We start from the raw sequence: 57290 nt of genomic DNA, 5'->3' as shown, positions 1-57290 counted from the left end.
GTTACTAGGTGCCACATGGACGCAAACCCAATTTGTGACACCCCTCCCTGCCGGGCAGCGAGCTCTCAGCGCAGCCCCCAGGCTTGGCTTGCGAGAGCTCTATCGCCACCACGGACCTCATATGGAGGCCCCCGAGGTGGGAAGGTCCGGCATGCAAGCACTGCCTTCCCCAAATAGGATGTGCTCTTATGCCCTAGCGCCACCGAGCTGTCACCCAACAGCTCCCGCCCCAGCTTCAGCAGCCCAGAGACTCACGGCTCAGTGCGTGCCGCAAAGCACTGCATCAGAGCAGAACGGATTTCAGCCAACTCAGTGCAGGCCACGAAGCCAGTGCAGAAGAGCATAGCGGACATCATTCAACCAGATGTCCTGGCCCCAATCCGTTAAGTGGACTCCGTCGGGCAAAAACAATGCTGGCATAGCGTGAGATAGATCGACATGGGGAATAACATCCCCTCCCATGCTCAGTACCAGCCGGGCTGCGGACCGACAAACTTTGGACCTGACTTTGTTAACTCTGGCCGGAGCCACGGCGTTCCTCCAAGTTCTCCGTTCCATCAAGCACGACCAAAACAGCTTGGTCTTTGGCATCTTGCGGCGAAGCAACTTTAAGTCATCCCTCATGGAGTTCTGCAATGCCACACCCTTGGAAGCCGGAATGTCATTTTCGCCCAACTGAAGCACGATTGCGTCCGGGAAGCCATATTGGAGCACTGCGTTCCGTAACCATAGAAGTAGCGCCGGCCACAGCATGCCTCGCCTCGCCAGCCAGTGAACGTCCAGGGAGGAGTCCAGCCCAAGGTGTTGTCCCCAGCCCGACTTCTTTGCGTAGCGCCCGGCCCAGTAAACAATACTGTGGCCAACCATCCAAATTAGGTAACGACGGGCCACCGGAACTATAAAGAGAACAAAGTTACAAGGAAAGGTGAGGCCGGACATAAACACGATAAGCCAAAGACCTCCAACGGCCTAAAGCCTGAATTTCAGTTGCAGAGTGTCCTTCTCGAGAGGCCGTGGTAGCTGCCCCAATCCGAAAGGAGTGGGAACCGAACTGGTCTGCAGGGAGTCCTAAAAATTGTAAGCACAGCCGCAACACAGCCGTAAATTGAAATCTGGACACTGGTGCTCCATCGTTGTGGATAAACAGGGGACCCTGCCCTTCAGGGCGGATCGCTACAAATGCAGCCATGCGAGCCACCGGGCAGGGTGCCCCTGGTGGGGAGGGGGCCAGTATCACTCTCGTTTCCTCGGCGCTGGCTGGTTAGTCTTGGACCCGACCAAGCCATATGTGTAAAGTTTCCATCGACCCATGGACACATCGGCCCTTTGCAAAAGCCTTAGGAGCCAATGATGTGGTGGGCCCGGGGGAGTCACTAACTCATTATTACGAAAGGCCCCATAGAAAGCCAAAGTAAACAAAGGCTCAGAAACCCAGGAGTAGACTCATAATCCAGAGTCTACAAACTGGAGTCTGTGGCGTTAAGTAAAGTTCCCAGGATCTCCCTTGGTAATGGGGCCTTCCTACTGTCTTCGCGGTCTGGGGGAAATCGCTGCCACCCGGCCACTGCTATCTTCTAAGCTTCAAAGCAGCGGGAGTGGTAGAGTGAAGTCCCCAAAGGCCTGGCTGAAAAAGGAAATGGCCGCCAAATGGACCTTAATAGTCCTGGCAGCCATTCGACGGTCCCTCAAATCAACCAGATACCGGAGTACCAGATCCTTAGCAAACCCTTGCCGCACAGGCTCGCCGATGGAAGCCGCAAAAGCAAAGAAGGCGCTCAAGGGCCCCTTCATGCAGGCGACGGGTAGCTGGAGCCGAGTGACTGCAAGACACCTTCGGCTATTGACTGCCTCCAAGATGCCACAGATGGTGGGACACCTCTCCGGAAACTGAAACTGGCTTCGGGGGGCAGCTAGGGGAATAGCGGCTGACCTGATGACGAGATAAAGCGTCAGCTATATCGTTAGATATACCTGGCAGGAAAACAGCTTTAAATGAAATGTTGTTAGTCAGGCATACCATCACAAATTCCCTTACCAGCCGCATCACTTGCTCTGACCGGCTGGACTGGCGATTCACCACCCTAACCACAGCTTGGTTGTCACACCAGAATTTGACTGCATGGTCTCGAAACACATCCTTCCAGATGTGCACCGCGGCCACCAGAGGGAACAGCTCCAGAAAAGTCATGTCCCGTAAAATTCCGGTCTGAGACCAAGACTTCGGCCACTCCCCCGCACACCACTGGCCCCTGAAATAAATCCCAAAACCTATAGAACCGGCTGCATCGGTGTGAACCTGAAAACTCTCCTGCAGTTCCCAAGGAACTTGCCAAAAGGAAACTCCGTTATATTGTTCCAGAAAGCGTAACCAAACCCCTAGGTCTTGACGAAGACCAGAAGTGACCCTGATGTGATGATGGGGAACGGTGTAGCCCGCCATGGCCCTGGCAAGGCGGGAACAAAAGGCCCTTCCAGGGGAGACCACCCTACAGGCAAAATTAAGGTGCCCGAGCAGGGACTGTATTTCCCGCAGCCTGCACTTCTTTTTTGCCGAGATTTCACCAATCAGTGCGCGTAACGCCATCAGCTTGTCAAGGGGCAGGGAAGATGTTCCCGCTATTGTGTCCAACTGAATCCCTAGGTAGGTTAAGCAAGACACAGGCCCTTCAGTTTTGTCGGCAGCCAAAGGAACTCCTAGCTCTGCCGCCAAGTCCTGAAATGCTGACAATGTCACTGCGCATTCCTCAGTGCCCGCTGCACCTACAAATAAAAAGTCATCAAGATAATGGGTAACCTTTGCTGATGGCATGCGCTCCTTGATTGCCCATTCCAAAAAGGTGCTAAATTTTTCAAAGGCTGCGCAAGCTATAGAGCATCCCATCGGCATGCATTTGTTGACATACCAACTTCCCCCAAATTGAAAACCTAGGAGTTCAAAATCCCTGGGGTGTATAGGCAGCAGCCGGAAAGCTGATTGTATATCACACTTGGCTAACAGCGAAGCTGTTCCCGCTTCCCGGATGATACTCACAGCCTCATCTAATGTGGCATACCTGACCGAGCAAATGCCAGGATCAATGAAATCATTCACCGACCCCCCTGCAGGGTAGGACAAATGTTGTATCATCCTATACTCCCCGGGGGCCTTCTTGGGGACCACCCCGATGGGGGAAACCCTAAGATTGGGCAACGGTGGCTCTGCAAAGGGGCCTGCGATTCTGCCCGCCAAGCATTCTTTCGAAATTTTGGCGGCCACAACCGCCGGCATCTCCCTGGCGGACTTTAAGTTGGGAGCTGAGGTTCCCACCCTGCTCCCTGAAAAGGGGATTTGAAAACCTAGTTGAAACCCTTCTTTTAAATACTGAGCGTCTGCCCGACGCGGATACCTTTCTAACCACCGGCATAAAGGCTGTACACGCACCGTGGAAGGGGCGAGACATTGCAGAACCTCCGGGACCTCAGGCCTTCTGGACGGAGAAGGATCCTCCCTGGCCGCCACCGTCCTTCTTGGAGCTGCCGGAGCCAGGGTTCCGGCCACGACGAAAGGGAGGCCGAGCCAGTTGTGGGCACTGTATCCTGGTGTGGGCACCAAAACACCGGGAACAGCTGTGCTCGAACCTGCATTTTTCTTTCTTGCAGGAGCCTTGATTAAAAGCCCAGCAGGCTAGGCGGGGAGGATCCCGCTGACCAGCCCCCTTCTTCCTCGGACCCTCAGCCCCGATTGAAGCAACCGCCCCGGTAGCAGCAGTTTTTATTACATTTGTCATCCACGTTTGATCGTGGATAAGATCCCACCTGCGCCCTGGACGATGTGAGGCACTCTTACGGAATGCCTCATCATACTTAATGGCCGCAGCATCCCCTGATAGGGACCGTGCCTTCAAAACATTGGCCCAATGAGCAGACAAATGCCAAGCCCTTAATGGGTAAGCGGCTCCTATCAGAGCCATATATTCTGCGAACCCCTTCTGCCAGTTGTTGAAGGAACGCTCTGCTCTTTCCGGGCGTTCCCTCTTTCTACTGGCTGAACGGGAACCAGTTTCCTCTGGATCCTCTTCCGGCCGCAGAACCGTGAAGATATCCACATAGTACCCGTCTAAGGCTCTTTCTCTCAACTTCCTTGGCAGATGGGAGCCTGGGGGATCCCCAGGATCCCAAGCCGAGCAGAAGGCTGCAGTCGCCGAGTTCCCGGCACTGTCCTCTACTGCCATCTCCCCTTTCCTCCTCTGAGTGATCCAAATGGGTAGAGCTGGCTCCTTTTCCCCTCTCTCCCAGTAATCTCCCGCCGCTTGGGCAGAATCGTCATCTGTGGACTCACCAGATGAGGATGAGCTAGGGGAACGACGAGACGACTTAGAACGACGAGAGGCCTTCTTCCCCCTCCGTCTGGTTCTGGTTTGCGGCCCCGCAGTCTGGCTGGAAGAGCCTGCTGCGACTTCAACGCTGCCCGTTGGTCCGGGCAGTGTTCTACTCCCAGTTGCCGACTCTGGACCCTGAATTGGTTCAGCGGAGACCACAGAAGCCCCCGCTCCAAGAGGTGCTTGGTAACCCAAGCTCTGCTGGACCTGAATCCCCCCAGGAGTGGTGAACGGGGAACCCAAGCTCTGCTGGAACTGTGTCCCCCTAAACTGGTTACTGGGAGAGCCTTGTATTTGAGGAGGCCAAAAGTAAGGAGGCAATTGCTGGTTACCCATGAAACCTCCAGACCATTGCCCAAAACCAGAGGCAGGGTTGAATTGGCCTAGCCATCCCATACCGGGGTTAACATTCATGCCCATATATGGAGGATATGGGTAGTGCCCTGGCATGAAAACAGGATTTGCTGGCATGGGCATCCCGCTATGGCCAGGAGGTGCCATGAGCCCTGAAGGACTATTCGCCCCAATCCTAATGGAGGGAGGCCGGGGAGGTCCTGAAATACCCAGTCCCGGCTGCCCCAGAACTTCGATGCGAGCCCCTTGCCCTAACCTGACGGCCTCTGGCTGGATTACTGCGGGCGCGGGCGCTATAGGTGTGCCAGGCGCCCCGGCAGCGGAAGAACCAACCGTACTTGTTGGAGTGAAAGACGAAGCCATCTCCCTGTTAGGGAGGGGTATTACCGTTCCAGGCTCATGGAAGACCCCAGGATTGGGACCCGCCTGTCCCTGCTCCGAAACCCTGAGAGGCACCGACTGGCCCCCTGTGGGCGCCTTCTTTTTTGTATTTTTCGGTTTTGGTGCCATGGTATTAACTATCTACTTCGGTCCTCTTTCCCCCACTTTTTTTTTTTTAAAAAAAATAAAATTGCTGGCTGGAGTGGCCTAAAAAGGGGGGAGGCTGGGAAGAGAGCAGCCCAATAGTTGCGCCTCTAGAACAACCCCGCCACTCAGTGTAAAAAGAGAGGGGGGGGAGCTTTGCCCACTTTGAACAATCCCCAAATCCGGCCCAAAATGGCCGCTGCCTGTTTTCCCTGCGGCGGCTCTAAGATGGCCGCCAAGCTGCTCTATACGAAATAAAAGAAAACTGGCGCTGGAATGCCCCTAATGCAATTCAAACTGTCAACCCTCCTCCTCCTCCGCTGAACTGAAGACCCTCAGACCCAGCGAGGCAAGCTCCTAATTAATAAAAACGGAGGGGGGAGGGGGGGACGCGGCAGAAAACACAGCCGAAATGGTCGCCGTACCCCTCGGGCCCCGCAACCCGCTGTCCTCAATGCGGTGCGATAGTCCCTGCCCAGTCCGCCAAGAGAAAACTGGCGCCTTGAAGGCGAAGCGCGGGCTCGCAAAGGAGGGACGCCTGCAGTGTTCGCGTGCGTTCCCCGAGCCGCCCCGCCAACGATCGGCCAACACCCTTACCGGCCTTGCTCTGACGGGCCATTATCGCGAACTCGGCGTAGCCAGCTAAACTAGGACTCAATTCTGCCCCCCGCCCATGGGAACTCGGTGAGACCGGCGCTCAGCCGCGCAGCAAGGCTGCAGCAGCAGTCGCACGTCCGCCGGACGCTCGGCCTGAGCGCCCAACGGCGCTCCGTCCGAGTGAGTGGGGAGGGAGGAAGGGATGTTAACGTCCCGCACAATCACCCCGCTAGAAGTCCTGGCGAGGCCGATCTCGTCTTTCACAGGCCGCAAAGGAAGCTTCGCTCAGCAGTCTCCCTTTGAGCAAGCCGGCCTTGAAAGAGGCCCGGCGCCCGCCGACGCAGCCTTTTATAGGCTGCCGGAGGCCCCTGTCACATGCTGGTACCCGGCCATGTGACCGCCTCGACGGCCGGCGGGAAGGAAAGCCTCCAGTCGTCCTTCCCCCCACGCAACGGCGCCTCCAGGCTGAAGCCTGGGGCGCGATTTGTTCACTGAAAGAAAAATGAGAGCCAGCATAAAGCATTGAACTCTAATCTGGAGAACCGGGTTCATTTCCCCACTCCTCCACATGCAGCTTGCTGGGTGATCTTGGGCCAGTCTCAGCCTCACCTACCTCACATGATGCCTCTTGTGGAGGGGGCAAGGAAGGCAATTATAAGTTGCTTTGAGACTTCCTTTGGTAGCAAAAAGCGGAGTATGAAAAGCAACTCTTTTTCTGCTACTGTGGGAAGTCTAAATGTCATCCTTAGCTGGTCTTAAGACCACATATCTTCTGGGCCAGCCATTTCTTCCAAAAGCTCCACAAGCCAGAAATCGAGAGCCCACTGGACCAGTAGACAGATTACCCATTCCCTATTCGCACATTTTAATGAACAAGTCTAAGTGAAAGACAGACCTTTTCCAGCTTAGTAAAAAGAATTTATTACAAAATATGCTCAGCTACATAAAACTCTTCAGAATGTTTTAGCAGACTTTATCTCAGTCTTATGTGATAACTACCACAGCAGTCAGGTCAATTTTTTAAAATTATAAAACTTTAGCCACAAGCATAGTCACTGGAAAGAGTACTCAGTGCACTAAATACTCTATCAGGATTTCAAAAAGCTCCAGATTTAACCATTTTCTCACCCTTCAGTTGAATTTGCTTCTATCACTTACTTGGTAGTTAACATTACTTCAGGTGCTGGGGAATGACAGACCTAGAGATTAACAAGCCTTCAGTCTGTAGCCATAGAAATACAGAATTTTTAAATGTTTCGCAGAAGTCCTATTGAATTCAGTGGGACTTATGCCCATGTAAGTGCATACAGGATTGCGGTCAGATTGCAGCAAGATGCCCACATATAATGAAAATCACTGAATGGGCTACTAGCACTAGTCAAATTCAGCTATGCACACACCTGACATCAGCCAGGTCAGCTTTGTCAATACTGACACATCAATAAGCGGGGGGGGGGGGGGGGGGGGGGGGAGGAGTGCTGACTGCAACCATTATTACTACTGACTACTCATTATTGGCAGTGCCAATTTGCTGATGGGGGCTCACCCAAAACTCACGCAGAAGTCTACAGGTGCTTGGATTCAAAAGTTGTGTTCCATGAATGATGAAGCATTCAATTGGTAGCCAGGGTTACATCACCCTTTGGACCCAAACCACAGTTCCTAATCAAAAAAGATGCATCTCCCCACCCACCAAATTCAATTTATCTACGGGACTGCCAGTCTTGGGATAAACTTTTAAATTATGGACTGCACAGCTGTCAACATCCTTCAGTGGGTAAAAAAAATGAACATTCGCTAAACACAGGTTTCCTAAGCCTGCAAAAGAGATATCCTAATGCTTTTAGTGATGCAATTTCTCCTACAAAATTGAGATTTTGTGTAGCTCCTGTATGGAACAGCGATGAGGACTCCACTGAGATTTTAAAGATGCACTGTTACCATTGTTAAGGATTTAGGACTGCCACTTTTGACTAATTCACACACAAACCTCTCTGCCCCAGAAGGTTGTATACCATCACCTCTCCCCCACCCCTTCTGTACAAATGCCCTCCTGTCTCCGATTCAAATTATGGTAAGTGTTCCATCTGCACTGTCTTGCTGAGCATGAGCCATAATACCTTGAACCCAGATTTGAAACCAGGGTTAAAAGTGGGTTCCAAACTCTGGGTTTTAAGCTAGCCTCTGTACTGATGTAACATTAAGCTGTAGCTACCACTAAAGATGAAATACAAGACTACAGGAACACAGCTGAGTACTTGATCTCGTACGATCAGGAAATGTTACATCTGCCCCACAGCTGTACACAGTAGAACAGCCAACTTCAATTATTCACATACAAAAGCATAAATATGTACAGTATGATTAAACCAGACTAACATATGTCAATTAGTGAATTTTCCAACCAAATGATGTTTTGCTGAAAGTCGGTTGAATGGCCATGAACATATCTACTGGTGCAAAGCAAACTCTTCTAAAATCTTAAACATAGTTGGTCTGGCAGTAAAAAAATTATATTCATACTAAACGTTTTCACATTATATCTCTTTAATTATACAAATACACACCCAAAGAGTTGATTAGCTCTGCAAAAATAAAAATCAATAATTATGTTGACAGTGTCTTGATTCTTTTGTTTTCTTCACTGTTTAGCCTTATGTGCTAAGTCCAGAGGTACATGACCCTTGTGGAGGGCTCTCAAGACAACTGGATAATGTGTATTTCAATAATATGTTGCTGCCCCCTCCTACAGCTTTGGATAAAAATATCTGCTCTGAACATCAGGCATGAAACTTTTGCCAGGCTCACATGCTTCTTCCTCTCCATTTTTCAGAAGTCTTGAACCAAATTCAAGTATACTGTGATTTCCAAATGCACCTGCCTGTCAAACTAGAGTTTGTTTCTTCTGCTTCATAAACGGGAGGACACTAATTTAGAATTTCAGTTTGTGGGAAAGAAACAGACTTCTCCCTGTTGCCTGCATCATGATAAGCAGTTCAATGGCATACTTTCAAAACCAGGAAGTTTTCAATGCTCTTCCACAAGAGGGAAGCAGGTGGGCACAGCAGCAAGTCGTGTTTGCATCTCTCATGAATCAACAGGCTTGCAGTGAGCACAGGCTCAATCAGCGCAAGTTCCGACCAAGACACTAGAAGTACAAGTGCAGCAGGCTCAGTGATTTCCTATCTCGAACCAGCACTCCTTACCGCTGCAGGAACAGCTCAGATTTTGCATAAGAGTTAGGCCTCATGTGTCACCTTAGAGACGATTTATATGCATCGTGAAAGAATCCTAGCTTGAATGTATTTTGCTTTTACTTCACATGCCTACAACAGATAGCTTGTGCTAGATTACAAGAGGTAACTGCTGAAGATATGACTAAGGCTAATGCTTACGCTGTCTACCACATAGTGAGCAACAAAAATTGTCCTCAAGGTATGAAAAAATAAAGTAGCCTGCACTAAAAGAAGCCAGACACAACTGAAGTCAGGCAATTTGTACCTCCAAGACAAAAATTAAGCACAGAATGCTTTCCAACTACATTGGAGTGCCGAAAGACCCCATACCAACATCAGGAGAAAGCACTGGTTTTGGTTGCCTTTTGGAATACCAATCAAAGCAAGAACTGAAAAAACCACAAAATAAGCAGCATAGTCTTTATTTGGTGTTACAATAGGAAAACCATGCCCACAATTTTGGGCACCAAACTTTGCTGTTTTGGGTTTTTTATGAGTTCTATTCAGACACAGTGTGCTTTTAAAACACATGTTGAGCCTGTAAATTGAAGCAAAATAGTTTATTGTACTATAACTGAAAGGGTTGGATAGAATTGGCAGGAGAACCAAAGAAAAAATCACCTGGACTGATTTACATATATTGTACATACTCCTCTCTAAATATCAGTATTCTGACAAACATTTGTGCCTCTGCACTCCACTGTTTGAACCAAAATACTGTACATGTGGCATTCACACAACTGTATATTACTCAGCAGGGACACTCTCATTTCTTTTCAGTTTCTCTTTACATATCCTTTTGAAAAGGATAAAGAAGTTGCAGCATTAATCTGTATTTATAACAAAACATTATACACTATATTGAAAAATAATTTTATCAAAATGAGATTTCATCCATTATTTTTTGTTAATAGTCCATGTCAAAATTGCACTTTGCAGATGTCTTGATGGCATTTTTCAGCAGATTCATTTCCTTTCCACAGAAATGGCCTCTTCAGGATTTTTCTTCCTTGAATGTTTGTATTTGTCCACATAAGCTTTGACCAAATTTGCCACTTTTGCAGAATTCACTTCCCCACTCTTGCTGTGACAAACCTAAATGTGAAGAGCAAACCACAACTTATCAAAACTTAGTCCTTGGCAACGACATCTGTTGCATGATCAGAAGGAAAGAGTCCTCTTTCAAGGAGACATTTGTGGGGAATACTCTATGCCATGATTTCTCAGATACTGCTCAGAACAAAAAGCCCTTTGCTGTATGGCACCTCTCAGTGCAAGCAAATGGCTTATTCAGATTTTAGCACCAGGGGGAGGGGGGGGGGGTGTCTGAAAAAAAATCATTGTATCCAAAACCCAAGTGAGGGTCCAAATTCAAATACACGTATTTTGACAGAGAAGACAAGGCGAAATTCATATAGTTAACAGCCACATTTCACTGCATTGTAAAAATACTCTATCTGAAGTATTCTGCAGAACTCCAAAGCTTACTTTCTTGTATCATTCTCCTCTCTTCAATGCACTGCAGGAATAAAATTATCCAGAGTTTTACACCCAGGTTTGGATGAGCAGAGGCCCGAGAGCAAAGCAGAGGTTTCTGCTTGACAAAGTGACACTTAGATACAAGACAGTTTTAGATAGTAATAGAAAAACACTTACCTTATCTACTGCTTTTCTCACAATCTCTTTGTATTCTTCTTTAGTAATATCTTTATTCTGGTAAAATGGCTTAATAGCCAGTTTCACTTCCTGTGCAGCTTTTTCCTGAATTAGCAGTTTCTAGAAAATACAAGGTTCATGCTACTTGAGAAAACATTGCACAACCACTACATTTTAGTGTAGTACTCAACATCAGCATAAGTACAAAAACAGTGCAACTGGATAAGCACATTTAAAGGAGAAAGCCAAAATAGTAACTGGTATCACTAGAGTATTATGAGTAGATTAAAAGGGGTAGCAACCAGTCAGTAATTTACCTGGCTTCTTCTGGTAAAACACCAGCAAGCCTCCACCTACCCAGTGAAGAAAGCTTTACAAAATCTTCAGCCAGTCTTTCCTTACATATGAATTTGCAATATAGGGAGGAAAGCTAGACGACTCTATGTGAATCAGCTTGGGAACTTTCTTGCAAAACAAGTCCTTTGAAGGTTTTTCAGGAATTAAAACTTACCTAAAGTCAATAATAAGTTCCCAAAGTTTCATGATTCCAAGTGTGTGCATGTGAAGTTGCAGCCAGCTTATGGTGACTCTAACAAGGGGTTTCCAAGGCATGTAAAAAGCAGAGGTGGTTTGCCATTGCCTTCCTCCAGTCTTCCTTGTCAGTCTCCCTTTCCAAGAACTGACCCTGCTTAGCTTCTGAGATCTAATAAGATCAGGCTATACCAGTGGTGGCGAACCTATGGCACTCCAGATGTTAATGGACTACAATTCCCATCAGTTCCTGCCAGCATGGCCAATTGGTCATGCTGGCAGGGGCTGATGGGAATTGTAGTCCATTAACATCTGGAGTGCCATAGGTTGCCACCATGGGGCAATACCATGACACCTTCCTGCCCTATGATTTTATAGGAAGTTTAAAAATAAGCAGTTTGATATACTGATTCACAGCCAGAATCAACTGGCTATTGTGGGTTTTCCAAGTTATGTAGCCATGGTCTGGTAATTTTTGCTTCTTATGTTTCGCCCAGCTCTATGGCTGTCATCTTCAGAGATGTGTCATGGCAGGATGTGTTTCTCTTCAGGGCACATGAAGATGCCAGCCATAAAGGCAGGCGAAACAGCAGGACCGAAAACTACCAGACCACAGCCATATAGCCAGGAAAACCCACAACAGCCAGTTTAATGTACATTTGACATTTTCTCTCTAAGATTATGGATTGTATCCTATCACTCTGCTCAGATGAGTGTGGAGAGGTAGCACACAGTACAATATATAAATCAATTATCTCCCATTTAGGTTCAGCAGAACTACGCATATTACCCATGGTGGTGAACTTGCCTGGTCTTTCTTCGAGCTATCTGCGCTGGCTTCCACTGTTACACTTACTTTGCTTTCAGCCAATTTTACAGCAGAATTAGAAGATTTGATGTTACTTGATGATGTTGTATTACCAGAACTTGGTCCCTGAACTGCTTCCATGCTTCCCAAAGCTGTTGTTGAAGCAGACAGGATTGGTGTACCCATGTTGCTGACTCCATGGGAAGTACTAGGAACAGCCTGATTTTAAGAAGATAAAATGTTAGATTGTAAGTCTGAAGACAGGCCTGGTCCTTCTTTAATGATGGAGATAACTGTCAGAAAAGTGGAATGTAAACATTAACAAGTAAAATTAGTTAATACTCTTCTATTTACAAGCAAGTCTACTTCCTATACTTTTAAGTAACCACACAAAATGCATAACGGATCAAGATTTATTTAATGGCAAATTAATTAGGATCTATAGCTAAAAGACCACTACAATAAGGACTCCTACGTATTTCAGGCACAGTCTTATCCAGTCATCCAAAGGGCACAAATGTGAGTGAATATCTTCATTTTTTTTCTGTACTGTGTTAAGGAGGAAGACTCCCTCTTATTCAAGAGGAGCTTGGAATTTACCAGGCAGACTAATTGTGGCAAAAAAGAATGCCAAAACGGATTTCAATCACCAGAAAGCTAGATGGTGGGTCCACAGAACAGTGTCAGTTAAAGAAGAAGAGGTATCTGGATTTATACCCCACCTTTTTCTCTTGTAAGGAGACTCAAGGTGGCTTACAAACTCCTTCCTCTCCCCACAACAAACACCTTGTGAGGTGGGTGGGGCTGAGAGTTCCAAAGGTCACCCAGCAGGAATGAAGGGGTGGGGAAACAAATGGAGCTCACCAGATAAGACTCCGCCCCTCATGTGGAAGAGTGGAGAATCAAACCTGGTTCTCCAGTTACAACCCACCTGCTCTTAACCATTACACCATGCTGTCTGGTGTATTCTGTATGATGCACTGGCCATTCCGTACAGAACAAAACCACCCCAAGAGACACAAGGCTAGTGGCCACCAGCTAACAACGGAAAGAACAATATCTATCTACCTCACAATTGACAGATGGAGACTTACTGAAATCTGCTTTTATTCCTGGAGATCTGAAAGGTGTGACATATTTATGCTGGCTCCACATAGTTCCAAGCCAACATCAGACAGAGAAACTACTACTACAGGGATACCCAAGTTACACTCCAACTAATAGCACTGACCCCAACACTACTCCTACCATTTTCTAGGCATCATCCTTAAAAAAAGAGTCAGAAACATCTGGATGGGGCAGCCAGCACAGGTTCCTGAATACTTCTGGGGAAAATGGTACATTTAATACCATACCAATACAACCTCAATATTTAAGAGAAACTACCAACTGAGTATGTCAGACGTAGCATTTCTATAAAATAGGATAACCTGAGCCATGCTACTAAAATTTGACATTTTGTCACACTGAAAGACATACCTGCAATTGTTTTGCATCCAGTTGGGAAGCAACATAGTTAACCTGCTGGGATGGTGGTGGAGGTGGTGGTGGAGGTGGTGGTCCCTGAGACACATTGGTGGGTGTTGCTACCTGGACAAGAGGCACTCCTGCATGAAGATGCATGGGCACCGGCGGTGGGAGGGTAAATGGATTGTGTTGAATGTTCATAATAGGAGCATGAATGCCCACTGGATACGGGAAGATATTCATTGACTGATGCTGCGTATTTACTGGTGTCATTACATTCATCTGTGGTTGCATGATGTTTATTGATAGTTGAGAATTATCACCTTGTTGGTTGGCTTGGTCTTTGAAGTTTGGATCTATCAGATAGGAAAAAAGATATCTGGTTCTGTACAGTGTTACAAAAAAAACCCCAGATTCCCAGTTGACCCTGATTTATTGCAGCATAAAGTAATTTTGTCAGATACATGGACCCTATGGAATGTAAAAATAACAAAGCTGGAGGACTCTATTTTGATTGAAGTATTCCTTGAATTCTTACATTACAATTCCATAAGCATCTCCCTAGTACATATCCTGTCTATTGGTACAACGTGGTTATACTTTGCAGATTCCAATTCGTTTTAGTTAAAAGATGTGCCAAAAGTTCAAAGCAAAGATTTATTTTGGATGAGAGCTACACAAGATTTTTCTAAAGCTTAAGGTGCTTATGGAGTTACAATGGAAGATTCCAATGAATAGGGACTTATGGATGATGCAGTAATTCCTCCACTTTACATGCCCATCTTCCTCCGCAACTTATGCAAGAGAGAGATGGATAATTTTTTAAAAATCTTCACTAAACCTTTGAAAGACTGTGTGTAGCTCTCTCACAAATAGTTGTAAAAGGAAATCTAATACCAATAAAGTATATACACAAGCAACCAGACCCTTTGAAGGAAATAAGCAGATCTTACACCTTTCTACTCTACAGTATGACTTTATTTTAATGCAGATTTTTCTAGAGTGGCATGAAATGGATTAATCCCTGCTACATTTAATTTAAGCAACCCTATCATCACCTATGCAGATTAGAAAGTGAACTTCTTTATAATGTGGACATTGTAAGGCACATGCAGTTGAGTGAACTGGAAAGTAGGAAGATGACCACCCTGATTAACTTTCCTACGTTCCTCTCATTGTACAGAAAATAAAGTCAGAAAAAAATAGTTTTTTACAGATATTTTAAAAATGTTACAAAATAATTATCCCTACTCTCGGCTCTCAAACTAATAAGGGAAATGTGGGAAAGACTCCTACCTTGCTCAGGTGCTGCTGCTGCTTCCTCTGGTCTTGTCCATGCAGATTGTGGAGTTGGAGAATTTCTGCCTCTTCTGGAATAATAATTCTGCACATCTGCTGGTAAAGTCTTTCTTACAGCCCAGCTAGATGCAGATGTCCAGCCAGACCTATCAGCAGGTGTATCAAATGAAAAGTCTTGCTCTGACTTGCGTTTGTATGGCTGATGTTCTGGAAATCTTGAGCTTTCATTCCCAGTACTGTCTGTGTTTGCTGAGTGGGGCTTCCGAGTTTGCCAGCGATTTTCATTCTGGTCTCCATACAAAAAGCCACCTCTGCCACGACTGCCTCTGTTTCGGCCACCTCTGCCACGATTTGGATTCCAACCAGATCCAAAGTTTCTATTCCAAGGAGGCCCTGAATTATTGTGTCTATTTTCCTCCCATGGTGGACTTTTAAATTTTTCCCTCTCTCTATCCCTGCTTTCTGGAACAGAATTTATCCTTTCCATTACCCAGTCTGGATAATCTTTACTATACTGGTCAGGATCATGTGGTGTATCATTATCTTTGTTTGTGCTGTCCCTATCTCTTTTTATGTTCTCAGACAGTTTATCCTGTTCATTTCTTTTGTACCTATCATTTGCTCTGGGACTTCTCCAGTTATCATTTGTCCACCTTTCTTTCCATCTAGGAGGTGAATAACTATCTCTGTCATTTCTAGGAAATGAGAGGCCTTTGTTCCTTGGTCTGGATCTGGATCTAGATCTAGATCTAGAACGCGATTGAGACCATCTCCTCCTACCTCTCTCTCTATCATGATCTCGTCTTAGCCCCTCTTTATCACTATCTCTATCTTTACTCTGAGACCTACATTTGTGCCGTGGAGAGGAGTCTTTCACTCGAGTCCGTGATGACCTCCTCTTTTCTCTGAATTCATCCCTCTTTGGTGAACAAGAGGGAGATCTCTTCCCTTCTCTCAGAAGATCACTCTTTGGAGACTGAGAAAAAGATCGCCTCTCTTCTCTCAGTAGATCCTTCTTCGGAGACTGGGACTGAGACCTCCCTTCTCTTTGAGGATCTCTCTTTGGAGATTGAGACAGAAACCTCCTTTCCCTCTGTTGATCCCTCTTCGGAGATTGGGATACAGATCTCTTCCTTTTTCTTTGCAGATCCAACTTTGGAGACTGGGGTAGAGACCTTTGCCCTTCTTTGGAAGTATCTCCTTTGGGAGACTGAGCCATGGCCTCTTTTCGAGGAGACCGAGACATCCTGCTTTTAGCCACGGTCACCCTTTCAGGAGATGGAGACTGAGATTTTCTTCCTTCTCGTTTGGATGGAGACCAAGTTGTTGATGGAGAATGAAATCTTGATCTTCTAGTTCGAGTCTTTCTATCTTTTTTAAGTTCTGCAGAGCATTCTGATTCTTCTCGCTTTTCTGGACTTGTAACATTTGCAGAGTGTTCCATTTCTTGTAGTAAAGAATCTGCCTCTTGCTCAACAATGCCACTCACTAGTAGCTGGTCTATGCGAGTTTCATTCTGGTCACTGCTAAATGAATCACAATCCATAGCAACTATTTCATTGTTATCATCATTGTAATGTTTAGCATCTTCATTATGTACCACGGGCAATACACTCATTCTGGATTCTTCTCTGGCCTCTTCTAAAGGCTGATCACATTTATTACCTGAAGTAATGTTCATTAACAAACCAGTATCTTTTTGGCCTTCATCATTTGCAAGTGCATTGGTTTCTCTTTCTTCAGTTTCAGGATCTTCCATTTCCAGTGACATCAGTAATTTGCTGCTAGGACTACCTAATGTCTGTTCTTCTCCCACCACAGTTTGTTCTGGAAATGAACTGGCAGAATGAACACAATGACCTGGCAGTGGCTCCTCAGGGTTCTTATTACTTGTCCTGTCCAACGCCCCGTCTGTTACTGCAACAGATTCCAGTTTCCCCAGTAATTCATTTCCATAGTCAGACATCAGCTGCTTTTCTGATTCCGCACAAGGCCATTTCTCCTGTAACTCAATCGTAGGGCTAGGCAATGGCTCATCTGCTACTGTCACAGATTCTGCTCCCAATGCTAATTTGTCCTCAGAACTATTCAAAGGTTTGTCTGCTACTGCCACAGGTTCCACTTTTCCTGGCAATTCAGTTTCTGAACTGCCGAATTCTTGGAGTTGTGGGGTAACTGTTACTGCATCATTAGAAAATTCTTCACCAGGAACATGTGCAGATTGGACTATGTGTTCAACAGTATTTATATTAAACCTCTCATTTTCAAAGTCAGTATCATCTGCTGCATCACATTTCTCAGTTTCTCCTTCAGGAGTGGGCAAAGGTGGTTCTTGAACACAGGGATCAACCTCTGGCATTTCTGAAGTATCTTGCCCTTTGCAAGAGTCTTCTCTAAGTTCCTTACATTCCACATGGTCCTTGGAATTTTCTAAGCCATTAGCAGACTGCAATTCTACATCACTTTTGCAACTAATGTCAGAGGTACTGTTTTCAATATCTGGCAGATGGTCTTTATCTAGCAACACCGTCCCCTCTGCCTCAGAGTTACCTTCTTCAACTAGATCACTAGTTGGCTTTTTACAACGTCCATAACTTCTGAGTTTCTTTTTAACTAAAGGTTCCTGCTGTTTCACTGCTCTCTTGGCCTTTCGTTTGGGAGGTATTTTTTCAGGTTCTGCACATGAAGCATTCACAAAAGAGCTTCCATCACCACTGGCCTCACATCCAGAACTGCTCGATTTTGATGAACTCTGAGGCTGACTGGTGGTTTCTGTTTTAGTATTCCGGGCAGACCTCCTTCTAGGAGTATTATCTGAAATTTTCCTTCTTGTTCCTCTTGTGCCAGCTGTACCAGAAGTTTGTTTTTTCTCCTCTCCTTCCTGCACATATGTAACAGCATACCCTTTTATTGAAGATCCTGAAGTTTTAAAAAAAATGCCCACATATTATTCACTGCTAGCACCCTAAATAGCAGCATCCATTCAGTTTGCTTAGAACCACAGCTCAACATTTATCTAGTTTTGATAGTTCTCTCTTCTCAAAAAAACTACTCACATCAAAATTAATGAGCAGAATCCCAGAAATAATTTTAAAAATAGTGTTCCTGTTCCCCAATCTCCTGATTTTAAAGAATGTCAGTCGTTCTGCCTGCTGTGCAGGAAGTTCTTCCCCAAACTACCTGCAGTACCACTTTCCTTTCTCTTTTCAAACTGTGCCTGAAAATTCATTCCCTTCCATTATTCACCTTTCAGAAGAGATCCCCAAGGAAATGAAATCCAAATGGAGTTGCTCACATTCCTCTCCTCTGCTCCTCTTTTCCTCCCACTCCCCCGCAAATTTAGAGTAAACATCCCTTACCACAGGGAACCAACTTTCACATGCTATTAGGCAGAGAACTATGTATCACAAAGGTACAATATTATTTTTTTAAACTTTCCTCATATTTTGCTCGTATTGCAGGCTTTGTATTATTTTATTGTTTAGCACTGCTTTACCTATGAAAGCAACATCTTATTTATACTGAGACTGGGATTTTATTTTGATAATATTTTACAGTAGGGAAGATTTATTGGTCACCATTTTTAAGACATGTAAGACCTTGGCACTTTTGATTTGGCACACTACTACAGTGGCACACTACTTGAAAATGATGAATTGCAGAGTGTGACACACTTTTAAAATAACTACGAGAGCCAAATTGCTTTACTAGAGTGAACATAAATAAAAACATATGAGCCAAAGCAAATTCTCAAGGAAGTCTAAGTTAGAAATCTTCTAAACAATCTGCTAAGGGATGGAACACTGTGATGACGAACTTGCAGCCAGTGGGCGGGCTGGACTCAAAAAGTGCATCCTGTCCACTTGTTGGCTGCAAGTTTGCCTCCCTGACGCCCAGGATTGGCCCCCCTGCCTCCCGTCCTTGTCCTCAGCTGGGCTGTGGCGGCAAGTCCCGGCCCCAGCGAAGACCTCCCTCGCTCCAAAAAAACCCACCCAGCCAGGAGGCAGCTAGCTGCACACTGCCTTGCCACCCTCCCCACTCTAGAAATCACCCTCCCCCTCCCCCCAAAATTCACCCATGGAAAGGCAGCAACAGCAGTTGACTATCTGCTGCTACACTGCCCCCACCTTTTCCATGGCAACCTCCACCACCTTCCATAACAAACCCATCCCCAAAAGCAGCCAGCCAGCCAGCCAGCCAGCCAGCCAGCCTCCCACCCACCCACCCCCACAAAACTTAACTGGGCCTTCTGCCATCCCAACAGCCAGCACTCATAATCTCTGACACTTACTTCAATCCTGTGCCCACACAGGTCTCTGCAAAGGTAAGTGTAATGGGAGGGAATGCTTGCTAGAGCCCATTGCATGCCCCCACACTGCAGTGGACTTTTGCTGCCATTTTAAAACAAATGCACTAAGCATGCAAAGTCAGTTTCTTTCTGGTACTGCAGAGGATGGTAAGCATCACCGTCTTATTGGCTCTGTTTCAGCCTAACGAGTGCAGCTCAAGGCTGCTTCTAGTCCAATGGTCAGCTCATGAAATCACTATGAAGAGGATCAGGACAGGCTTAAAAATGTAGAAACTGAATGAGTGCCTTACGGCAAGGAAGCACTACCCTAATGAACAGGTAAATAACTTATTTCTTCCTCCTGTGCATATGCACTCATGCATCCAAGTGCTTATAAACAGACTATTAACAATACATTAATATGCTAATTAATTCATTAATACACTAATTAAAAGTAATGCTGAGGCAGAGATGTACATGCCTTGGCTGTTTCAGTGAACTAGTAAGATAAACCCAAGTGCATACACCCATGCTCGACAGAAATCCAGGCCTGCTGCTGCTTCCTGCTGCCAACCCTCAAACAAAAGTTGCACTACATATATTTATCTGCTAGTCTATTAAGGTGATCTAGACAGAAATATCCTTCAGTGTTTACCTTAATATTAGAGAGTTTTACTACTTCTGAAGGGAAGGGTGAAGAGGGAAAAGATAAGAAATTGTCTTACCAAAAAGCTGAAGACTTTATGTTGCCAACGCATAACAACCACCTCATGTTTTACTACCGCCTAGGGCAGGGGTAGGGAACCTGCGGCTCTCCAGATGTTCAGGAACTACTATTCCCCATCGGCTATAGCAGCATGGCCAATGGTGGCCATGCTGACAGAAGAGCTTGATAGGGAATTGCTCAGTTCCTGAATTTTATCTGGAACCCTGGGAATACAACCTAGAACCATCAGGTGAACGCACGTTGCACTCCAGATGTTATGGACTACGATTCCCATCAGGCCCTGCCAATTGGCCATGCTGGCAGGGGCTGATGGGAATTGTAGTCCATAACATCTGGAGTGCCAAAGGTTCGCCACCACGGGCCTAGGGACATGTCACCACAACATATTTTAGGTCAATGTGAAAAATCACTCTGATGGCTATTTCAATCTAACTGCACAGGCATATATGTATTACCATAGTGTTAAGAGGTCAGAATGTTAATTTTTGTAACTAAACATTGCTTTATATAGTCTATAAATAAAACTTACAAAAAAAAATTACCAAAGTTTTCCAAAAGCGTAGTGTTTGTTGGAAAGAGAGTTCCTGTCACAACAATGGGCACCCTGAGACAAGTTTCCATTTCATAGCACATGGAAGGGATTCTATAAAAATTAAGCAATATAACAAGAGTTACACACAAAAACTCTAGAGAAGAGGGTAAGTATCATGTAATGCCAGATAAATATGCATAAGACAAACTAGTGTTGAAATACCCCTCTTTAGATGAAATGTTTGTTATCTTGGCCAAACTGCTTATGGGACTTCAATCACTTGAATAAATGCAAGAAAAGATGATATTTCCCATAACAAAACAACATTGATTGCTTTTTATTGAGTCAAACTGTAAACATGTTATCTCCTGGTAACCTTTACTGGGGTCTCTCTGCCTCCACACCACCACTGTTATGCACTACACTTCACCTTTAGTTCTGAACATTGTTGGTGATTTAAAAGTTTTACTGATACCTATGACAAAAAAAGAGCCCTCATACACTAAACCATGGATCAGGCAAAGTTTTATTTACTTACTGTATTGGATGCAATTCAGTTTCAGAGCACATTTTAATTTTTGTTCTAAGTTGTAAGATGGCAGGAAACATTATTAGAAAATATATACTGCAACTGTTCATGCAATAGTTTTTTCTTAAAGGTCCATAACCATTTAGTAGTTTTACCTTTCTACTCTAGCCAGCACAGAACATGACAGCTCCAGTTCTCTTCTCTTGTGTTCAACAATTGTGTCAATTTTGCTGATCTCTATACTGGAAAACAATTTTTGAAAATAATTGTTCTTTCTTTTCTAGCTATGTGGTTACAACAATTTTTGAGTAGAAATATCAACACAAATAGATTCAAAGTAGCATCACCAAATGACATTTAAAGGTGAACCCCCCCCCCCCCCGCCCCCGAAGCATGTATTTACAACATGAAGAATTTCAGAACGTTTTACATTGCATTTGGTTGTATTCTGTGGTTCTGCTCTGCTAGCAGAAGTGCTTTTCTCCAGCGGAAAAAGCATTCCCCCAACAAGTGAAACTCTTTAGAGCCTCTTGTGACAGAGGAATCCCCTCTGCCAGGGGCATGGACATACTCATGCTCAATAAACAACACATGGTCAATAAACCTTAAAGTACTGTTGTGGGTTAAAGTATTCTTCTCATAGTGCAAATGGAAGGAATGAGGCAGAAACAATGTCTTGCTGCTTATAAAATAAGAAATGAATGGAAGCTAAAATTTCTGGCTCACTCAAAGATGGTCAGTTATACCTAAGTAGAAAACTAGTCACACATGCATACTCTGGTCAAAGAAAACAGGTGGATCTATGGCATCACAGCATATTTGTAGCATTTCAGTCAAGATAAAGTAAGCATTTTTAAAAAAATGATAACATCTTTGATAGTATTTAAGAGTTAATGTACTGCCAGGTAAACTGTGCTAGACATAAAATCCCAATATCCCTTCTCATGCTCGAGTCTAGAGGGTAGTTCTAAATGTGTTATTTGGAGATTAGGGACCAGTTGCAAAGACAGATTATCACATGGGACTGAAATGTACTGGTAGATCAAATTTCATTTGCTCTTTCATCTGACGTAGTTCTTACTACTAAATCATACTCCTAGAATGCCAAGGAAGTTACGTTAGAATTTGTGCCACTACAATATTACAACAGCTTATGTAAAGAACAGAATCATACTGACCACTCATTGCGGTGATTAGGAGATTCTCCAGTGAAACTACTGATGGAAAAAGATCTATTGCACGAGTTACTTCTAAAGGATCTGTTTGAGCAAGTCTGTCTTCTGGGCTACAAAATGAAGTGTTAAATTTAGCACAGCATTAGTTCACCTCTTTTTTAATATCCATAAAATCAGAACAATTATTTTTTACAGATACAAATACATAGGAAGGCGATTTATATACATCTCAACCACAGAAATCTAGCAAAGTTATCTAGACACTGTGCTGTGTCACAGACTTCTGAATTTTATTTAGTTTATTAATGTGTTCATACTTCACTTTCCCTCTTGACTTATCCAGTTCCTTGACATTTGTTTTGGATACTATAGGTCTTCCCAGTTAATGGCTTCGCAGTTTTTCAACATAAATTGTTGGGAAAGAAAAGTATGAATATACTTTGTTTCCACAAAGAACTGTGATTTTTTTTTCAGTAGTAAGAGATGTTTGAGAAAACCATCAAACGGTATTCATACTTCAAGGATACGTGTTAAGAGCAAGGCAGGTCCAATCCTTCCCTGTCATCTTAGATCAGAAGACAATTAGACAATCTGACCCTGGTAAGAGATTCTAAAAAGTAGTGAACAGAGGTCAGACCGCCATCTCGATCCAGTTCCTTGCTGAGTTACACTGTCCCACGTTCACTGATAAACAAGTTACATCTTGCCTTGAAACTGTACTATGATTACAAGAACATTACCAAAGGAAGAGTATCCAAGTTCACACCTGTTACAGACTTGTTGAAATCTGATTTTAATGTACAAGGGTCACATGAATATTTATCACTTCTGAAATGAGGCTAAAATATTCTTTAGTTCCAAAGTCACTAATTTTTTAATGATATAGGAGTATACATGATTATATGCAAATAATAATGAAGTAATACAGTTCTAATCTCTGATCAATTTGCAAAAGCTGTAATTAAATGTAGGCATGAAACTTTTGTGTGCGTGTAAGGGTGGCATACAAACTTTTAATTACTTAGAGCAATTATATTTTAAACAGATTTCATAATAATTATTCTTTGGTTATCTAAGAAGTGGTATACATTTAAAACAGCGGTTCTCAACCTGTGGTTCACAACCCCTTTGGGGGTCAAACGACCCTTTCACAGGGGTCGCCTAAGACTCTCTGCATCAGATTCCCTGCTCTGCTGCATGAGCCCTGGAAGCTTTATCCGGGGAATTCAGATTAGCCTGTGTACTCAAGCACACGCCAGCTGGGTGACCTGGGGCTAGTCACAGTTCTTCTGAGCTCACTCAGCCCCACCCACCTCACAGGGTGTTTGTTGTGAGGGGGGAAGGGAAAGGAGATTGTAAGCCCCTTTGAGTCTCCTACAGGAGAGAAAGAGGGGATATAAATCCAAACTCCTCCTCTTCTTCTTGGGAGAATGCTTTCTAGGAAGGCTCTTAATTTTACAAAATAGTAATGAACAAATGGCAGTTAAAAGTAACTGAAGGATAAGTTTGCAGTGGCTTAAAAACAAGCAAGAAACAGACAGTATTGTAAAAATATGAAATAAACATTCGCACAAACCCTATATACATTTCAAAACTGCAATAGCAAAAAAGTTCCTAGAAATCTTTACAATTTATCAGTATCTAAACAAACCTTGTTTTTCTTCACCAGCACAGCATTTTTGTCTTCATTATCTGAAGAGCCTGTATAGTGTTATAAATATGAAAAATCTCATTTTAATCAGTTCTAAAGTAATCAATTGCCAATTAAAATCTATTCAGACAATTCTGTAAGCTACAAGCAAAAAAAGTTGTGCACTTATAAATACACTCATTGTGATATCAAGAATATTTTGCTTCAGATTGAATCAATGCAGCTGTGATAGATGAGAAGCCAGAGGCCAAGAGATGCTGTGACAGCTATGGTGATAGAAATGGAAAGGGGTCCTGGTGTCTGTTTCTGAGAAGAAGGTGCTCTTTGCCAAATGGAGAACATCCTTTCCCAACTGACAGAAAAACATGCTAGCACTTTTGATGAATTAACATCTCTTGACTAGAAGTCCTGGTCTAGGGGGCTTGAGCCCACAGACCTTGCATCCAGATAGGCTAAGGACCCTGGAGCACATATTGTGCAATGGTTTGAAAAGGGGGAGCTACTCCTTTGTCTCAAAGGTCAGTTGGGAATTGGGTTTGGGCGTTTGTCAGGGGAGCTGTCTCAGCTGGATGTTGGCCATGAAGGATAACAGAAAGGAATTATGCTAAAGATGGTTGCAGATGTACAAGGGTGGTGGATATAAGCAACAAAACATTAACAAAGATCAGATATGCCACGGATTGTAAGTACCTAGTTAGTAACTGTCCTTTCGTTTATTTTGCTCAATGCACCTGACCTGCTCTTCTAATACCCTCAGCCTGTGCCTTGTAGAAATAAAGTTGTTTAATTAGAGAGAAACTGCACAAGTGCTTACTAACCTGCCTTGGCTTCTTAGCATGCTACAATGATGCACCCCTGTGGAATCTGATGCAGGGAACCCATTAGAGAGAAGGAGGCTGGATTTTACCTGAGGTGGTGGCAGCAACAGCAAAAGGGAGCGCAAGACAGTGGCTGGTATTGCCCCACAAGGTGATAAAGATCATGATAGCAGCCTAATGATTTGAATGACTGGTTGAATTGACATCCCTTCATTTGAAATGTTTTTGCCCCTTTAAGATGTTAACAAAGGGCATGAATCAGTGTTCTAACAGCTGCAAACTAGAATTGGGGTAGGAGAAAAAACTTATGATTCGCTGTCACATATTGCCTTGGCAAATGTGAGTATTTAATATTTTGCTTGCTCACTATTAATGTTTTGCTAATGATGGCATGCATTGATTTACTGAGATTCGTTGGATATTTATGAAGTTTTTAATATATAGCAGACTGATACCAGTTTGTGTCCTCATTCTCATTAATGGATGTTTTGCTTAGACCACTTGATTTATTTCAGACGATGTTTTGAAAGGAATCGTGTGTATTAGAAGAACACTCAAAACTGAGTAGCCAGAATCCCATCATGGGGTTTTGCCCTCTAAACATTTACAGGATTTGTATTTTATTTATTTATTTATTTATTAAATTTATAGGCCGCCTCATCCCTGAAGGGCTTGAGGCGGCTCACAACATGACTGTTTCCAGAACAGTAAATCAATATAACATAAAATCTAACTCATTAAAATTCAGCAGCAATTAAAACAATAAATACAGATTAAACAACAAGGTTGTGTAAAAACACACACACATTTTTCAGCTGTTATTTAATAATCTATTGATCTTTCATTTATGTGCCTTATATTATTTATGTACTGTAAAAATAGTGATAATTGACAGTTATATTGTAGATAATGCATATAATATATTGTATATTATTTGAATATTGAATATTATTTACACATTCCTTTTCACCTATGTTTCACTTTCTGTATTTCTGTTTTGCTACAGATGTCTGAATAGATCCCACTTTTTATTGGCTTTTGTGCAACCCATCCCAAACCCAATTTATGCAGTGTCTTTTTAGCAGCTAAAATCAGGTCAGATTTGATAGAAATATGGCAAACCTCAAAGAAATCTTTGAATTCAAAGCACTAGTAACAGGGACTTTTAAGGTATTATAAAAAGGCTAGATGTGCAATCCTGAGTGGAGTGGGGAAGGCTCGGAATGTGGTGTGACCCTTGCGCCAAGGTAGACATTAACTCAACATAGAGTAAGTGGCATTCAAGCTGGTGCAGAGGCAGTTATACCAGCACCGGGAAGCCATGCAACTGCTCAATGCCTGGACACCAATGGCACTGTGACACTGGCACCCATCCAGCACAGGAGCCTGTGCCAGCACATCTGGACACATTCCCAGGGGCGGAGACAACTTTAGTCAGCTCCCTGTGGCTTTTCAGCCCAGGAATACCTTCTTTTACTGGTTACAGAGGTCTCCATTGCATACAGCCTTTTCAGCAGGATCAACTATGTTCCTCACTTTTCTTGTTCCCCGCACTTCCACGATCCTCTTTGGAGATAGTGGGGCTGCAACATGGCCAGCTACCACCTATCTACCCAACCACCCAGAAATGGGCTGCCCCACAGTGAAAAGAACACAAACTTACTGTATTTTTGGTTCCAGTTTTTCCAAAAGATTGCCAAAGGTTTTGTGACTTCATTTTCTTGCTTTCTACAACCAACCATAAATATAAGTTACATGAACAAAATATTTTATAAGTGTGATAATGAGGGATTAGACTCCTGTTGTGAAAAAGCAGCCTAGAAATTCTCTACAGAGTTTTAAAAACTAGGCTCTCGTGAATTTAGCCTTAGAAGAATAGAAAAGGACTTTTGTTTAAAAAAATTGCTCCTCCTCTCCATTTCTGTACAGCAGTGGTTCTCAACCTTCCTAATGCTGTGACCCTTTAATACAGTTCCTCATGTTGTGGTGACCCCCAACCCTAATATTTATCCATTTTACACATGGAGAACACTGATGCAGAGAGTCTTAGGCTACCCCTGTGAAAAGGTCGTTCGACCCCCAAAGGGGTCGCAACCCACAGATTGAGAACCACTGCTGTACAGCCTCCTGGAAATATCTCCTATTTTTAGTATTTATATCAGTCATCTAAAGATTGCTCCCTGAGCACAGATATTTACATATAAAATTACATATAAACGATACCTATTCAATATATATACAGTATGCTAGATCAAGTGAATAGTTTGAGATGACAAATTGGCACATAAGTATGTTTTGGACTGCAGTACTATGTGCAAAAGCACACTAGAAGTTTATAAATGCATTTCAAGCCTAAAAAAACTTCATAAACACATTTTACATCATGCACTACTAACCTTGCGAAGCTTTTCATATTCATAGGGCAATGCTTGCCCTCATTACAGCTAAGTAGGTCATCTTTTTTGCTTATTTGTTGCTTTATCTGAACCTGCAAGGAATGTTAATGTTATCACTAGTCCACCAGTTAAAACCTAAATGATTTGCTCCAATATTTATGGTCTAGAAATCAACTTACATTACAGAAGCTAAAAGATTATTCACTTGCGTAACACTTTACAAATATTCATGCAGATCCTTATCATTAGTGCATTTGATTCCAAAAGAAAAATTGTGTCAAAGAGACAATTCATTCCCATTCTAGGAGAACAGGCAAAAGTTTTGTTCCGCAGAATACTTTGGATAAATCTACCAGCAAAATATTTTCACCTTAGTGTTCCATGATAATGTCTTCAACCAAAAACTGTTCCAATTCACACGAATAGAATTTTAAAAGAACTACATTGTGCCTTATTGGAATTTCTCTTTGTACATTCCTAGTTTATCAAAACAAAAAAGGGCTTCTTAAGGTAATTATGAACTTTGTAAAAAGAGAGAAACAAGATCTCAGTGCAATCACTCATTGCACCTTGTGCGCTGCTCCACGTAAAGGAACTGCTTGCTGATGACCCTCCCATCTTTTCTTCCCCCAAATCAGCACACCTCCGACAATATACTGAGCTGGTGGGACTGCTACTGGCATCTAGAAACAACTGCAGTAGGTCCTAAGTGTTTAATTATAGTTATAATAGGGTCTTGGAAACCATTACAGCATCAGGAACAGATTTGGTTAACTACATTTGCTTAACCCCTGTATTTCAGTCCCATTACTAGTCTTGACGTTTATAATACTTAAGATTTCATTGCTAAATCAATACAGGTTATACAATATACAAACTTGGCTCATTAGGCAATTGTTTTTCATTGACACCAATTTCTTCCTGAGCTCAAGGCCTCTGGCTCACTGGGGGGGGGGGATCTACTCTGTGGTAAGTTTTTAAAGCAGTCACAACAGCAACGTGTGCTATTAGTGTGCAGCCTGGCATGAAGCAAAAGAAGAGACAGATCCCTTCACATGGGACTGTGGCAGAAACAGCACAAATCTCTCACTGCTTTTCTGTGCTGCAAAGCAGGGACAAAAAAAAGATGGAAATCTTCTCCTGCTCTCAATAACCAATGAAGAATTCAATGGTGTGCTAATTGCCTTCAGTTCTGAAAAAGGATCTAAACTGATTCACTGGGTGTTATCACCTGGCAAAAATTGCCAATTAAACACTGAATGATACAATTTTAATTTAAAATATTAATATCTGATTTTATTTAAGCATCTTTTACTAAGCCAGCATGGTGTAGTGGTTAAGAGCAGGTGCACTCTAATCTGGAGAACCGGATTTGATTCCCCACTCTGCCACTTGAGCTGTGGAGGCTTATCTGGTGAACTAGATTAGCTTCTGCACTTCCATACATGCCTGCTAGGTGACCTTGGGCTAGTCTCAGTTCTTCAGAGCTCTCTCAGCCCCACTAACCTCACAGGGTGTTGGGGGGGAAGGGGGGAGGAGACTGTAAGCTCCTTTGATTCTTCCTACAGGAGAGAAAGGGGGGATATAAATCCAAAGTCTTCTTCTTCAGACAAATTGATCTGTGAAATAATTTACTGATATGAGATAACTTGGGAACTTAATTTTTTTAATATGAAAAATTCTGCATTCTTATTTGTCCCCTAAAAAGTTCTGAAATGACAGATACTTAACTGCATAACAGTGCTTTAATTGTGCACAACTTTTTATTGGAAATCAGATTTCCTGAATCATGCTCAATTACATTATTTAACAAGTACAGCAAATATGGGGTTCTGTACTTTTACAAAAAAGTACACTTTTAAAAGATGCTTGTGTATGTTTTATTCTTGTTCCAGTTAAGAAACAGAACGCTACAAAGACATGAACTAGCTAATTAAATGAAGACAAATCATAAGAATACTATGTATGAAAAACAAAAAGGCAGGCAAATACACTCCCAACCACCTCTCCAAATCCCACTACATCAATGCTGAACACACCTTCAGGAACTTCATATCTCTAACAGCAAGTCAAGAAAGATGTGTTTATGCAGTTACCACAGTACCAGTCTTATGGAGTCTGCATGGCTTTTTTACAGAGTTTTTTGGTTATCTTGGAGCATACGTCACAACATATGCATTTTCAATTAACTCAACTGAACGTCATTTGTAAAAATACACAAAATCTATGTTAATCATTCATTTTCATGAAAATTACTGGAGATAAAAAAACTCAAATACTGAAACACTCAGATAAATAAACTGTTTATCTGTTAGCGTATATCAAAAAATTCCAGAACAGGCAAGAGGCACATCATTAAACCATACCAGAGCAGAAGAACATTTCTCCAAATTTTTCAGAAAATAAATGCTAGTTATGGCTAGTGACAGTTATACTTTGTAAGCCAAAGTATAAAATTAAACAAAGCTTGAACATGGAACTTACCTTAATACAGTCTTCCAGCGCATTTACTTTATATACTGCTTCAAACTGTTTGCGATCAACTGGACACGAAGCTCTGGTCTGAAAGATGTATAGCTCTTACTGGTTAGAATACTGAAAGCAATTTTTTCTAACAATTATCAAGTGTGTTGCCTGTCCATTGTATGGATCACACTCAGCACCATGATTCAAGGTGATGTGCATGCATTGTTCGTTGTCTTCAATTAAATTAGCTTGCAGATATTGAACAGTTTAATCAGTAAATACTATTAATTTATCTATAAGTGCAAATTCTAATCTATGGAGCTGCCTGTGAATGATGCCAGGTTTTTTAAAAAGCTATTTTGTTTCTGTTGCATTAAAAGGAATTTTCAAAAGAAAATATTAAATACAGCACCTCCTAATAGCAACAAATGGTAGTATTTGTTCACACAGTTTTAAATTACTGCACACTCAATAAAGACTGCTAGTTTACAGTTTTAATTAATTTTATAATAATTCTGCATGTTATCATATGAAACCAAATTATCAGCTAGAACCAATAAATGTGGAACCTGTTCCACCTACTAGGTCTCTTACACAGAGGACCAATTTGCTGAATCCAGCATCTCATACACAGTTGCTCCCTTAAAATGATATGCCTTACCAGCCTACACCTATTTTCCTAAGCTTCATACTAGTTCAAGCCAGACATCATGTATGATAAGCAAAAAGTACCTCCCAGAAAAGTGTCAGTCCACGAGCAGATACTATGCAGGAAGGGTATAGAGGAGTGCCATAGACTATGAAGGTTCACAGTTTCACATACACAATGCGCTTGGCTGCTAGTGACACTGTATGATGCTTTCACACATGCTGAATAGAGCATTTTCAATCCACTTTCAATGCACTTCACAGTAAAATCCATTTGCAAAGTGGAATGAAGGTGCATTATTCAGCATGTGTGAAAGCAACCTGTTTGTCCATCTACAAGGTCCCACTGACTTGTGCAAATACCACAGAAAGTTACAAGAATTTAAAGATCATACTGTGATTACAGAAATCTAAGGTAACAATTTTCAAAATATTCAAGTCCTATCATGAACACAGAAAACAATTTTAACTGCTCACAGGACCAGACAGTACAGGAAGGAAAGAGCTTGAACTCCAGATTCTCAGAATAATTATTTTAGCTGTAGCTACATTATGCCTGAAAAAGCTAACTAAAACAATTGTTTTGTGATTGAAGAGACTGGATAATTACCTATGGAGGTAATGTTTATTATGAAGGTTGGATTCTATGACCTTACAAAGTTGTCCGCAGACCTACAATTCTCTGTTGTTGTTTTTACCACAATAATAATCAGCAGCATAAAGCAAAGATTGCATTTAGCCGCAAAGAAAGAAATGCAATACCAAGACACTGTTACAAAGTTGGAGGCAGATATGCCAGTACAATGAAACCCTGCAGAAACAGATACTATATTATCTACAGAATGCAGAAAGGCGACAGTTTCCCCATTAGCAATTTAAATAAAGTAATAGAATAAAAGCTACTTTCTATCATTAAGACAAATGTATTGATTATGCCCTGGCTTTGCTAAAACTTGAGATTTACATTTGGTCCAGAGTCCAAAGAGCTATTTTAGATGTGCTCAGGCATGCCCAGTGGGTTTGGTTTTTTTGCTTCCTTTCCTTTAATGGTCAACTCATTTGACCTAAAGTCTCAAGTCAGGCCACACTAATTTTGGATATATCGTTATTGCTCTTATTATTATTAGTATTCGTAAGACATATTTCTGTATATTTTTAATTATACTTTATTTAAAAAATGAGATTTCATACATTTTCTTAAATCTATAGTAAAAGTTCATCTTTTACTTCCACAAAATCACCATCAGGAATAATTTTGCTATGGCTAAAGGAATCCTTGGATACTCATCCTTTCAGTATAATCTAAGTTCTATCAACAGATATGAAATTCCTCAAGATTTAATCCATCCATTTCGCTCAATACAGATGATATCATGGGCAAAACGAGATCATATGAACCAATGTTTCTAGCTCTTTCCATCAACAATGTGGGTCCTGCAATGCAATCTTCATATAGCAGCACCTCGGAATGGGCTGATGGGAATGCATTCATTCAGGCTAGAAAAAATAGTTTAGTTATAGGCCAAATTGTTAGAAAGGCTGGAAGGGCAGATGGGGGATGAAGACCAACTAAAATAACAAACAAACTCTGGTGCTCTAGAGAACGGGATTATCCTATCTAACTCTACTACTTATAGCCCCATCCACAACCTCTGGCATCTGAGGACAGCGCTATTGCTGCACCATCTCCAGAGAGCTTTCCAGTGGTACAGGTAGGCCAAAAAAATGTTAAAACCTCCCCACCACCAGAAAGCCCTTTATGGGGTTACATGGACTTTGGGTGGCATCAAACAGAGCCTCAATCCGCAGCGTAGTTCCCTGCTAAGCCAGGCAGAAGCCAACCCTGGAAACACCTCCGGAACACCCCCACTGTGTCAATAAAGGCTGACCCCCAAGCACCACATCCAGGAGTTCAATAAGTGCTTGGAGAGGGCAAATCCGCTGGTGTAGCCTCCTGCAGCTCCCCCAAGCTGTTTTGCCTCCCCCTTTAGATAGGGCTGTTACTCTCTTTTTTAGAAGGGAGACTGCTGTAACTTTACCTGACTGCTACAGGGTTTTCATTTCTATCCCTAGCATTCTTATTTTTTTTCATCGATTAGCTGGAAACGTCCACTCCTATAATACTCTTGCTGTAGTCTGGCTAATGGCCCAAATCCATCTACGGAAAATAAAACTTTCATTCTTACAGTCATAGCTTGGAGCCAGGCATGCACCTTCAATGATATCAATGCAAACTCATCCCTCAAAGAGGTACCAGTAATACAGCCTGAAGTACCCAGTATACTTTTCACAAATGGATCAGAGGTTGATACATTTTTCATTCACTTCCTCAATCCATATTCCCCCTTCCCCATATGTTACTTGCAAAGTTACTGCAGCCTAAAGTACAGCCAGTGCTGAGGGGACAGCCTGCCTCCTTATAGAAATAATAGAGATAACATTAGCTGCTATTCTGGCCTTCACCAATGCTAATGTTCAAGGGTTTTTTTTCAATTTAAGTTATACCTAAAATGGATCCCTAAATGTTTAAATTGTTCACCTGCTCCAAAATCTGACCAACCATTAAGCAATTAACTTCATTAAGGCTTGCACAACAAGTAAAAATAATTACCTTTGATTTATCATAATTAATTAGTAATTCTTCATTGTTGCAAAAGTTTGAGAAAGACCTCAGAGCTTGATGTAAGCCAGTTTTTGTTCAAGAAAGTAAAACTGCATCATCTGCATACAGCAGAAATGCAACCTCCTTATTAGCTAGTGGAATGGTAACTCTTACCTCTGGAGCAGCTCGAGATATTATTGATGTAAAGGTTGAATAATGCTGGCGGTACCATGGGCTTTTTTTTGGTACTCCTCTACCCTGCTTAATCCTATTTGACAGATTCCCATGAAGCCCACACTTCACTCTCACATATTTTTTCATTAGCCATAAAAGCCTGAAGCTAATAAGAGGATTTCTCCTACTTATTCCACAACCTCTCTTGTGAGATAGAACCAAAGGCATTACATAAATCCATGAACTTTGAATATAAACACCCTCCTCTTTGAAAGGATAGCACGAACTCATAGTCCAATGTTTCCCAACCTTTTCGACGTTGTGGTACCCTCGACATCACTCTTCATATCTCAGGGTACCCTTGAGGAAAACACCTATTTTTCAAATTGGATTACACTTTTGTGAGCATCTGGAGCTGAATTTCCTGTGGGAATGACAGGCTACACATTTGGAAAATAAAGAAATAAACTTGCCTGCAAGTAAGTTTCACTGAATGAAGAACAGCCTTCCAAACAACCACCTATGGGGCCATGCAACAAAGGATGTTGTTTGTAAAATGCAGGGGAATATCAAGAGGTTTAAAAGAACTCACAGTCTTAAGTCTCTGGGGATAGGGGGTGTTAAACTGCAGAGGAAATAAATCCCCAGATGGATTGCTAGTGTCAGGCTTCCAGGCGCTCATGCCATGAACATTTATTTTTATTCACTTATTTCAAGCATTTATTGATGACCTTAAAGCAGTCATAAAGATGCATAATTTACTCATTCACCACCCATTACTGTAACCTAACATTTAGATAAGAAGAATAAAACTTGGAGACTACACTGATAACAAGCAAAGTGGTCTATAATTTGCCAGTTTTTACCTTGAACTATTTTTATACATTGGAACAAGGATGTACTTCTTCCATTCCACTGAGAATTTACCAGTTTGAATATTTTTTAAAAAATAATGGGGCTAAAATTTTAGCCTACTGGTTGGGATCTGCCTTCAACAATTCTAGTGGCATCATATCAGGGTTATCAGGCTTTTTATCTTAGTTGCTTACTTTTATTTCCTTGAACAAACTCCTGTGTCCTGCCACTTACTTCTCTTCCATGTACACACAGTTTCAAACATAGTTTGCCAAGTAGCAAGAAGAAATTGCATTTAAGAAACAAAAGGCCAAAATCACTTTTGGCCAGTTCATTTTACTTATTTAATTTTGCAAAATTACAGAAGCTGCTTTATAGATTGACTAGAACTACATAGACTTACCTCAGCCCATTTGAGGATGCATGTCACACAGAACATGTGACTGCAGTTTTCAGGGAAACCAACTTCCTGCTCTGCCAGGCAGTTGAGACAGATGGGGCACCTGTCAACTTCATCAGAAAAAATGCTGGAGGAACAGGAATGGTTTTCTTCAATGTCTTCACCTGCTATAAAATGAAGAAAATATCAATGTTCCAAAGTACAGTGACTGCCATTTAAATAACATCCAACATTTTTGTACTATTTTATTCAAATATAAATCTAAAGGAAAAAAAATCCTGAATACTCTGCAAGTAGAACAGTTAAATCAGAATCCTAAAATATAAATTTTAGTGTATTTAGCCTGGATTACAATCTTATTGCACCCACTGGCTTGAATCCACTGTAGCATTTCTGTAGATGAAAGGATATGCACCTGTGACATGTGATTATGCTTCCTCCTGCCCAAGGCAGCCCCAAATGACTCTGAATTTCTGTATTTAGACTGCACAGGAGGTATGGAAAGAGAAAGTCATACTCCATGGGTATTAATCTTTCCATCCATGGAAACATTTGAGTGGATCCGAGTCATTAAGTACCCCAGAAACCCCCAAAAGGAATACTAGGGCTTGACAGTAAAGCACTTCAGTCTCAACATAGAAATTGCTATGATCTAGTTATCTACCAAACATACCGTCCTGCCCAACAGGCAATTAAATATCTCATTCAATGGCATACGAATATTAAATGTACTCTGACCTCTTTTTGGCGGCAGCCACCAAACATACCTTCCACAAAGTTACCAAACTAAAAAAAAAGTTATGAGAATAACAATATCCAATGAATTCCATAACATTATAGATCTTGTCAATTTTTACAACTCACTAATAAATAAACAAACTATAAGGTTACTTCCAAGAAACACTATTAAAATCTAGGAAATCAACAGTATCTTACAGGCCTTTCGCAGGTGACTAAAAAAAACCTTGTGATACTATGATTTATGTGCATTATCTCTAGCTAGCTATTTTGATCTATCTAGGAGAATATTTAAACATATATATACTACCTTCTGTATCTTCATGATTTTCGTCTTCAGTATTTTGAATGCATTGCTTTTTGTTCTTCATTTCTGCTTAGTAAACCTGAAAAATTTTGGCATCTGTAATTGCATTCCTAGCAAATTAGATAGCTTATCACATATTAAATTCTGTGACAGATATTCAACTTTGCATTATCAAGATAGTAAAAATGATAATATAAGATATTTCCACAAGAATGTATTTATGATGAAAGATGAGAAGCAGCCCTAAGTAGTGATTTGCTTTACACATTTTATGTAATTATATAACTATTTCTCAAGGTTATTTACAACAAAATTATTTGAGAACCTTCATACATTCAAACTATTTTCCTGAACCTGCTAAAGGAGTACAGTTTTACCAGGCTCAGATCCAGAACACTTAACCAACACATATTCCTTAAATGTATTCATATGCACAACAAAGTCATCATGGCTTTCATCTAACTAGTTCAAAAAATATCTCATTTACGTTTCGCTGTTGTGGAACAGTCCTGTAAGTCCTAATACAGAGGCAATCATAAACCAAGTCAATCAAATAACTTGGGAAAGTGAAAGGAGTCCTGTAGAAAGAAGCCATGTGGTTGAACCATTGGGACAGAGGAAATAGTCAGCCTGAAACTTTTCGCACTGGCACAGCAGAAAAACCAATTCATCTCAAGAGAAAATAAATGTTGTCAATTTCACTATACTAGTGATTCCTGCCAAAGCAGAGATTTCTCAAAATACAAACAAACCCCAAAACAAAACCCCACACCAATCTTTGGGGTCAACCCTTCTAAACTCACTCTGCCTTTCCAAACCCTGCTCCCAAACACATGCATCCCAAGTGCAGAGATCCCTGTAAACAATGAGAATTTCTATATTTGCACAAAGCAATAATAACAGCACCTTTCCATTCATTTCTTCATGCATGTTTTCTGTTCAAGCAGAAGAGAGTACATAACTGCTTAAGCCACTGATTTGAAGAATTTACTGAGAAGTACCTTCCTCCAGATGTGGTTTGCAGAGCTCTTATTTAATTGTCATTTGGGGGAATAATGGTATTGAATTTTAAAAATAATACCATGTGTATGCATTTTGTTGATTATGTCTAAGATAGCTCTCCAGATTCTAGCCAATTCATAAAAAACCAAAGTCTACTTGTCATACATATGTTTTAATGGCTGTCCAGTCTCTTTATGCAACCTCACACTCCCACCTTACTAAAATTTATTCCTTCAAGATAAACATTTCAATATACAAATTAAAGTTTACTTTAATAAAAAATAAAGTTTACAGTAAAGGAACAAATGCCAACCTCCAGAACCATACACTCAATCTCACTCTAGAATTTTAAAAAAATCTAGAATTTTAAAGAAATCTAGAAGATAAATTGAAGAAGGATTATACATTACCAGGGAACACATGGTGTTTCAAACATTGTGTTTCCCTCGTACCCCCTTCTGGACACTCACTTAACATAGTAAGGAGGTTTGCGTGCATCAGCAAAGCTGAGAAGCATATTCAAAGCTGAGAATTTAGGCTAAACTCCTAGCACAGTCGCTCAAGGTGGACTGGCCAGTGCTGATACACCAGAAATGCATCCACTCCTTTCAGGAATCAATGGTCATGTCAGCAGAACAGAACAGTTCCAGTAGTTAGTGAGGAATCCTTAAAGACTAGCTACTAGGTGACAGCAGTAGCGGTGGAGGCTCTATCATGGATGAGGCAGCATCATTTCAGCTAATCCTGGTTAGTACTGTGCAGAAGAAAGCAACAGTAAATTGCTTTTGATTATCTCATACCTTAAAAACTCAATGATCCTTTTATCTGGACAAAAGGCTACTGTTAGAACAGAATATGGTTTCCAACAGACAAAGGTGTTAAGGAAGGATATATTTAGTCTCCATATCTATTCAATTTGCAGACCATATCATAAGGAAAGCTAAATTCGATTTAGATGGAAGGTGGAGTGAACAGTGGTCAAAGAAACATAAACAATTTGACATATGCAGATGATACCCCAGTGTGGCAGAAAATAATGAAGACTTGAAACACAGTGCCAACACAGGACTACAACTGAACATCAAGAAGACAACATTAATAACTACTGAGGAATTATACCACCTTAAGGCTGACAGTAAAGAAACTGAAATGGTTGACGACTTTCTATTTCTTAGCTCCATCATCAACCAAAGGGAGACTACAACCAGAGGAGGATCAAGACTGGGAAGACCAGCCAAGAAAGAGTTAGAAAATATTCGTAAGTGTTGAGGGTATATCTGTGGCAGTCAAGATCAAAGGGTTCACAAACTCCTTTCCCTTCCTCTCCCCACAACAGAGCAGAGTGGGTGGAGCAGAGAGAGATCTGAGAGAAAGGTGTGTGAAAGGTGTGAAAGTTGGACAGTGAAGAAAGCTGACAAAAAGAAAACTGATTCATTTGAAATGTGGTATTGAAGGAGAGTTTTTTCGGATACCATGGACCACCAAAGTAAGTGGGATCTAGATCAAATAAAGGCCAAACATTTTCCGAGAAGCTGAAGTGACCAAACTGAGACTTACTGGAAAAGACAATAAGGATAGGAAAAGCTGAAGTCAGTAGGAGACGAGCAAGACCCACAGGTGATGGATCAATTCAATCAAAGAAGCCACTGTCCTCAGTTTGAAGGACCTGTTAAGGATAGGGCATTCTGGAGGTCATTAATTCATAGCGTTGCTCTGCGCTAGAAGTCGGCACTTATATACATGCATACCTCTCATACTTAAAGAAGGAAGGAGACATTTGTAGAAAGAATCGGGGAATGGGGAAGGGGAAGGGTGCTTAACTCTTCCCATGCCTATTAATTTTCCAGTGTAAAAGTCAGGTTATATGGTTTTTTCATGCTTCTCATCAAGGGTTCCAAACACAACCAAGGTTATCTAGAGGGCAACAGCCTGGCTGGGGAACACTTCAAAAATAATAGGCTCATATGTATTGTCGAAGGCTTTCATGGCCGGAATCACTGGGGTGCTGTGTGGTTTCCGGGCTGGCGTCAGGAGAGAATGCTGCTAGAACACGGCCTTACAGCCCGGAAACCACACAGCACCCCAATAGGCTCATACACCCCTGCACAGCTGTTCATCCTCCCACCTGGTATTATCTCAGAAAAATGGAGGGAAACAGCAACACACAGAAGATAACTATGCGGTGCACTATTAGCCTCAAAATAACCTTCCAACACTTTGAAAAACTGTGATCTCCATTTCTGCTTATTCTAACTTAGCCATTAAGAAACCTTTCTACATCACTTTAAAACTACAGCCCTGAATATACATGTTTCTCTGCCTAAACAAAGGACACATCTAAAGCGTATGTTCTGTACAAAAAAAGTGTTTCTTTTATCAAGTAGTCAGTTGTTTCCTATTTTCAGCCAATTATTTTGCAATCAACTACTTTTTATACCACAAGATGGATCCCCAAAACTCCCTGTTCTTTTCTATTCATCCAAAGAAAAGCACTGGATTAACTGAAGCATACAGCTATTAAATTTACTTATTTACATCATTTATATACCTCCATTATCCTCAATGGGAACTGAAAGCAGCTTGAACACCATTCTCTTCTTCCCCACTTTATCCTCCCCACAGCCTCCTGAGGCTAAGAGTGTATGACTGGTCCAAGGCTACCAAGTAAGCTTCCACAACAGAGTGGGGACTTGAACCTGGATTCCTCGCATCCTATACTCTGATTCACCAAAAGAAAAAAACCCAACATTGTAACTTTATTTGCTACATGCTAGATCATCTTTGTTTTAGAATGCTCTGATTGGGTCCTAGCACCTACCTATAAGACCCAAATGGAGCATTCTAAAACAAAGACAGTCCAGCATGTGGCAAATGAAATTACAATTTTGTTTTTTCTCTTTTGGTGAGAGAGTATATTCTGACACGTTAGCCGGTATACAACCACTGGGTTTTAAATGCTTATAACATTATTCCAGTGCAGCAAATGAAGATTAAAGTTTTTTTTTCATCTGCATATTTTAATGCTAACCACTATCAGTCATAAGTGCAATGTGGCTTCCATTCATAAAAGCACCCAAAACAGGACTGAAGACACACAAAATAGACACAGTGATTTGAGATTAAGAAACCATCATTTAAAAAAAAAAGCAGTAACCAAGTAAACATATAGCATCAAGCCATATCCTGACAACAAAAACTGATTCATAACAGTTGGAAGCAAAGGGGGGTTTAGGATGCTTTGACACACTTTAAACAAATCACAACAACTTGCTGGCAGAAAACAAGAACTTATGAGAATAAAAATCCATCCTGACTGCATCAATAAATGAATAAGGGAAGACCACCACTATAGTGACATACCTAGTGCATTCACCATACAAAAAACCAAATATTAAAATATTAGAAAATAATAATTGGCTACAGAAAACTGTGAACAGTGTTAGGTTATGTGCTTTCAAGGTCTGAATGTTTCAGAATGCTCTTAAAATGCTTGGTTTTCAACACTATCTGAATTTGGGTGAATTGCTGAAAGCCGGTATGCTAACTCCTGTAATTTCTACAATAGAAAGTGAAAGTTTCCTCCATTAAACATTTTCCCTTAAAACACAGATAGGACAGCAGCCTTCCCAGCAGTCTTTCTTTTTGTTTTCCCTGTTGTTTGTTCTTAAATGAATGGAGAAACTATTACAACACAGTTCTCAAAGCTTATTGTTGAAAACAGTTGATAGTACTTTAAGCAACTTTTCCTCTATGTCCAAGCAAATATTTGGTGCTGACCTTGCCCTATGATGAACAAGCACTTGTTTTCTAGGTAAGCCCTTCTTTGTTATTAAAAAACAGCATTACCAAACCGAACCTATTTCCTACCAACATTTCTCCTCGTGGATCTGTGCAAACCCAGTTGCCACAGGCCAAAAATATCTGTAAAAACAGAGCCTTCGGCGAGCAGAGGTCTTGCCTAAGAAATCATTAAGACAAAGAAAACTCAGAACAAGGTTGGTATTTCACCCTAACCCCTCCACTGCCAGTTAATTACTTCCTGCGTATCAAAGCAGTCAGAGAGCCGGACTGAATCCTGTCCCTCTCCGGAATTGTCATGGCCTCTAACTTTTATTGTAGATCCCCAAGGCCAGACAACGAAAGTATCACTGCCGGGCCCCGAAGCTGCATGCCGGCCTCAGCTTGTTTACAGAGACTTCGCGACTTTCAAAAAGCCTCTTCATCCCCTCTGGCTAAAGAGGACGGGCGGCAGCGGGGGCCTGGCATCGCCGCCGACACCTCCTCCTCTGCGGTGCCGCCGTGCAGAGGAAGCAGTCGAGGCGGCAGAGAAAACCCGTTTGCCCCAAAGGGCCTCGCAGGGAACCCGTGGGTCCCTCCGGGCCTCTGACAAGAGCTCCTGCGCCTTCCCTTTGTTCCACACAGCCGGCTTCTCCTGCCGTGGCGCTGGCCGCCCTCCCTCTCACCTTACCTGGCGGCACCTTCAGAACGAGCGGCTTAGGCAGAGGCTCCGTTATCGCCGCCTCGGCATGGAGGTTCTGGGGCCTTCGTCGGCGCCTCCGCGGCGCGTCGAATGTGCCCTCTGTGGAAGCCTCGCGCAGCAGCAACAGGACGAGGAGGAGGAAGTAGGCCGCGTCCCCCCCCCGCCCCGCTCCGCTCCCCGGTCACATGTCCCTTCGCGGCAACGGTAGAGCAGCGAAAGAGAGTGCCTCCCCGCTGACATCAAGGCCGCACGGCGGCGCTACCCAGTCCCTGCCTTTTGCCGCCGGAGCCGCGCGAGACGTAGGCGGGAACGAGGCGCGACGTGCCAGAGAGACGCGCGAGAGCGGCTCCACAGCTACCCAAAGGCATTCTGGGACAGTCCTCCCCGCTTGCAGCCAGAGGGGAGGAAAAGAGGCCTGGATGTGAGCGGAGGGAAGTTTTGCTCGAGCGCAGTGAAAGTGGCCCTGGCGTTACGCAAGCCGGAGCATCTCCAGAAATCGGCTTCAGAATCTATGATATTGAATTACGCCTGTTACGAAACCGCTGAAGCTGATGTAGGCTCTGCTCTTTACTAGCCAGGGGGGCATCTGGCTCAACTGGTGACCTCGGTGTGTTTCCCCCCTCCACCACGTGAGCAGCAGGAACTTATCTGGTGAACCTGATTTGTTTCCTACACGCGAAGCCTGCTGGGCGACCTTGGGCTAAAGACAGTTTTCTCAGAACTTTCTCCGCCCCAGCTGCATCACAAGGGCCCCTTCCGCACACACAAAATAATGCGTTTTCAAACCACTTTCACAACTGTTTGCAAGTGGATTTTGCCATTCCGCACAGCTTCAAAGAGCACTGAAAGCAGTTTGAAAGTGCATAATTCTGCATGTGCGGAATGAGCCCAGGAGTCTGCTGTGGGGAGAGGATGGGAAGCCATTTGTAAGCCCTTTGAGACTCCTTGTGGTTAAGAAAAGCTGGCTATAAATCTAAACGCTTCTTAGTGCACTGATTTCGTAGTGTCTTAGTCGGAGGCACCAAGGGCAGACACACTAGGGGGATTTCTGACACCTTAAAGGTGGAGTGCGCTCATTTATTATTATAAAAACTTCCGTAGAGCAGAGCACACTTCATTGGAGGCATAACATGTGGTAGATTTTATTATATATAGAAAATGCTCTCTCACAGGTTTCTGAATACTACTATTTTTAATGGCACATTTGTGTCCATGTGTTTTTCTCATACATACTGGCCTTTGTAAGAGAGGCAAGTGATGTAAACTTCTTTGGATATCTGAATGACTTAAATAAATAAATGCATATTTTTCTAATAATTTCTAATATTTTCTAATATTTACAAACCATAAATTACCATATTGAAGTACACTTGCAAGTCAGATGAATATTCTTGTAGAAAGTCACATACCATAATTGTTTCAAGTAAAGTTTCTGTAAACATTTGGCAGCAACTTCCAGAGTCATAGAAAGCAAACCCAGGGCTTAGGGCTGTGGAATTGTCCTCCCATTGAAGTTAGTAGATGACATAGCATACTAAATATATGGAATGTTGATAGAATGGGGGTGGGGGTTGCTATCAAGTAACAGATGACTTGTGCCCACCCTGTAGGATTTTCAAGGCAAAATACATTCAAATGTGGTTTGCCATTGCCTGCCTCCATGTCAGCCCCCTGGTGTTCCTTGGAGGTCTCTCATCCAAATACTTGTCTGGGTGGAGGCTGAGAGTGTGTGACTGGCCTGAGGTCACCTAGGAAGCTTCCATGGTGTGAATGAGAATTCGAACCTGGGTTTCTTAGATCCTAGTCCAATTCTGCAACCACTTCACCATGCTGGCTTTCCGAACAATTGTTTAGTATGTAATAATTAATTATGATAAATTTATTGATAAGTATGAATGCCATGACTAGAAATATCAAACATCTTCAAATGAAATTACCAGTCATAGAAGTCCCCCCCCCCCCGCCCCCGAATCTACAAATGCTTGGAACAGTTTAAAAGCACTTCTGCCTGCTGCTGAAATTTTTGGCTTTGGGGATCAAATGAAGAGAGTTCTACAGCCTCCTAAATGACTATAAGCATGTGAGAAAGGCAACAGACGAGGGGTGGGAAAGGGTGAGAACTGCCCTACAGCCAAACAAGGCTGAGATTCCAGAACATTCTGGGTTGGATCCATCCAGCTTGTTCAGTCATGTTTTACCTAACCCCCCCCTCACTCCAGCCCCTCCTTCGCATATGCCTTTCATCCATGTCATTTATAGTTATTCATGTTTATCCTTTTCCCATATTACTTGCTAAACTATATCATGAATTTATTATGTCACTATGCCACACACTTCAATATGTTGTTTAAAGACAGCAGGAGGTAGAGGTAGCATATGGATGCCTTGAGCCTTTGTTTTCCTCTGTAGCCTGTAGTAGGGTGGTTAACGGTGTGCCTGTAGTATCCTGTAGTAAGGTGAGTTAACTGTGAGTTAAAGTCTACAATATCACTACATTCCTTAGGATGATAAATATAGGAGAAAAAAAGAATTTTAAATTGCCATTAAATTAGCAAAATAGAAAAGATGTGACTGTTATAACATGAATTTTCCTAACTTTAAAATCACTCAGGCCCCTTCCGCACACGCAAAATAATGCGTTTTCAAACCACTTTCACAACTGTTTGCAAGTGGATTTTGCTATTCCGCACAGCTTTAAAGAGCACTGAAAGCAGTTTGAAAGTGCATTATTTGCATGTGCGGAATGAGCCTCAGATTATTACATGGGTATTAATTAAATCAGTCACAAGATCATCTTAAACTCTGAGCTAATATAACAATCCTAGAAAAAAAGGTTATGATAAAAATATGTCATTTTTAGCACTCCTCAAATGTGGCTTCACTGAAAGGCAATTAAAATTCGTTTCAGAAGGTTCGTACATATTTCCCTATATTTTTATGGTCCTGGTTCATTAATTCCATGCTGCAGAATGGATGATTTAACAATATCACCACAAGATGGCAGTACATCACATGTTCAGAAACCGTATCCAGATAGAAATGTGGTTTGGTTGTCTGTACTATATTGGTCTATTTATTATATAGGTCTAGGATTGTGTTCCACCATTGGAGCTTCCACCATTGGAGCTTTATTGTGTTCCACCATTGGAGCTTTATTGTGTATGTGGGACATATACTCTAAAATGTGCATCTGGAGTCTGTGAGAAATCTGCCCCACATATAGTAACCCACAATCACATATTAAGAGATAACTGACATTACATGTGTTACACTTTGTGATGATTTTAAGGATTTTTTTAAAAACAAAAACCTCTAGAATGCACTCTGACTTCTTTACCCTCCTTGTTTTCCTCCTGGATTCTGTTTCTCCCCATGAGTTAAACTAAAGCATGGATTTTTCTGCATTTCTGTGACTGGAGAAACAACCTCAACTGCTTAAAACAATTAAAAACAATGGGTATCTGCAATTTAGTACTTCCCATTGGGGAGGAGAGCCAAGTCTAACAGCAAGTGGCAAACAGGTAGTCCCAGTATTTTGATATGTAGAAATAGTTGTTGAATTCTACTTATAATTTTTACTTATGCAGATATTTTTTGTTACAGGGAAGTAGAAACAACACCTGTGGTGTGTTTTGAAAAACAAAGAGTTAGAAAGCTTATTCAGTTCATTATGAAAGATGGGCCCTTTCCGCACGGGCCAATAACAACGCCCTGGGGACGGCAGAAACGCCGTCCCCAGGTAGCCATTTGCACAAGCGGTGCTGCCAAAACGCAGCAGCGCCAACCTGGCTCCCTTCCCCCTCCCCCAGGGCGGCCTCAGGCCGCCTCCAAAAACCTCCCTCCTGGAGGGAGGTTTTTGGAATACAGTGCATTCCCGGCTGTGCAGTGTGAATGGCACCGCCAGGAATGCGCTGTTGTCCCCGTCCTTCCCCACTCACCTCATCGGCTTCGTCACCCTGCTGGCCTCCGAAGGCCCTCCCTCGCTGGCCTCCGACCCCTGGAGGTCGGAGGGCAGCGTGGGCGGGTCTACGGAGGCCAGCAGGGCGACGACAGCGACGAGGTGAGTGGGGAAGGATGGGGAAGAGGCTGGTCGGCCAGGCGACGGCGCTCCGTGGCGCCGTCGTCCCAGCCGGTTCTGGGACCGTCCATTACGCCGACCCAACCCCTTCCGCCTCCATGCGGAAGGGGCCCTAGTGAGTAAACGGGGAGCTTAGAGAAATGATTTAATCAGGTTGACTCAAATAAGTATCCCTATCATTGTAAATGCATTTGTTTTGATATTTTTTATACACAGATATTTGGGCCAATTTGAAGTTTTCAAAAATACAACCCAACCAGAGGTTAATTTAGCTCATAAATAACTACCTTGTATCTTTAATTAGGATGTTCATGGCTTTGTTGCCATGAAGTTAAGTCAGATTCTTTGGAAATATACTAAACATTTGGTTTGAATAGCATGTTGCTATGTGTTGGCAGAAAAGCCAAACTTTTTTCCCCGTATGAATTCAAATAATAGAATTTGCTGCTAAGTGTATTTATGTCTTGCCACATGTAAAAGAGCTGAAAACTATGAAGGAATTGTGATAAGACATTTTGGTTGATACTTTTAAGTTTATTGATGTACAAAGCTTAAGAATATACATGGTACATTTGTACTGAGAGCATTAATGGTGTATAGTGGATTTATTGCATAACTTCTGGGTGCACCTTCCTCTAGCTAAGTAGCTAGGTGAAATCTCTACTTGATGGCTGGTGATCTCCCAGAATTACAACTGGTCTCCAGCTGACAGAATCAGTTCTGTAGAAAATGGCTGCTTTGGCATTAGACCCTGCTGAATTCCTTCCCCTCCTCAAGCTCCACCTCCAACATCTGCAGGCATGGCCCAACTCAAGAGCTGGGAAGCCTGTTTGGTCTCTTTTTGGAGAAAGGCAGAGTGTAGACATTTAAATATAAGCAATAAGATGTTTTATACTATTTTTCCTAAAAACCTACGCTGAGTGAATCACAAATTTCGTAAGACTTTAACCAGTGGGTATGACTGTGAATTGCTCTTGCAGTCAATCCTGGAATGTTTTGTCCCACTGATAGACCAATCGACCACAAATCTTTCTAATCTCCTTTTAAAACAGTCTATGCCTATGGCTATCACTATCTCCTCTGGCAGTGATAGTGACTTTTTAATCACTCCTGTCAAGAAGTATTTTCATTTGTCCACCCTTAATCTACTGTCCATCAGCTTCATTGGAGGCCCTTGAGTTCTAGGATTTGGAGAGAGGGAGAAAAAGTTCTCTTTGTCAACTCTCTCCATCTAGGTTGGCAGCCTCCAGATAGGGCCTGGAGATCTCCTGAAATTACAACTAAGCCCAAGGCAACAGAGATTAGTTTCCCTGGAGAAAATGGATGCTTTGGAGGTGGCCCTATATATCCTGCTGAGATCCCTCCTTTCCCCAAACCCTGCCTTTTCCAGATTCCATCCTCAGATTTCTTGGAACTTTCCAGCCCAGAGAGAGAAGCCTTATATCCACTTCACTCATAATTTTATAAACCTCTATAGTCCCCTCTTTAGTTGTTTCGTTTGTAAACTGAAAAGTCCTAAGCTCTTCAGCCTTTGCTCATAGGATAGGTGCTCCAACCCACCACCCTCATCATCTTAGTTTCCCTCTTTACTTTTTTTCCAGCTCTGTTATGTCCTGTTTGAGATATGGTGACCAGAACTGTACACAGCATTCTAAATGAGGCTGCACAGTGGATGTGAACAGGGGCTTTATAATATTGGCAATTTTATTTTCAGTCCCTTTCCTAATAATCCCTAGCATAGTTTTCCTTTTTGCTGGACACTGGGTGACACTTTCATTGAACTATCTCAAGATTATTTCCCCTGTCATTCCCATCAAGTTCAAACCCCATTAGTATGTACTCGAAGTTGGGATTTCTGTTCCAGTGTATCACCATGCACTTACTAACATTGAACTTCATTTGCCTCATTGATGTCACTCTTCCAATTTGTAGAGCTCTTCCTGAAGCTGTTAACAGTGGGTCTGGGTTTTCACCATTTGTGATCATCTGCAAACTTTGCCACTACAGTTGGGATTTGAGTTCCTAGTCTGACATTCTAATCACTACACCACACTGACTCTCATTACCATTTAACTGTGCATTACACATCTGAGTGTTGCCTTAGGGCAATCTCTGTGAATTATGCAAGATCCTGACAATTTTAACTGCTTCCTTTTATGGGTTTAAAAAGATGTCAAATTATTGCATACATGGTCAGATGTTTGCCTTCCAAATCATGAGTGCACCAGACAAGAGCTGAAAGCAAGTTACAAATAAGCAGACCTGTAGCATGCCTTCATTAAATTGACAGGGATAGAATTATAAAACTTTTTCTCTTCCCCCGCCCCCCCCCAGCAGCGCAAAGATGCCATTTTTGAAAAGTGGTGTCTTCCCTCCAGCACGGTGCAAACCGCACTGGCATGAGGCCGCCGCTTTTGGCTCCTCCAGTGTCTGCCAGGGACTTACCTTGCGTTCTCTGCAGCTCCGGGTGACTGGACGACATGCCCACGCTGTCCTGTGATCCCTGAGGGTTGGAGGGCAGCATGGCTGTATCTTCCCAGCCGCCCGGAGATGCAGAGGAATGCAAGGTAAGTCCCTCGCAGACACCCTGGGCAGCCCTGCAGGCAGCATCGGCGTCGGGACTGCCTGCATGGGACCATGTGAACGGTCCCGACACTCCACTGGCTTCATCAAAGCCGGTTGGAAGCCGCTGCCTCTGGCTGTGCGGAAACAGCCCTAGTCTGAGTTTTTTTTGACTTCTAAGGGAGAGTTGATATATTCCAATTGCTAGTATCAAGCACCACAGGGTAAGTTATCATGTATCGTTGCCTATTATCACCTCAGTTTAGGTTCCCTTTTGGAACAGTTGAACCAATTCTCAGGATTCCTTTAAAATGATGCATTCAACATGATCTCACATACTCATACATTTAACTTTGCTGGAGGGAACATTTATTTCCACAGGACATAGCAAACAGCTGGCAAAAATATTTAACATGATATGTGGTCTGAGAGAATCAAGATGTAAGAATATAAGAAGACCCTTACTGGATCCATTTAATGGTCCATCTAATCCAGTATCCTGTATCCTACAATGGTCAACCAGATGGTGTGGAAGGTCCATATATGGACCAAAGAAGGTAAAGTCTGTCCCTTCCTAAAGGACCTGTCCTCAGTGATTTGCCTGATAACTTGTTCAAAACCATCTAATTTGCACATACCTCAAAAATTAGGTCCAGTTAACATGCCCTTTTCTTACTTCACTATAATTAGCACTTTAGTTCAAGATCTGTGTCCTAACCGTGGCCCAGCTGCTGTAATAGTCTTCCTTTAATTGTCATTATTGTATGTGTCATTAAATTGAATGCCAAGTTAAACACATTTTGTTGCCGTCCATCAGCATTGATGGATCTGATGATCTGTGAGATTTCCTGTTTCTGTTCCAACTGAGTTGTTTAATGAGGGGTAACATACTTCTAATATATTTATATGGTACATACAGTACATTGCCAGAAAGGTGTAATAACAGACTCCGTCCCTAGTTTTTGTTGTTTTTTTGGCAGAAGGGATTGTTGTCCTTATCAGAGGCGTAGCTGGGGAAAATGGAGCCCAGGACAAAATCTGATTTTTGTGCTCCACACCCCATATGGGCGGCCACTCTCCCCCCCACAACCAAACAACATTTTTTTGCACCAGGTCATCTCAAAGTCACCATCACATTATGGAACATGTGCCAACACACAAATCTGAACACACCCATGGCTCCCTAGTTTAAACAACATTGAAAGTGATGCAATTTTTGAAGAGGGGGGGGGGGGAAATCCACCCTTAAACAGCATCACTATTAATGTTGTTTAAACTAGAGAGCCCAGATTCTCCTTTTAAATCCACCTTAAAAGGGGAGGAATGTTTAAGCTAACAGTACCATAATTTTAGGCTATCTTCAGAAGACTCTCCTGATGGAACCACCCAGGTTTAGTGAAGTTTGGTTCAGGGGGTCCAAAGTTTTGGACCCTCAAAAGGGTAGCCCCATCTACTATTAGCTCCCTTTGGAAACAGTGGGGGATGGGGACACCCCTTTTGGGGGTCCATAACTTTGGACTCCCTGAACCAACCTTCACCAAACCTGGGTGGTATCAGCAGGAGACTCTCTGGATGAAATCACCCAGGTTTAGTGAAGTTTGATTCAGGGGATCCAAAGTTATGGACCCTCCAAAAGGTAGCCCCATCTACCATTAGCTCCCTTTGGAAACAATGAAAATGTGGGCTCCCCTTTTGGGGGTCCATAACTTTGGACCACCTGAACCAAACTTCACCAAGCTTGGCTGGTATTATCAGGAGTGTCACCTGACAATAGCCTGAAATTTTGGTGCCACTAGTCTAAAAACAGCCCACCCTGCTTGTTGGCAAATTAAAAACACTAAAAATACCCCCCAAAAAGAAATGATCCCAAATGTTTCTGTGCCCTCAGTGGTGGGCGCCCGGGTCATTTGTCCCCGGATGTCCCCATTGTAGCTACTCCTCTGATCCTGATAAAGTTGGCATTTCCTACCTGGTGATTGTGCTACTATGAATTCATGGAAATTAAAAGATTAGTCTGAAATATATGGTGACACATGATATGATGACAATCATATTGATAGAATTGTGATAGAATGTGCTTCCAAGAAAAGGAACAAACTGTACTCAAGCTACTTGATCCTTTGTCCCATACCACAAGTAAAAAATCTCCACAGATGTTCTTTAGAAATTACAACCCTCAAGCACAATCTAATGACCTAATGCACAAATATGTATCAAAACTCTAGCCTATTAATATTCTTAAACTCATTCTGAAATATCAAGGGCGTTAGACAAACATGTAGAAATTACTGGTTACTAGAAAAAATCTGAAATAGGTGTTCTGCAAATAGCTAGAGCTCTTGACTGGGATAGTCAATTAAGGTCACAGAACTGTTTGACTTATATGTATAATGTTGATCTATATGTACGTAAAGCAACAGTGAACCAACAAATTGCCAGTGGCCCAAATTGTAATGTAATGTATTACAATGTATGATATAATATATAATGTTCAGCTATCATCAGAAATTTGTTTCTATGGCTACAAGAGGAAAATATCTATATAAATCACTCCTCGTAATAGTGAACTATCAGGCCACTGTTATGACCACCAAAGCAAAAACCAGGTCACCCACAAGTTGCAAGGATTCCCCTTGTTTACAGGAAAACATGACTTCATAAACTAAGGGTTTTTTTCAATGTTTTCACCAGACCAGAATGTTAGTTGCTGTTAAGAGTCACGCCTGGTCACCATTTTGTTTTCATATGACACGTATATTCATTTGTAAAGATCACCACGTGCATTTGACATGTTGCTTTGCTAACATTCTTCCTCAGGGTGCAAAAGATTCTTGATGATTTGACGTAACCTTTTTAGTTTGTGACATTATGCTCATGGGAGATGAGACTTTTAGTATGCCAGCCACTGAGTCCTGATTCTAAACATTATGTAGCCAACTATGTATCTATGGCTCTCCTTTGAATTACAAGATTTGGATATAGCTTCTACAATTTCCTGAGATGTGAAACCTACAGAGGTTGCAATGGTTTTTTAAAAAAACTTTTACACCAGACAATGTTTATCATTGTTTGCAACTGTCAACGATCCCAGCAAATACTTAAACCAGATACTGGATCACAAACCAGTTAAAGAAGGCCTCATTTAAAGAAGGGTGGGAACAATTCTCTTGTAGTCTGTGGGTTCTTGGAGAATCTTGGAGAAGAGGAGTTCCAAAATAGTTCCCCATCTCATCATTCCCATGGGCCACTGGCATGTATTTGGGACCAGGGGCTACTATTGTCACAAATGCTTTACGGCTAATTAAATGAACATAGCTAAAATGTACATGGATGGCACTATGTAAACTAGTGGCAATCACCTGCTGGCTAACAGAAAGCCACAATCACAATTATCATCAACCAAAAGACTGACATGACTACTGTATTCCATGTGCATAGAGTTTCCAACTCTGTCTTGGGATATTCCTATAGACTTGGGAGCAGTGCGTTATGACAGTACAGTTTGGAGAGGGAAGGTGGGGGTGCAATGCCATACAATCCACCCTTTGAAGCGACTATTTCCTTCAGGGAAATTGATCTCAGCAATCTGGAGATTAGCTATATTCAGGTCTCACTTGGGAGACTGTTAACCCTACTTGTGTGCCACTCCAAACATACACATACAATAATATAAGATATAACTGTTAATATTAAATATACAACCACAACATTTTAAATTAAGATTACTTTTGAACACTTACAGTTGTGTTCCCACAACTGTTCAACTTTGTATGCCAATAAAGGCTTATTAATTCATTCATTCAACTGTTTAAGTCTAGCTGACCCTTTGTATCTGGTTTGAAAGGAAGGGCTTCTTTCTTTGCCGTCTGGTTCTTTCCTCATCACGAGGCAGAGCAGGCCAGGCAAAAGAGTGATGTTGTTAAGGGACCCAGAGGAGAAGCTGGTTGTGGAGCAAAGGAAGTAAAATCACCACCACCCCACTGTGGCTAGCTTTCTCTTTTCATGGGTAGCTGCTATGGTTGTGGTGGTATTCTCTAATTTCTGAGGCCAGCTTGATCTCCTACCAGAGCTGTTTGAGTGTTGGGATGAGAGCAAAGAGGCAGCAGAGAAGGGGGTGTTGTTGGGAGAAGACAGGGCTTCACTTCAATTCCTCGCATGAGCTCTGCAACTCAAGAAAGCTCTCAGGTTATCTGTCTTACCATGTGTGGCAAGGAACTATCATTGATGTCAATAATAAAATATTTATTTAGAAAATGTATATATCATCTCTCCAGAGAACTTCCCATTTGACTCTTCAGAAATGAAATGAAATATTTGTCTTAGATTCAAGGCTTAACTGTGGTTAACTGTTCTGGAGGAAAAGACCATAAAAGTGAACATCAGAAACCAAGATCATCATGGACATTGACAGTAGGGTGAACTCCATGAGTCAGGTTCCTAATGAAAGCAGAAGACCCAGAAAAGAGGACATTGTTTCATTGGCACTGTTAATCAACCGTATGTGTATTGATGAAAACAGGAGTCAATTAGGCATCGCAGAATCTTGATGCTGTTCCATGTGTAGCATCATACCCAGGAAGGAATCCTGTGACTGTGCAATCCCATCAAAATTCCTTATTGTGTGATGTTCTGCTTATGCATGAAAACACAAACAGAAACATTTCAAATTTCAGAAATTCTCAAAGCTAAGATGGAAGGCCAGTGAAATGGGACGTGGGATAGAGCTCACTCAGAGAATGGGTATAATAAATTGATATAATGCTGCCACCAACCCAGTCCTTTCCACAGCCCAAGCAAAAGCTGCAACTTCTTGCATACTCATGAGCTAGCATAGACCCTATGCGCTTTTTTGTACATAAAAAACAAGATAGTTCTGTTTTCCTTCCTTGTTCTGTTTCTTGTGTACATAAGAACATAAGAACAAGCCAGCTGGATCAGACCAAAGTCCATCTAGTCCAGCTCTCTGCTACTCGCAGTGGCCCACCAGGTGCCTTTGGGAGCTCACATGTAGGATGTGAAAGCAATGGCCTTCTGCGGCTGTTGCTCCCGATCACCTGGTCTGTTAAGGCATTTGCAATCTCAGATCAAGGAGGATCAAGATTGGTAGCCATAAATCGACTTCTCCTCCATAAATCTGTCCAAGCCCCATTTAAAGCTATCCAGGTTAGAGGCCATCACTTTTGCACCTCCCTGAGGCAGGCATATTCCAAACACCTGGGAATCAAGCACGTTGCGTGAAGAAGTGTTTCCTTTTATTAGTCCTAATTCTTCCCCCCAGCATTTTCAATGAATGCCCCCTGGTTCTAGTATTGTGAGAAAGAGAGAAAAATTTCTCTCTGTCAACATTTTCTACCCCAATGCATAATTTTTTTTGTAGACTTCAATCATTATCCCCCCTCAGCCGCCTCCTCTCCAAACTAAAGAGTCCCAAACGCTGCAGCCTCTCCTCATAGGGAAGGTGCTCCAGTCCCTCAATCATCCTTGTTGCCCTTCTCTGCACTTTTTTCTATCTCCTCAATATCCTTTTTGAGATCACGGTGACCAGAACTGGACACAGTACATCCAAGTGCGGTGCACCACTGCTTTATATAAGGGCATGACAATCTTTGCAGTTTTATTCTCAATTCCTTTTCTAATGATCCCCATTAGAGTTTGCCTTTTTCACAGCTGCCATGCATTGAGTTGACATTCCCATGGAACTATCAACTAAGACGCCTAAATCCCTTTCCTGGTCTGTGACTGATAGCACTGACCCCTGTAGCGTGTATGTGAAGTTTGGATTTTTTGTCCCTATGTGCATCACTTTACATTTTGCTACATTGAACTGCATTTGCCATTTCTGAGCCCACTCACCTAATTTATCAAGGTCCGCTTGGAGCTCTTCGCAATCCTTTGTGGTTCTCACCACCCTACATAATTTGGTATCATCTGCAAACTTGGCCACCACACTACCCACCCCTACTTCCAGGTCATTTATGAATAGGTTAAAGAGCACTGGTCCCAAAACGGATCCTTGGGGGACACCACTCCCGACATCTCTCCATTGTGAGAACTTTCCATTTACACCCACTCTTTGTTTCCTGTTTCTCAACCAGTTTTTAATCCATAGGAAGACTTCCCCTCTTATTCCTTCATTGCTGAGTTTTCTCAACAGTCTCTACAGTTGAAGACATGGACTACATCCCATTTCAGTAGGGCTGAGAAACTCCTCCCTATCAGTTTGTCATCAGTCCTATTATGATATAACTTAAGAGGATGTCAGTTTACCCAGTGATAAACCCAGCAGTAGGCAACTGATGGTTGGTGTGTCTAATTGATCTTGTTTGTTTATCATTTATATTTTAGATGTATATCCTGCTTCCATCACTACAGCAGAGCTCGGGGCAAGTAACAACATGTCAAATATACTTCTAAAAATAGACAGCTAAAATAGATTAAACAACATAAAGTAATACAAATAATATAGATGGCGCCCTAAGCTCTTGGCAGAGCTGACTTCAGAGAATAAAAGTCCCTCTACAAAGTGGAGAGGGGGACTGAGGGGAACATCTAAAAGATGGGGGTTCTGCCTGATGGCCAGTTGATGCAATGTAGCTGCTGAAAGTCCTCAACTATGTGCCTAGTGGAACTTCTCCATCTTTCAGACTCTGTGGAACTGGGCCAAATCCTGGTCTCCTCAGATAGAGAATTCCACCAGGCAGGGACGATAGCTGGAACAGCCCTGACTTGGTCAAGGACAATTGGGTTGTTCTCGAGCCAGGAACTTCCAGTAGATTTTGAGAACTAAAACAAAGTATCCTTGAGAGGACACAGTGAGAGAGGTCTTCTTGCAAGTATGAAGGTCCGAGACCATTAGGTTTCTTTCTTCTTTAAATAATAACCTACCATTCTGCCTCAAAACTCTCATAATGGTGTACATTTTTTTAAAAAAATCATTCACAATAAAAACAATCCATACCATTCATAAAACTTTCCACTATTGAATATTCAAAGCAAAGATTAGCATTGTGCAACAATACTGCAAACATTACAAAGACTAAAACAGCAGAGTTAAAACAGAGTTAAAACAAAGTCAGGCCTGTGCCATTTCAAAAATTACTGGAACAAAAAGACTTTTGTAACCTTCTGAAAACCATAAGCCACCAAATCTTGATCTACTGTCATCTTCACCCTCAAGGGCTGTTCATGTTACAACTAATCTGTCAGAAATGTGTGTTGACTTTACAAATGAAACCAGAGACAGAACCTGGATAAAGGTGTCACATGTTCAGCTGTATATATGTCAAATATAACATGAAAATTATTCAGTGTATGTATAAAGAAAAATCAGTTGTATGTGTATGTGTATAAGTGTAACTTGTGAAGCAGGCTGCTGTATCCCCCCGGTACGGTTTGACCAGCCTGCAGCAAAACCTAGGCCAGTAAACTTACTCCAAGACCTTGGGTTTTTGAAATGCGATGACTTCTTTTTCAATGTGCACTGGAAGGGACATCATCATGTTGTCATGTTGACTTTGGGAATGATCTGGTATTTGGGCAAAATGATGTGGTTAAAAGCAGCTTCTCTCATAGAATTTTGCCTTAATTCCCCACTCCTACTGGTTGCCAAGAGGTACCTGGCAACCTTAGCTGTGGACATAGCTGAAATGAACACAAAAATTGAGCGCACATTTTCAGCATGCACCAGTGTACTACTCAGGGCATGCTCCATTTCATTTTGCTAACCAGTTGCTCAGTATACAGGGGACAGCAATTTGGGGAGAGGACAAATGGCTTGCTCTGGTTAGATTCCTACCCTATTTAGTTGCTCTTCAGTGGATTAATTACTTAACTTTACTTATAAAGGTTCTCACAATGCAAGATAGGAAGTTTTGAAGAACCATTGCCAATAGAATGCCTCCGTGTGACAACAGTCATTGCTGTTCTCTACCATTTTCGAATATGTGTGGTAAGGGGCAAGAAGTGCAATGCCGATCTTTCTTGAATTTTCTGGTCTAACACAGACAGCTGTGTACCTCCTCAGCAGTGTAAACATGTAATACTGGAGGACAGTGAAATGCCCCATTGGTGTTTTTTTTTTTTGCCTCTCTGAATTTCTGTGTGGCATAGCATCCAGAACATTAGAACAGAAGTGGGTATTGAAGGAAGGCCTGGGTTCACATGTCTACTCAGACATGGAGCTCATTGGATGAATTTTGACCAGCCACCCCCTCTTATATCCATAACAATCACATTGTTATTGTGAAGATGAAGCATGAAGAATACAGCCCCTGGGAAAGGTTGGAGTAAAAATTATTATTGACATAATCCCTTCCATAATCCCTGAAAAGCATTGAAACATTATCCTTCTCTATGAATCTGTCAAGCCCTTGGGCCCCAGGTAATAATGGAACTTGATTGAGTTGCTTGCTACTTCACTTTTGCTAATAGTGTGACAAAATACATTTCAGTATTATCTTGCCTATTTTGTGTTATTTTAAATCTTTTAATATTAATTTTTAAAATGTTTATTATTTATTTAATTTTTTAAATTTTAATAGATTGTTTATTCAATATAACAGCATTACAGAATAGACATACATTGTCTCACAGTTAAAATTTTACATAAAGTTTACTTTAAAAAAGGGTAAGATGGTTTCCCTTCCCAGTACATACCTCCCTATTTGGGATTGTCATATCTATAATGGTCAACTTATATAACTAAACTTAGGTTTGACTTCACCAGCCATAATAACATTCTTTTAGAAGTTTTAGTAAGTTTTGTTAGCCCTCTATCTTAGACGATATAACATAACAACTTCCTATCTTTTACACCGAAAAAGAAGAACTAAAATTTTCAGGGGATACAACTTTTCGTCAGATATATTTTACATCAAAGTATTTTCTAAATCTATTTACAAAGAATCTTTCTTTCGAAGCCCGAGGAGACCAGCTTGTCTCTCTTCTTTATTTTCTTTATTTTCATGTGCGTCTGTATTCTTTGCAGGAGTAATTATTGTCCCAGTAAATCAAGGAGATCCATATAATTCCATGGATTTAATGTACCAGTCGTTTAAGCTGAGGGGAGTTCGCGTTGATTTCCAGTGCCCTTCGGCACATTTCCAATTTGACTAAGCTGCTACTTTAGAGTAAAGTCAATAATTTGGAGAAACAAATAAGTTTTTTATCCTTATATAGCCCTAACAAGTATATTTCTGGTAACATTTCGAAATTAACTTTTATGATGACTTGTATTTTTTAATGCTTGTTTTTTTTCCAGGAACCTTTGCACTTTCCACATCGACTCACCACATATGATAGAAGGACCCCACCTCTTTTCCTCTACATCTCCAGTACAACTGGCGGTAATTGTTGTTTTATTTTGAATATTTTTAGCGGGTGTGGACATACCCATCTATGTATCATTTTCCTGTGTTCTCTCGAATATCTAAGTGCAAGCTTATTTGGTTATGAGCACTTTTCCATATATGTTCCCAATCGTCTAGTGGTATATTTTTTTTAAGGTTTTTGCTCCATTCTATCATACTATCTTTAATTAGTTCCTCTTCTGTATCCAATGTTAAAAGTAGTTTATATATTTTACCTACTGTTTTTTGATTTGTTTGTAATATGTTATCAAAGGTGGATGGTTTCATGGTAAAACCCCATGTCTCTTTATCTTTTTTGAAATAGTGGTATAGTTGATTGTATGTGTACCACTGACATGTTCTACCGTTTATTACAATCTGCTCTCTATCTTTTAAAGTAATTTGATTATTGTGATGGTTTAGTATTTCTTTATATGTAGGCCAATTCCTATTATATATATCTTTTATTTGTAAGGATTCCATCACGTGGATACCCATAAAGGGAACACTTCTATATAGGTATATCTTTTATATTTGTCCCAAATTTTTTTATTAGAGATGTTAGATTCTCACGTAATGTTTGTTGAATAGATTTATGCATTTTTTTATTAGGATTTTCAGGCCATACAATCCTATCGGTGCCAACCCATCTGCATATCAAATCCTTCAAGCTGTAATAGTTCC

General features: G+C 42.0%; 1 protein-coding gene across 2 annotated transcripts; it reads right to left on the bottom strand.

Moving 5' to 3' along the window:
* Positions 1 to 9476: 9476 nt before the first annotated feature.
* SCAF11 (SR-related CTD associated factor 11) lies at positions 9477 to 40964 on the bottom strand. Of its 2 annotated transcripts, none has more exons than XM_048499975.1 (15): positions 40608 to 40964; positions 35141 to 35216; positions 34096 to 34259; positions 29432 to 29509; positions 26948 to 27039; positions 26215 to 26279; positions 23734 to 23783; positions 22086 to 22192; positions 21063 to 21149; positions 20389 to 20489; positions 14829 to 17750; positions 13545 to 13888; positions 12066 to 12284; positions 10727 to 10846; positions 9477 to 10165 (listed from the first exon to the last, which is right to left on the bottom strand). In XM_048499975.1, the coding sequence occupies exons 2-15, from the start codon at positions 35199 to 35201 to the stop codon at positions 10037 to 10039; spliced, it is 4539 nt and encodes a 1512-aa protein (XP_048355932.1). In that variant the 5' UTR covers positions 35202 to 35216; positions 40608 to 40964; the 3' UTR covers positions 9477 to 10036. The 2 variants fall into 2 exon arrangements, with proteins under 2 accessions (XP_048355932.1, XP_048355933.1); XM_048499976.1 differs by having other exon boundaries at positions 34096 to 34256.
* Between the last annotated feature and the right edge of the window lie 16326 nt (positions 40965 to 57290).

Source organism: Sphaerodactylus townsendi, linkage group LG06 (genome assembly GCF_021028975.2).
Source record: "Sphaerodactylus townsendi isolate TG3544 linkage group LG06, MPM_Stown_v2.3, whole genome shotgun sequence".
In the NCBI taxonomy this organism is placed as follows: Eukaryota; Metazoa; Chordata; class Lepidosauria; order Squamata; family Sphaerodactylidae; genus Sphaerodactylus; species Sphaerodactylus townsendi.
The sequence above is the reverse complement of the archived record's forward strand: the minus strand, read 5'-3'. Positions and strand labels throughout refer to the sequence as shown.

Bases quoted from the DNA above. Each gene is read 5' to 3' on its own strand.
- SCAF11 (XM_048499975.1), bottom strand. From the start codon at position 35,201: ATGAAGAACAAAAAGCAATGCATTCAAAATACTGAAGACGAAAATCAT. The intron at 20,490-21,062 runs GTAAAACTACTA...TAATTTTTATAG, and splicing joins GTGCTGGCTAGAGTAGAAAG to AATCCCTTCCATGTGCTATG. The intron at 17,751-20,388 runs GTAATTTTTTTT...TTAAAACTTCAG, and splicing joins TACGCTTTTGGAAAACTTTG to GATCTTCAATAAAAGGGTAT.